Raw genomic sequence first — 61000 nt, forward strand, 5'->3', positions numbered from 1 at the left:
GATATATTTTAAGGCTGTTAATATAGCGCTTGCTTCAGCTGTGAAAATTGAGGTATGATCCGGCAGTCGAGAAGATACTGTTTTGGATCCAACGACAGTGGCACAAGCCACTGCCCCACCATCCTTGGACCCATCTGTAAATATGGATGTATATGTACTATATTTAGTTTTTAATTGATTATATTCTTGTCTATATTGTAAATCATTCGTTTCTGATTTCTTAAATATAGTCAAGGTTAGGTCTACTTGTGGCCTAACCAACTGCCAAGGAGGAGAAGACAGCAGACGAGAAGGAGAAATATTTTCTAGGTCAATGCCAGCAGCAGAAAGGAAAGGTTTAATCCTTATCCCCAGAGGTGGAACGAATTGGACACCACTTTTAGGAGATCTAATGCTTTCGGGCATTTGGTCTTCAAATACTTAATATGTGGTAAAAAGGTCAAATGTTTGTCGAAAATCAGTCCAAGAAACTTGGCTTCCTTTACAGCTTTAATTGGAGAGCCATCTAAAAACAGTTCAGGATCTTTATGAGGCTTATATTTCCGACAGAAATGTATACATTTGGTTTTTATCTGTGAAAACTTAAATCCATTTTCAAGTGACCATTTATGAATTTTATTTAAACACATCTGTAATTGTCTCTCAATGGTATGCATATTTTTACCACGACATGAAACATTAAAATCATCCACGAACAATGACCCATCTATGGAATCATGTAATACTTTCGATAGACTATTGATTTTTATGCTAAACAAAGTAACAGACAAAATACTGCCTTGTGGAACCCCCTGATCCTGATTATAATGGTCAGACAGGGATGATCCGACACGAACTTGAAATTGTCTGCCTGCTAAAAATTGTGATATAAAATGAGGCAAACGGCCTCTCAAACCAAAATCATGCAAATCTCTTAAGATACCATATTTCCATGTTGTATCATAAGCTTTTTCAAGGTTTTTCGAAAAAGATTGATACAACACGCTGGTTATGGACAATGGAATTTGTAACAAATGATTCTAGTCGAACCAAATGGTCAATAGTGCTTCTACTTTTGCGAAAACCACATTGGATGTTAGTAATAAGATTATTGGATTCTAAAAACCACACTAATCTATTATTGACCATGCGTTCCATGGTCTTGCAAACGCAGCTAGTTAGTGAAATAGGTCTGTAGTTTGATGGATCTGTATGATCCCGACCAGGCTTAGGTATTGGTACAACAATGGCTTGACGCCACGACGGAGGAAATTGGCCTGTTGTCCAAATATGATCAAAAATGTTCAGAAGAATTTCAAGACATGTATTGGGTAAATGTTTCAGGAGCTGATAGTGGATATTATCAGCACCTGTTGCCGTATCGTGAGCTTGCGCTAGGGCAGTATTCAGTTCATGTAGTGAAAACAGTTCATTATAATCTTCACCATTATCAGAATGAAAGTTAATATTACGTTTTTCTTGTTGATCTTTATATTTCTGAAACTTTGTATTATAGTTTGAGGAAGAAGAATGCCTAGCTAAAGTTTCACCCAACTTGTTTGCAATGTCAATTTTATCAGTTAACACCTCGGGTCCATCTCTTAGATGATGAATACTGGAATTTCTACCTTTACCCTTGATTCTCTGTATCATGTTCCACACTTTTGTCATTGGTGTACGTGAATTAATATTTGATACAAAGGTCTTCCAAGACTGGCGTTTACTTTGTTTAAACGTACGTCGAGCCTTGGCATTGTTTATTTTAAAAGTATTTAAATTATAAACTGTAGGGTGGTGGCGAAAATATTTTTCTACCTTCTTCCTACACTTGCTAGCTTGTTTGCAACTGTCAGTAAACCATGGTCTACGAACATGTGGTTTAGCAGAGGCCTTAGGAATAGTTTCATCGGCAATACTTTTCAGTTTGTCAGAGAACAACTGAATCGGATCTGGAACATTAACAAAAACGGCAGAGTTCAAGTTGTCAGCACACATTGTCTGAAATAATGGCCAGTTAGCCTTATTAAAATTCCACCTTGTGGCAGATGAGTCATCACTCTGATTTATAGCGGAAAGTATTGTTGGAAAATGGTCACTTCCACACAGGTCATCGTGAACTGACCATTCAAATTCGTTATAAACAGTTGGGTCTGCGAGGGACAGATCGAGTGCAGAATAAGTTCCCGAACCAGGATGTAAATATGTGACAGATCCATCATTAAAGATGCATAAGTTATTGTTTGAAATGAAATCCTCGAGGAGTTTTCCTTTATTGTTGGTGTCGGTACTTCCCCACAAAGGATTATGTCCATTAAGATCACCCATGATTATACATGGTCGAGGAAGTTGGTCAAAGAGATCCTGAAGATCGGACTGTCGAAGAGCTGTAGAAGGAGAAATATACAAAGAGCAAAGCGTAAAGGTGATCTGTAAAGTGAGACGGACAGCAATAGCCTGCAGATTGCTTTTGAGAGGAACCGGGCTGTGGATAACATCCTGCCTCACGATAATAGAAGCGCCACCGGTGGCTCTGTCACCTGGAGGTGAGAAGGAATGGAAGGAATTGTACCGACGCAATTCAAAGTTATCAGTACTTTTCAAGTGTGTCTCTTGTAAACTAAAAACCGACGGATTAAAATCTTGAGCTAATAATTGTAGATCATTAGAATTATTCCGAAGGCCTCTATAATTCCATTGAATTAAATTAATAGTGCTCTTCATGGCGGTTCAACCGGGGATCCTGAACGCGAGGAACGTCTACTCCCTCGTTCTGGTTGTGAAGGAGTGACCTCCATATCAAGAGGTCCAAACGGATTATGAACCGTCACTGATGATGGTGACGTTGATGGTACCTCTAAATCCTGAAGAGCCTTTGCCCTTCGCAGCTGTTTCTTTTCTTTATTTGACAACTGACTAACCTTTCCTGGATTAGTTTGTCTCTCTGGTTCTTGTTCAGTCTGTGAGGCAGATGTCGACGACCTTTGCTCATTTTGAGAGGACTGAGTGAATTCATTGACAGTAATTTGTTTGTCGTGTACCCAAGATATGTCTGTCTGGCATGAAGTTGAAACTTTGGTTACAGGAGGATGAACGAGGGAAGAAACAGTGGCTGAATATGTTCTGAGTGGAGTAATTTGAGACTCTGCGGATATCAACTTTTTGGCGTCTTGGTAGGAGAGGTTATTAGTGATTTTGACTTTAAGAATCCTGGAGTCGAGTTCAAAATTAGGACATGATTTTGACGATGCCATGTGCTCACCGTTACAGTTAGAGCATCTGATGTCTCTTGTGCAGTCAGTGTTGTCATGAGACCCACTGCAACGGGAGCATACTGTTTTACGAGTGCACGACTTGGCACCGTGTCCAATGTATACATCCACTGGGATGTTAAAGTAACCAGCTTTAATGGCTTTTGGTAGAGAAGACAGTCCAAACGTAAACATGTAAGTATTAATTTTAATGATATCTGCATCCTGCTTCCGGGTAAACCGTTTAACAGCAGTTACTCCTTGGAGTTTTAATGCATCAACAATTTCTTCTTCTGTCATGTACGCCAGACAACGAGATCGGTCACGAACAATACCTCTGCAAGAGTTCAATGTCCTGTGCACAGAGACAACAACCCGCGTATCAACGAAATTTTGTAATCCTAGCAAGTTTACAAATTGCTGCCTCCGGGCACATTCAACAAGAAGTGAGCCAGAACGAAGGCGTGTAACGTTGGCTACCTCTCCGCATATGCCTTTGATACCCATAGATATAGCAAAGGGATTTAATTTCAATGGACCTCCATCTGCTCTTTCAACGACCAAGAATCTTGGCCATGAATCAACTACTGCTGAAGAGACTTCATCATCAGAAGATGTTGAAAGATGTCTCCGTTTGTTCTTTTTTGAACCAGGGGGAATGTGTTTAGCCATGTTAATAAAAGGATGTTCAGCAACCCTGATCTCCACCCGCCATCGAGTGTCAACAAGGACGATCCTGCAGTGGAAACCAAACCGCAAGATCAGAGCTACAGAGATGCTATACTCCAGAAATACAGACATTAATAGCTCAGAAATCAAAAAGAAGAAATATCAGGCTGGTCCGGCCCATGACAATCTTCCTAAGAAACAAGACTCTAGGCAAAATATAAGATCAATTAAATAAAGTTGTCACAATCTGTAATCAAAATTTCCATGCTGTGATGATTCCAAATAAACGTTGTCCATGCACAGGGCATGACGTGACCAGCCGATTGATAGAATCGGGCCAATTCTACCTCCCGTCTAGGTGAAGTCAGGGCCAAAGTGGTGTGTTGAGCAACAGGAACACGGTTGCAGGTTCCTATTGCCCTCAACCACCAGGATCTCCTCCTCCACCGACACGGGCCGCAACCCACGGCCAACAGGTTGGTGGACCAAATATGCCCCCGGGTCCACTACGGGGGTGTCGGCGAGCTCTTGGCGTTACCCAGCACCCACCACGAGGAGGTGGCTCCGCACGGGTGCCCACAACGCCGTATAAAATTGTCTTTACAATATATCACAAAACTATGCTCTAACAAATCCAACCCTGCATATAACTGTGTCTTCAATCCTCTTTATGAGGATTTGTATAGCAAAAAGACTTCACTTGTTCCACCTCTTGGGCTCAGAATAAAGCCGTTTATTGCTGCTGCTGGTATTGAGCTGGACAACGTAGCTCCTTTCCGTCTTCTTTCCTCTCCCCCTTGGCAGTTGGTCAGGCCACAGGTTGACCTAACTTTAACATCATTTAAAAAATCAGAAACGAATGAATTACAATATAAACAAGAATATAATCAATTGAAACATGCATATAACAATTACAAATCCTTATTTACAGATGGGTCCAAGGACGGTGGTGCAGTTGCTTGTGCCACTGTCATTGGATCCAGAACAATATCTTCTAGATTACCAGATTGCAGCTCTATTTTTACAGCAGAAGCTAACGCCATATTAACAGCTCTTAAATATATTCAAAGACACCCTAAACGTAAACAGTATATAATATATTCTGACTCTCTTTCTTGCCTTCAGGCTATTAAAAATATTTCTTGTAAACATCCACTTTTAATTGAAATTATTGAATTGTGTAATAATCTTGCTACTGGCCAATACGACATCGTCTTCTGTTGGTTACCCAGCCATGTAGGCATTTCTGGGAATGTGATGGCCGATCTTGCTGCCAAGGCAGCACTCAACAAATCTGTGACACCACTTCATATTCCATACTCAGATTATAAAGCCACAATAAGATCTTTTATCCGTGAACTGATGCAGAAGAAGTGGGATACCCAGGTAGGTATAAATAAATTACATGCAATAAAACCTTATATCGGTTATAGTTACTTGGGTTGTCAGTTCAGATTTGAGGAGGTCATTATGCGACGATGTCGCATTGGCCATACGAGGTATACTCACGAATATCTATTAAAAGGTGAAGATCCTCCGTTTTGTATCCCTTGTGATGAAGGAATCACGGTCAAGCATGTCCTGCTTGACTGTATTGAATATTCCATCACAAGGGATAAATTTTTTAACTCACGAACCTTGAAAGATCTTTTTAATAATGTTAGCTCTCATTTAATTATTGCATTTTTAAAAGATTTAGATTTGCTAAATGAATTGTAAATAGAGAAATATTCTATTCTTGGAAGTTTGAATTAGTAACTTAGAGTGTTAGTGGCTGTATCCTCGAGGGGGGTTAAAGCACTGTAAAATTATTGTCCTCCTGAGAGGGTACGTAAGTCCAAAAACATTTAAAGTACATCAAAATATTCCACTGTTTCTAATCGTAGAATACGTGTCCTTTTAATTTATGGCTAGATTTTCTGAATTGCTAACGGCTGAAGGGATGATGTAAATCTAGCTAGGGTCCATGCAGGAAGCAAATGTATTGTAAAGTGTCCTCCTGAGAGGGTACATAAGTCCAAAACATTCTATGTAAATTTAATACGACCAAACTTTTAATCGTAGTATATTTGTTGTTTTTAACAATGGCTAAATTTCAGTATTATCGCCAATGGCTGAGGGGATGGTATAAATCCATCTGGGGTCCATGCAGGTAGCAAAGGTATTGTAAGTCCCCATGGTCCCTAGCATGGTGATCTACCTTCTGTCGTTGGTGATATATAGCCCGTGTTTTATATTGTGTTGTCCTAATAGTGATCTTAGTTTTAACTTTCCAGACTAGTTTTAAATTGTAACTGTGATATTCTAGTTGTTTTACTGTCCTTTGCTGACAGGTTTATTTATGAAATATATATCATCCATTTCAGTGTTACATGTTCTCGTCACGATATGGCTGAAATATTGCCGATGTGACGTTAAATATTAACTCACTTAACTTAACTTCAGTCAGTGTATCCCTTCGTCCAGCCATCGTTGATCATTAGCATTTTGCGACCGACAACTGATGTAAACATACGAGTTGCAAAAATGAATGAAGTAAGCAAGGCCACCAAACCGATCATGCCAGTCTATTGTAGTGAGACATGGACGTTCTCACCCACCCCTCGTATGAGAATGTTTGTTTACTAGAATCACCGTTAATCACGAGTATTTGAATCCATGTGTTACTCATTATACACGCTCGACTAACCATGACGTTATATATTATGTTCTCATCTATTTCCTTGCTTAAATTTTCTTTCACAAAAAGATATGGGATATGGGACACGCCAGACGATTACAGAAATATATATATACATAGTGTAGAGAATGGTTAATATACAGGAAGGAGGTAGCATGACAACCAACATAACGTGATGCTTGTGTATTGCAGGAATGCAACGGGTTTCTGTAATAAAAACATCATCATGATAATGCTTACTCATTATATCGTAAGTGAGTGAGTGAGTTAACATTTAACGTCACATCGGCAGTATTTCAGCCATATCGTGACGAGAGCATTCTTAAAAGGGAATTAATGTATATCATAAAAACCTGTCAACGAAGGACAGTAAAACAACTAGAATATCACAATAAGAAATAAAACTAGCGTGAAAAGTTAAAACTAATATTCCTATTCAGACAAAACAATATAAAAACAGTCTATATAGATCACCAACAACTGAAGGTAGATCACCATACTAGGGGCCATGGGGACTTACAGTACTTCTGCTACCTGTATGGTCCCTAGCTGGATTTACACCATCCCCTCAGCTGCTGGTGATTGTATGCAAGATTAGCCACAAATAAAAATGACACATATTCTACGGCTAAGATAAAATGGAACATCAAATTTGACTTCAAATGTTTTGGGACTTACGTACCCTCTCAGGAGGACAATAATTTTACAGTGCTTTAACCCTCCTCGAGGATACAGCCACTAACACTCTAAGTTACTAATTCAAACTTCCAAGCATAAAATATTTTTCTATTTACAATTCATTTAGCAAATCTAATTCTTTTAAAAATGCAATAATTAAATGAGAGCTAACAGAATTAAAAAGATCCTTCAAAGTTTGTGAGTTAAAATATTTATCCCTTGTGATGGAATATTCAACACAGTCAAGCAGGACATGCTTGACTGTGATTCTTTCATCACAAGGGATACAAAACGGAGGATCTTCACCTTTTAATAGATACCCGTGAGTATACCTCGTATGGCCAATGCGACATCGTCGCATAATGACCTCCTCAAATCTGGACTGACAACCCAAGTAAGTATAACCGATATAAGGTTTTATTTCATGTAATTTATTTATACCTACTTGAGTGTCCCACCTCTTCTGCATCAGATCACGGATATACGTTCTAATGCAAGCTTTGTAATCTGAATATGGAAGAAGAAGTGGTGTCACAGATTTGTTGAGTGCTGCCTTGGCAGCAAGATCGGCCATCACATTCCCTGAAATGCCTACGTGACTGGGTAACCAACAAAAGACGATGTCGTATTGGCCAGTAGCAAGGGTATTATACAGTTCCATAATTTCTATTAAAAGTGGATGTTTACAGGAAATATTTTTAATAGCTTGAAGGCAAGAAAGAGAGTCGGAATATATTATATACTGTTTACGTTTAGGGTGTCTTTGAATATATTTAAGAGCTGTTAATATGGCGTTAGCTTCTGCTGTAAAAATAGAGCTGCAATCTGGTAATCTAGAAGATATTGTCCTGGATCCAATGACAGTGGCACAAGCAACTGCACCACCGTCCTTGGACCCATCTGTAAATAAGGATTTGTAATTGTTATATGTATGTTTCAATTTATTATATTCTTGTTTATACTGTAATTCATTCGTTTCTGATTTTTTAAATATCGTTAATGTTAGGTCCACTTGTGGCCTGACCAACTGCCAAGGGGGAGAGGAAAGAAGACGGAAAGGAGCTATATTGTCCAGCTCAATACCAGCAGCAGCAATAAACGGCTTTATTCTGAGCCCAAGAGGTGGAACAAGAGAAGACTTTTTGCTATATAAATCCTCATAAAGAGGATTGAAGACACAGTTTTATGCAGGGTTGGATTCGTTTGAGTATAGTTTTGTGACATATTGTAAAGATAATTTGATACGGCGTTGTGCAAGAGATGGTTCATCGGCCTCAACGTAAAGACTGTCAATTGGTGAAGTTCTGAAGGACCCAAGACAGAGTCTTAGACCTTGGTGATTGACAGGATCAAGAAGTTTAAGATTGCTTCTGCAGGCTCCACCATATACGATGGAGCCATAATCAAGTTTAGACAGTACAAGTGATCGATATAGATGGAGAAGGGTAGCTTGATCCCCTCCCCATTTCGAATTTGACACCGCTTTGAATAGGTCAAGCGCCTTCAGGCATTTAGTTTTAAGTGATTTAATATGCGGTAAAAACGTTAAGTGTGAATCAAAGATTAGACCCAAGAACTTGGCTTCCTTCACAACTTTAATCGGCGTGCCATCTAGAGACAGTTCAGGGTCTTTATGTGGTTTGTATATACGACAAAAATGTGTGCAGTTAGTTTTCGATTTAGAAAATTTAAAGCCGTTTTCAAGACACCATTTATTAATCTTGTTTAAATACAACTGCAATTGCCGTTCAATGGTATGCATATTTTTGCCACGACAAGAAATATTAAAATCATCCACAAATAACGATCCATGAATTGAATCGTTTAAAACTTTTGATAAACTGTTGATCTTGATGCTAAAAAGAGTGACGGACAAAATACTGCCTTGTGGAACACCCTGATCCTGATTGTAATGATCAGACAGGGTAGAACCCACACGGACCTGGAATTGTCTGTTATTTAAAAACTTGGCAATGAATTCAGGCAAACGACCTCGCAAGCCGAAGTCATGTAAATCTCGTAAAATGCCATATTTCCATGTTGTATCATATGCCTTCTCAAGATAAAAAAAGACAGATACAGCGTGTTGTTTATTGATCAGTGCGTTTTTAACAAATGATTCTAAACGCACTAAGTGATCGACTGCACTTCTGTTTTTACGGAAACCACATTGTATATCTGTAATGAGGTTATTTGTTTCCAAGTACCAAACAAGTCGATTATTTATCATGCGTTCCATGGTCTTGCAAACACAGCTCGTTAGCGATATAGGCCGATAGTTCGAAGGGTCCGTATGATCACGTCCAGGTTTAGGGATAGGGATAACTATGGCATCATGCCATGAAGAAGGAAACTTTCCAGATGTCCAGATATCATCAAATATATGTAAAAGGGTCTCTAAACATGATTCCGGTAAATGTTTCAGAAGTTGATAATGGATGTTATCAGCTCCTGTAGCAGTATCATGGGCCTGGTCAAGAGCTGTATGGAGCTCATGAATCGAAAATACCTCGTTGTAATCTTCCCCGTTATCTGAAGTAAAATTAATAGCTTTCTTTTCTTGCTGTTTTTGATACTTTTGGAATTGAGGTACATGATTCGAGGAAGAAGAATGTTGCGCCAGTGTTTCTCCAAGTTTATTGGCTATATCTGCTTTATTAGTTAATAACTGGTTTCCATCTTTGAGATGGTGAACACTAGATCTAGAGCCCTTACCTTTGATTTTCTGGATCATATTCCATACCTTAGATATAGGCGTGCGGGAATTGATATTAGATACATAGTTTTGCCAAGATTTACATTTACTTTGCTTGAAAGTACGGCGAGCTTTAGCTTTAGATTTTAAATTTGTTCAAATTATGTACCATAGGGTGATGACGGAAATAATTTTCGGCCTTTTTCCGTGCCTTCCTAGCTTGTTTGCAATCAGAGTTAAACCATGGTTTCCTTATGTGTGAAATTGTAGAGGACTTTGGGATACACTCATCAGCAATAAATCGATAAATCGAGAGCTGAATATGTTCCCGTGCCAGGATGTAAATATGTCTTTGAACCATCATTATAAATGCATAGATCATTATTTGAGATGAAATCCTCCAGTAATTTACCTTTGGTGTTTGTATTAGTACCACCCCAGAGTGGGTTGTGGCCATTTAAATCACCCATGATCAAACAGGGTTTAGGTAGTTGATCATAAAGAGCTTGCAAATCACGTAACTGAACAGAAGAAGATGGTGGAAGATACAATGAACAAAGGGTAAATGCAACTTGTAATGTAAGTCGCACTGCCACGGCTTGGAGATTTGTTTTGAGCGTGACTTGACTATGAATAACATTATTCCTCACCAGGATAGATGATCCACCAGTGGCCCTGTCGCCTGGGGGAGAAAAATAATGGTATGCATTAAAATGACGTAGATCAAAATTATCCGTCTGCTTTAGATAGGTTTCTTGAATGCAGAATATTGACGGATTAAGATCCTGGATTAACAGTTGTAAGTCATTAAAATTATTTCTGAGTCCTCTGCAATTCCACTGAATTATAGACGAAGACATTATTTCTTCCGAGGAGGATGTGCATGAGATCTACCCCGCGCCTTCCTTGACGGTGACAAGCTATGTGTCCTACCATTGCCATGGTCGGACACATCCATGTCCTCAAGGGATCCAAACTTATTATAAAGCTGAATCTCATCTGTTGAACCTTTAGCCAGCCTTTCACTTTGATTGATTCTGTTTAACTTTTGATTTCCTTTGACAGTTTGTTTAGCCAGAGCTTCATTTACTTTTTTGGACGAACCCGAGCCTGTTTTGTGTTTCGAAGAAGCATTTTCACTGTTAGTGTTTGTTTTATCCGATTGAGTCATAGGGCATGTAGAGCCGTTTGGTAAAGAAGACACAGACCGAGATTGAGATGCCATCAATGTAACTGGTAACGAGTCAGTCTGTGTAGCAAATTCTCCGCGTTGTACAAGGTCTTCATTTGGAACCAGTTCAGGTGAGGTTGATTTTGTCCATGTCAGTTCTGTCTGACATTCAACAGAGGCTGTAGTATGAGTTGGTCGTTTGGTAACTGAAGCATAAGAGGCACTTTGATCAAAGGGTGAAACGAGTTTCTTCGCTTCAGCATAGCTAATGTTTTGAGTATGCTTTAATTTATTCACCTCCATTTCCCTCTTCCACACTGGGCACTCTTTTGATGATGACGAATGTTTCCCAGAACAGTTGACGCATTTTTTGTAGTTGCTTTCACAATCTTCTGTCACGTGGGATTGCCCTCCGCAATGACCGCAAGTTATAGGATTTAAACAGGAATTTACCCCGTGACCAAATTTTTGACATTTAAAGCATCTCAGTGGGTTTGGGATGTACTGTTCTACTTGCAGATTACAATACCCTGCTTTGATAGATTTTGGTGCAGTTGGAGATACAAATGAGAACAGGTACGTATGCGTTGGAATTACTGTTGAGTTCTGACGTCGAGTGAATCGTTTCACGTACGTGACACCTTGATCTTTAAGTTCGCACATGATGTCAAGGTCTGTCATGTCCTCCAAAAGATGATCCCTATCCCTAACAATACCTTTACTTGAATTGAGGGTCCGGTGGATAGACACTTTAACAGGAGATCCAGCTAAACTATCTGTTGAAAGCAGGTTGTTTGCTTGTTGTCGTTTGCTGCACTCTATGAGCAACGATCCAGATCTCAGTCTTTTGATGTTTTTGACATCACCAGCTATACCATAAACTGCTTTAGAAACAATAAACGGGTTCAATTTGATTGGTTGTTTGTCCGGAGATTCAATAACTAGAAATCGTGGCCAGTAGTCTATTTGTTTGGGTGTCCTGCAACTTTCAGTTGTACTTTGATCATTATCGAGTTGACGTTTTTTTTAAAAGGGGTTTCAAGGTCCATGTTGTAGTGTATAGTTTCATCATCCGAGCTTCCCACCCGCCATGGAGTATCACAAGGACAATGCTAAAGCAAGCGGATCTCCAGCTTGCAGCACCAAGGATACTCGGATGATATACTCAAGTAGAATAATCACAAAGTAATTACTCTACTAGATTGGCCCGTGAGCCACCGCCTTCTGGGCATAAGACTCTAGGCAAATTACAACACAAAATTGAAGTGACTCATTTGAAATTCAAATATATAAAGATTTAGCCAAGACATTTGAGAAACTTTAAAAAGTTTCGGAAATTTATGCATTAGAACATACATACTCAGGGCTTGGCATGACCAGCCGATTGGTCGAACCGGGCCCATTCGACCACCCGTCTAGGCGAAGTCAGGGCCAAAGTGGCGTATTGAGCAACAGGAGCATGATTGCAGGCCCCTATTGCCCTCAACCACCAGGATCCCCTCCTCCGCCGACACAGGGCCGCAACCCACGGCAAACGGGTTGGTGGACCAAATATGCCCCCGGGTCCACTACGGGGGTGTTGGCGAGCTCTTGGCATTACCCAGCACCCACCACGAGGAGGTGGCTCGCCACGGATGCCCATTATATCGTAAGACTTGCGAGTAATCAAACATTCTCTGTATCGCGTGGCATGGTCAAAGCCGATCTCCCGATGACAGAATGTGACTGTTGACTGTTCGATAAAACATGAAAATATAACGTTTACTGTTGTCATTTCTTTATTTTCTAGTGGATGTTGGTTTTAAAAGATGAGCTAAAGAAGAGTGAGTGTCTTAATATGTAACGTCACATCGGCAATATTGCAGCGACACAGTGACGAGAAATGTTGTAGATACACAATAAATATAAGTAATTAAAGAACCAGCTGTCATCGACGGACTGAAAAATAGCTGGAGTATCACAAAGGTAGTTAAAACTATCTACAGTGTATTTTTAAACGCAGAAACGTTTTGTCAATATCACGTAAAAATGGGCTATTGATCACCAACAGCTTAAGGTAGATCACCATACTAGGGGCTTACAGTGCGTTTGCTACCTGTAAGGACCATAGCTGGATTTACACCACCCCCACAGCTGTTGGCGAATTTATGCAAGTTTAGCCACAAGTTAAAATGACAATAATACCACAACTAAAAGTGTTTAAGATTAATTTTGACTTCGAATGCTTTGGGACTTACGTACCCTCTCAGGAGGACAATAACTTTACGATACTTCAAACTCGCTTGAGGTTGAGGTAAATAAAAGTGAGTGAGTGAGTGAGCGAGCTTAGTTTTACGCTGCACTCACCAACATTCCAGCTATTTGGCTGAGGTCTGTAAATAATCGAGTTTGGACCAGACAATCTAGTCATGAACAGCATGAGCATCGATCTGCGCAATTGGGAACCAATGACATGTGTCAACCAAGTCAGCGAGCCTGACCACCCGATCCCGTTAGTCGCCTTTTACGACAAGCATAGTCGTCTTTTATAGCAAGCATGGGTTGCTGAAGTCCTACGCCAGACCTTTGGGGGTTAGCAAAATAAGAGATCGGAAGGATATTATATATTCGTTGCATGGAGTCTTGAAAGGGTTATGGGACTGTAAGACCACTGTAAATTCTGTGCTATCTGAAACGCAGGGTTGGTTGCTCGCCTTGTCTTACTATCATGGGCTGTGACCTCGAACAAGAAACATGTTGTGAAACGGGCCACATGTCAGTCGGTGACAGCTGCCGGTTTTACAAATTCAAAGCAAACAGTCAGCTTCTTCACCCAACAGCGGTGTGAAACACAAAGATTGTTCAGTCAAGTGAGTGAGTGAGTTGAGTTTTACGCCACACTCAGCAATATTCCAGCTATATGGCGGCGGTCTGCAAATAATTGAGTCTGACAATTCAGTGTTCAATAGCATGAGCATCGATCTGAACAACTGGGAACCGATGAGATGTCTCAACCAAATCAGCGAGCCTGACCACCGGATCCCGTTAGTTACCTCTTATGACAAGCATAGTCACCTTTTTCGGCAAGCATGGGTTGCTGATGGCAACCGTCAGAATCTCATGACCAACAAACCCGATAGGGTCCGGGTCAGAAGCGATCTTCAGTAAGCCGTACTTGTCATAAGAGGTGACTAACAGGATCAGGTGGTCAGGGTCGCTGACTTGGTTTATATCGTATCTTCATCGTATCTCAGTTGCATATGTCGATGCTCATGCTGTCGATCACCGGATCGTCTTGCCCAGACTCGACTACTTACAGACCGCCACCACGTAACTGGAATATTGCTGAGTGAGGCGTAAGACTAAACATACAAAACACTAAATACATAGCATTCTGCTGCCCACGTTCAAAAACGTAACCATTATATTGTTTTGAAATAATAATAATAATCAAAGAGTGAAAATATTAACTGATTGGAGTAACTTCAACAAAAAAGGTCAGGAACGTTTTGAAAATGTCATCGCTATTATTAAAACGGGTGTGAAATGTATTTGCTTCTGAGAATGGCGTCAGAACAAACTAGCATGAAGTGGATTTCATTCTCATCTGCGGATTTACAGAACGGACACATTCTGTTCTCATCTGTGGGCATTTCCATGACTTTGTTTATCATTAAATCTAACAAGTCAAATGTGAATATGTAAAAAATATTTCTGAATATATAATGCACAACTATTTTTCAGGCTTAAGAAAAATTTAAAACACCCAGTATCAATCATAATCTTGAGCTGTCGTGAAGGGAAGAATGTCAATCCTGACAGAACACAACACAATTATATCGAGATTTATATTTCCAATGGCTGGGTTCATCCACATAAGGCACCCGTGGCGAGCCACCTCCTCGTGGTGCGTGTTGGGTAACACCAAGAGCTCGAATTTTAACTTTATCTGGATTATGTACAGTAGGGTGTTTGCGAAAATACTTCTTAGCTTTCTTCCTACACTTTCTGGCCCGTTTCGTTATTGAACCATGGTTTACGAACCCGTGGAACCGCAGAGGACTTGGGAATAGTTTGGTCAGCAATATCAGTCAGTATATCTGAAAGGCACCCGTGGCGAGCCACCTCCTCGTGGTGGGTGCTGGGTAACGCCAAGAGCTCGCCGACACCCCTGTTGTGGACCCAGGGGGATATTTGGTCCACCAACCCGTTTGCCGTGGGTTGCAATCCTGTGTCGGTGGAGGAAGGGATCCTGGTGGTTGAGGGCAATAGGTGCCTGCAACCGTGTACCTATTGCTCAATACACCACTTTGGCCCTGACTTCACCTAGACGGGAGGTAGAACTGGCCTGGTTCTACCAATCGGCTGGTCATGTCATGCCTTGTGCATGGTCAACATCAAATGTGGATTATGTATATCTTTGTATCTTTTCCACGAAATATTTTTGTGATACTCTCATGTTTGAAAATTTTTGCCATGCCTAGAGTCCTATGCCAGAAGGCGGTGGCTCATGGGCCAATCTGGCAATACTGACCTCCGGGTTCTATGTGTCTTCAGATAATAGCCATGGGCGGAACCAGCCTGACTTTTCTTCTGTTTGACAATTTTAGCTACCTGTGTCTGTACTGCTAGAGTATAACAACCCTGTAACCCTGGTGGTTTGGAGTCGATTTCCACTTCGACACCGTCCTTGTTGACATTCCATGGTGGGTGGGGAGCAGGGTTGTCGAATATCCTTTCTTCATTATGGCTACCCCCAATCTAACTGGTTCTCGATCAAAATCAAAAATGCGACATGTTGAAACAGATGGTTTATCATCTTCTGACGATGACTCTACTGCAGTCAGTAGTGAATCCTGGCCGCGCTTTTTAGTTGTGGACGGAATTGATGGACAACCCTTGAAGCTTAACCCATTTGTCATATCAAAAGCCATTGCTGGAATATGTGGTGAAGTGAGAAATGTTACACGTCTCAGGACAGGTTCTCTGTTAGTTGAATGTGCGAAGAGACAGCAATCTGTTAATTTGCTAGCAGATCGTAAGTTTGCGAATACTAGGATTACTGTTTCCGTTCATAAAACTCTTAATTCGTGCAGAGGCATCATACGTGATCGGGCAAAATGTCTTGCTGACATGTCAGAAGGCGAAATTGCTTCTGAACTGAAGTCCCAGAGTGTCACCTCTGTCAAGAGATTCTCTCGGAAAATAGGTGATGATATCATTGGGACGAATACATACCTGTTTACTTTCTGTCTCACGTCCTTACCAAAATCAATAAAGGCTGGTTATTTTAACATTGAAGTGGAAGTGTATATTCCCAATCCGCTTCGATGTTTCAGTTTGGACATGGAGCTAAGTCATGTCACAGTTCCCCAGTTTGCTCCCGTTGTAGTGGGAAACATGTAAATGTCAACTGCGCAAATGAAATAAAATGTGCGAACTGCAATGGTAACCATATGTCATTTTCCAAATCATGTCCAGCATATGAAAGACAAGCACAAATTTTGAAATTGAAGCACACCAACAATATATCCTTCAATGAAGCAAAGAAACTTTTACCAGTTACAAGTCACATGTCGTCTGCAAAAACGTACGCAGTAGCTGTTTCTACTCCTTGTACAAAGGTTGATCAGGGCTGTCAAACTGCGATCACCTGGGTCTCAGATGTCCAAACTGTTTTGTACAGTGTTTCTGGTGCCAGAAATGGTGCTGCCACTCAGACAGAGACTGACGCTGACCATATGCTTCCAGAAATGTCTCCCACACCATTACCCACCACTACATCGCCAGCACCTGAAGTTCTTTCAGACCTCGAAGTACAGCCAGCATCGGTAAACAAACCTAAACGTCTTACAAACAAACAACAGAAACAACTCAAAAAGAGAGAAACTAGGGCACATAAGCACATAGAAGTGTCTCTTCCTTTAACTGTTCCTGTAGAGGTTCACAACACTTTTGAACCTCTGGACATGGAGGTCACGCCATCGCTATCAGATCAGCGAAGACCTTCTCCACGTGCTCGATCTCCAATTGAACCACCATGACTTCTTCCACTACTTTATTTCAATGGAATTGTAGAGGACTTCGTAATAATTTTAATGATCTTCAGCTATTAATACAAGATCTAAAACCATCAGCCTTTTGCTTACAGGAAACTTTCCTTAAAGCTACAGATAATTTTGACCTGAGATCATATACTTCTTACCATCACTTTTCCCCTCCAGGTTATAAAGCTACTGGAGGATCTTCTGTTATGGTGAGGCAGGGTGTTATTCACAGTCCTGTTCCTCTTAATACCCCTCTCCAGGCTGTCGCTGTACGAGTAACCCTGAATATTGTTTTTACTCTTTGTTCTTTATATATTCCACCTTCGTTTTGTCTCCAACAGGTTGACCTTCAAGCATTATATGACCAACTCTCGAAGCCCTGTGTCATCCTGGGAGATTTAAATGGTCATAACCCTCTTTGGGGTAGTACTAACATCAATACAAACGGTAAAATCTTAGAGGAGTTTTTCTCAAACAATGATTTATGTATTTGTAATGATGGTGCTTACACTTATCATCATCCAGGAATTGGCAGTTACTCTTGGCTGGACTTGTCAATAGTGGATTCCAATTTACTGGGTGAATTCGAGTGGTAGGTTCACGATGACCTGTGCGGAAGCGACCATTTTCCTACTGTTCCCACAGCTGTGGGTCCATCTGATGTTCCTCCATCATCCAGATGGAATTTCACTAAGGCTGACTGGAATTTGTATGCAACTCTTTGTACTAATAAACTGACACCTGATGCTTTTACAGATGTTGCAGATCCTATAGAATCTTTCTCTGCTGAACTTCTCAAAATAGCTGAAGATTGTATTCCAAAGTCCTCTCCAAATTCTCACATACGTAAACCATGGTTTACAGCTGATTTCAAACAAGCTAGGAAAGCACGGAGGAAGACTGAACATTATTTCCGTCGCCATCCCATGGTCCATAACTGAAATAAATATAAAATACTAAATGCTAAAGCCCGGCGTATTTTTAAACAAAATAAACGCAAGTCTTGGCAAAATTATGTGTCAAGGATAACTTCACGAACGCCAATGTCAAAGGTTTGGAACATGATCCAGAAAATAAAAGGTAAGGGGACCAAATCAAGCATCCACCATCTACAATCTGGAGATCAGCTGTTAACTGATCGATCCGATATCGCAAATAGACTGGGTGAAACGCTTGCCAAACATTCTTCCTCGTCTAATTATTTTCCAAAATTTCAAAAATACCAAGAACAACAGGAGAAGAAACCCATCAGTTTTCATTCGGACAACGGGGAAGATTATAACGAACTCTTTTCTATCCATGAGCTTTATAATGCTCTTGAACAAGCTAATAATACCGCTACAGGAGCTGATGGTATACATTATCAACTCCTGAAACACTTACCAGGATCATGTTTGGAGACTCTGTTGAATATCTTTGATGAAATTTGGACGTCAGGTAAATTTCCTTCATCATGGCGTGATGCCATAGTTGTTCCCATACCTAAACCGGGAGGTGATCATACTGATCCATCTAATTATAGACCTATTTCACTGACTAGCTGCGTTTGCAAAACCATGGAACGCATGGTCAATAACAGATTGATATGGTACTTAGAATCAAACAACTTAATCACAGATATTCAATGTGGTTTTCGCAAAAATCGAAGTACCATTGACCATTTGGTTCGATTGGAATCACTCATTAAGAATGCCATTGTATCCAAACAGCATGCAGTGTCAATCTTTTTCGATTTAGAAAAGGCTTATGACACTACATGGAAGCACGGTATTTTAAAAGATATTCATGACTTTGGATTGCGAGGCCGTCTGCCTCAATTTATATCCGAATTTTTAGCTGACAGGCAATTTCAAGTCCGCGTGGGTTCTACCTTGTCTGATTATTATGCTCAAGATCAGGGTGTCCCACAAGGCAGTATTTTGTCTGTCACTTTATTTAGCATTAAAATCAACAGTTTAGCAAAGGTTTTAAATGATTCAATTGATGGATCACTTTTCGTGGATGATTTTAATATTTCTTGTCGTGGGAAAAACATGCACACAATTGAAAGACAACTCAAGCTTTGTTTAAATAAGATTGTTAATGGTTTATGGAAAATGGATTTAAATTTTCAAAATCCAAAACTAATTGCATCCACTTTTGCCGAAAGTATACACCTCATAAAGACCTCGAACTATATCTAGATAACACACCTATTTCAGTTGTTAAAGAAGCAAAATTCTTGGGCATACTTTTTGATGAACATTTAACATTTCGACCACACATTAAATATTTAAAAAATAAATGCCTGAAGGCCCTCAATTTGCTGAAGGTTGTATCTAATACAAAGTGGGGTGCAGACCAGAAAACCCTCCTCCAACTATACCGAGCTCTTATACGATCCAAACTTGATTACGGCTCCGTTGTGTATGGCGGAGCCTGCAAAAGCAACCTGAAACTTTTAGATTCTATTCATCACCACGGTCTAAGACTTTGTCTTGGATCCTTTCGAACTTCTCCCCTTGACAGTCTTTATGTTGAAGCCGATGAGCCTTCTTTGAACCATCGGCGTATTAAGTTTTCTTTGCAGTATGTTACAAAACTGTTTTCTAATGAATCCAACCCTGCATACAACTGCGTTTTTAATCCTCTCTACGAGGATTTGTATGGGAAAAACTTCTCTTATTCTGCCTCTTGGAATACGAATTAAACCTTTCCTTTCTGCTGCTGGCATTTAGCTACAAAATATAGCTCCTTCCCGTCTTCTTTCGTCTCCTCCTTGGCAATTGGTTAGGCCAGAGGTTGACCTCACCCTGACAATGTTTAAGAAATCCGAAACAAATGAATTACAATACAAACAGGGATATAATCAGTTAAAAAGTAAATATAGCAATTACAAAAAAAATCCTTGTTCACAGACGGGTCCAAGGACGGTGGCGCTGTGGCCTGTGCCACTGTCATTGGTTCTACAACAAGATCTTTTTAACACAGTTAGTTCTCATTTAATTATTGCATTTTTGGCACCCATGAAGAGCCACCTCCTCGTGGTGGGTGCTGGGTAACGCTAAGTGCTCTCCCGTGTGGACCTGGGACAGAATGTGTCCACAGCACCCTATTGCTTGTCGTAAGAGGCGACTAAAGTGGGCAACCTGTTTGTCGTGGGTTGCGTCCCGTGTCGGTGAAGGACGGTAGTCTGATGGTTGAGGGCAGTAGGACACTGAACCATTTTGCTCCTATTGCTCAACACACCACTTCGGCCCTTACTTCACCTAGACGGGTGGTAGAACTGGCTACAGCTATGTAATGCTCAAAATTTATAAAACTGTTGCTTTGATTTTTCATGCTTGGCTATTTTGAAATTGTTAGTTCAAACCCATCATTTTATGTATGTTTTTGCCTAGAGTCGTACGCCCAGAAGGCGGTGGCTCATGGGCCAATCTGGTGGAACTATTAATCTTTTAATTTTTCTGCTGGAGTATATCATCCGGGTATCCTTGGTGCTGCAAGCTGGAGATCCGCTTGTTTTTAGCATTGTCCTTGTGATACTCCGTGGTGGGTGGGGAGCTCGGATGACGAATCATTACCAATTAGCATGGAATACGAACCCCAAACAAAAAAAACGAAACGTCCACTTGACATTGATTATGATGAACAGCGACCTTCCAAATCTGTTGATTATTGGCCACGTTTCCTACTTCTTGAGACTCTTGATCAAACTCCATTAAAGCTGAATCCGTTTGCTATATCAAAAGGTATCCACGGAATAGCTGGAGAAATTAAAGATGTGAAACGCCTGCGTTCAGGATCTCTGTTGCTTGAATGTAATAGAAAACAACAAGCAACCAATCTGCTGTCCACTGAAATGTTTGTTGGAGTTCCGGTAAAGGTGTCTGCACATACAACTTTGAACACCAGTAAAGGAATTGTAAGAGATCGAGACCGTCTATTTGCAGATATGACTGAGTTTGACATTGTATCGGAAATGAAGAATCAAGGAGTGATAGATGTAAAACGATTTTAAAGCCGGAAGAATAATGAGGTTGTTCCAACTAACACGTACCTGTTTTCGTTCTCTGCACCAAATGCACCCAAATCAATCAAGGCAGGTTACTGCAATGTTAACGTTGATATGTACATCCCCAACCCTTTGCGGTGTTTTAAATGCCAGAAATATGGACATGGTGTGAACACTTGCACATTGTCTGTTGTGTGTGCTCACTGTGGTGAGAAAACACACACAACAGAAGATTGTGACAGGGATTTTAAAAAATGCACCAACTGCTCAGGCGATCATTCGTCATTTTCTAAACAGTGTCCTATTTGGAAAGAGCAAATGGAGATAAACAGAATAAAGTTTACTCAAAATATCTCCTTTTCTGAGGCAAAAAAAACTGGTACAGATATCTGATCTTCAAGAAAGTTATGCTACAGTAGCAAAAACACCATCTGAGTCTAGCTCTAAAAGAACAAAATCATCAACAGGCTGCCAGACTACCTTGACTTGGGTAAATTGCAACTCTCCACAGATGCTATACCCTGCTATATCATCACAGACTGAGGAATCAGTGCCTAGTACATCCAAGTCTTCTTCTGATCACAAATCATCATCATCTCAGTCACATTCAAAGTCTCAACCAACAGCTGATAGTCAACACACTGTTAAAAGTAAACCTAAGCCTAAGCCTGATGTGGCAGAGCTCCAAAAGGGTCACAAAATAAAATTCAATTGTTCAACAAATATGGGTCTCTTGAAGACATGGACGTTTCTGAAAACGTCCATTCTAGGGCACATAGCTTGTCGCCCTCCAAAAGAGTGCGGAGTAGATCCCCAATAAATTCCCCTAAAAGATAGTTTATTCCAACAATATTCTACAGTGGAACTGCAGAGGACTGAGGACTAACTTACATGAATTACAGCTATTAGTCCAAGATTTTACACCTTCAGCGATCTGTCTGCAGGAGACTTATTTAAAACAGACAGATACTTTCGATCTTCGTCATTACAAAGTATATCATTGCTTTTCACCTCCAGGTGATAAGGCCACGGGAGGATCTTCCATTCTAATCAAAGACAACATTATCCATAGCCCCGTTTCACTTAATACTAATCTTGAGGTCGTTGCAGTACGACTAACTTTGCACGTTGCCTTTACATTATGCTCACTCTATATCTCTCCGTCTTTGACGTTTGCCAAAACCGTATCTTCAAGCTCTGTATGACCAACTCCCGAAGCCCTGTCTTATCATGGGAGATCTGAAAGGGCACAACCCACTCTGGGGTAGTGTAACTACTAACGCTAAAGGTAAATTGTTGGAAGACTTTTGTTCTGACAATGATTTATGTATTTATAATGATGGTTCCAACACATATTTACACCCTGGGACAGGGACCTATTCTGCTCTGCTCATTGACAAATTCCGAACTACTAAATGAATTCGAATGGTCAGTCCACGATGACCTCTGTGGAAGTGACCATTTTCCTACTATTCTCAAACTGTAACTCCATCTGATGTTCCTCCTTCATCAAGGCGGAATTTTAAAGAGGCTAACTGGGCTTTATATGAAACACTGTGTGCTGAGAAACTTAATCCTGAACGTTTTATTGACGTTCCCGATGCTATTAAATATTTTTCTGAGGACCTGAATTCCATAGCTGATGAGTGTATACCAAAGTCCTCTGTAGTTCCACACATAAGAAAACCATGGTTCAACGATGAGTGCAAACAAGCTAGGAAGGCAAGGAAAAAGGCAGAACATTATTTCCGTCGCCATCCTATGGTGCATAATTTCAATAAATTTAAGATTTTAAATGCTAAAGCACGGCGTACTTTTAAACAGAACAAACGCCAATCTTGGCAAAATTATGTATCCAAAATAAATTCTCGGACACCAATGTCCAAGGTATGGAACATGGTCCAGAAAATCAAAGGTAAGGGTACTAAATCTACTGTCCATCATCTTAAAGATGATGATCAATTGCTTACTGATAAATCAGATATTGCTAATAAACTGGGCGAAACCCTTGCTAAACACTCTTCCTCTTCAAATTATGTACCTAAATTTCAGCAATATCAAAAACAACAAGAAAAGAAAACTATTAATTTCAATTCTGATAATGGGGAAGATTATAATGAAACGTTTTCTATTCATGAACTCCATACTGCTCTTGATCAAGCTCATGACACTGCTACAGGAGCTGATAACATACATTATCAACTCCTGAAGCACTTACCAGAATCCTGCCTAGAAACTCTTCTCAATATTTTTGATGATATTTGGACATCGGGTAACTTTCCTCCTTCATGGCGTGACGCCATAGTAGTACCAATACCTAAACCTGGACGTGATCATACCGATCCATCCAATTATCGGCCGATTTCATTAACTAGCTGTGTTTGCAAGACCATGGAACGCATGATAAATAATCGACTTGTTTGGTACTTGGAAACAAATAATCTTATCACAGCTATACAATGTGGTTTCCGTAACAACAGAAGTACTGTCGATCACTTAGTGCGACTGGAATCATTTGTTAACGCACTAATTAATAAACAATCTTGGATCTTGAAAAAGCATATGACACAACCTGGAAACATGGTATTTTGAGGGATTTACATGACTTTGGTTTGCGAGGTCGTTTGCCTCAATTTATTGCCAACTTTTTAAATGACGGACAATTCCAGGTCCGTGTGGGTTCTACCCTGTCTGAGCGACTCAGCTTGTCGTAAGAGGCGACTAACGGGATCGGGTGGTCAGACTAGCTGACTTGGTTGACACATGTCATTGGTTCCCCATTGCGCAGATCGATGCTCATGTTGTTGATCACTGGATTGTCTGGTCCAGACTCGATTATTTACAGACCGTCGCCATATAGCTGGAATATTGCTAAGTGCGACGTAAAACTAAACTCACTCACTCACTCTACCCTGTCTGATCATTACAATCAGGATCAGGGTGTTCCACAAGGCAGTATTTTATCTGTCACTCTTTTTAGCATCAAGATCAACAGTTTATCAAAAGTTTTAAACGATTCAATTGATGGATTGCTTTTCGTGGATGATTTTAATATTTCTTGCCGAGGTAAAAATATGCATACTATTGAACGGCAACTGCAGTTGTGTTTAAACAAAATAAATAAATGGTGTCTTGAAAACGGCTTCAAATTTTCGAAGTCCAAAACTAATTGTATACATTTTTGCAGAACATATAAGCCACATAAGGACCCAGAACTATCTCCAGATGGCACTACCATCAAAATTGTAAAGGAGGCCAAGTTCTTGGGATTAATTTTTGACTCACATTTAACGTTTCTACCACATATCAAATCCCTCAAAACTAAATGCCTGAAGGCACTTGACTTGTTGAAAGTCGTTTCAAATTCTAAATGGGGAGGGGACCAAGCTACCCTCCTGCAACTTTATCGATCATTGATCCGGTCAAAACTTGATTATGGCTCCATTGTATATGGTGGAGCCTGTAAAAGCAACCTGAAACTTTTAGATTCTGTTCACCATCAAGGTCTAAGACTTTGTCTTGGCTCCTTTCGAACTTCACCTGTTGACAGCCTGTACGTTGAGGCCGATGAGCTATCTCTTGAGCAGCGACGTATCAAATTAGCTTTACAGTATGTAACAAAATTATATTCCAGTGAGTCAAACCCTGCATATAACTGTGTTTTCAGTCCTCTATGTGAGGACTTATACAATATGGAATCTTCTCTTGTACCGCCTCTTGGTTTAAGAATTAAACCATTTCTTGCTGCTGCGGGCATTGAGCTGGAAAATATAGCTCCTTCCCGTCTTCTTTCTTCTCCTCCTTGGCAGTTGGTTAGGCCACAAGTGGACCTAACATTGACCACATTTAAAAAATCAGAAACTAATGAATTACAGTATTAACAAGAATATAATGAATTGAAACATAAATATAGCAGTTATAAATACTTATTTACAGATGGGTCCAAGGACGGTGGCGCAGTAGCTTGTGCCACTGTCATTGGATCCAGGACAATATCTTCTAGATTACCAGACAACAGTTCTATTTTTACCGCTGAGGCTAACGCCATATTAACAGCTCTTAAATATATTCAAAGACGCCATAAACATAAACAATATATAATCTATTCCGACTCTCTTTCTTGCCTTCAAGCGATTAAAATTTTTTCTTGTAAACATCCACTTTTAATTGAAATTATTGAATTATATAATGATCTTGCTACTGGCCAGTACGACATCGTCTTCTGTTGGTTACCCAGCCACGTAGGCATTTCCGGTAACGCAATGGCCGATCTTGCTCCTAAGGCAGCACTCAACAAATCTGTGACACCACTTCTTATTCCTTATTCTGACTACAAAGCTAGCATTAGAGCTTACACTCGTGATCTGATGCAGAAGAAGTGGGACACCCAAGTAGGTATAAATAAACTACATGAAATAAAACCCTACATTGGTTATACATACTTGGGTTGTCAGTCCAGATTTGAAGAAGTCATTTTGCGACGATGTCGTATTGGCCATACAAGATACACTCACGCATACCTTTTAAAAGGTGAGGATCCTCCGTTTTGTATCCCTTGTGATGAGAGAGTCACGGTCAAGCATATCCTGCTTGACTGTGTTGAATTCTCCATCATAAGGGATAAGTATTTTTCTGTAAAAACTCTTAAGGATCTTTTTAACACAGTCAGCGCTCATTTAATTATTGCTTTTTTTAAAGGAAATTGATTTCTTGGTTGAATTTTGAGTTATATGTTCTGTCTAATGTACTTTAATAATTGGTAGTTTAGGTTAGGAACTAGAATTGTTAGTGGCTGTACACTCAAAGGGGGTTGAAGTATTATAAAATTATTGTCCTCCTGAGAGGGTACGTAAGTCCACAAACATTTCATGTAAATTTAAATCTACCAGGTTTTCAATCGTAGTATTCTTGTTGTTTTAATTTTGGCTAGCATATTGTACACTCGCCAGCAGCTGAAGGGATGGTGTAAATCCAACTAGGGTCCATGCAGGTAGCAAAGGTACTGTAAGTCCCCATGGTCCCTAGTTTGGTGATCTACCTTCAGTTGTTGGCGATCTATAGCCTGATTTTATAGTGTATTGTCCTAATGGTGATGTTGTTTTTAACTTTCCATGCTAGTTTTAATTCCATTTGTGACATATAATTAATTTTGATATTAGATGTTCTCGTCACGATATGGCTGAGATATTGCCGATGTGACGTTAAATTTTAACTCACTCACTCACTATTGGATGTTTAAAGGAAATTGATTTATTAGTTGAATTCTGAACAATATGTTCTGTAGATAGATGTATTTTAATGTTTGGTAGCTAGACTAGGAAGTTGAGCTGTTTGTGGTTGTACCCTCGAAGGGGGTTGAAGTATTGTAAAATTATTGTCCTCCTGAGAGGGTACGTAAGTCCCACATCGTTCAAAGCCAGTGCAAACGTACCAAGATTTTTAAATGTAGTATTCTTGTTCTTTTAATTTTGGCTAAAATTTCCCACAATCGCCATCAGCTGAAGGGATGATGTAAATCCAACTAGGGTCCATGCAGGTAGCAGAGGTACTGTAAGTCCCCTTGGTCTCTAGTGTGGTGATCTACCTTCCGTTGTTGGCGATCTATAGCCTATTTTTATATTGTGTTATCCCCAATCGCTAAATATTTTAGAATTCATTTCTAGTTTTATTTGTATATCTGTGATATTCTAGTCATTTTACTGTCCTTTGTTGACAGGATTATATAATCAATCTTTCATTATTGTTACTCTATATATTGTTTTAGTCACGATGTGGCTGAAATATTGCCAAAGTGACTTTAAATTTTAACTCACTCACTCACTCAGTATATCTGAAAACAGTTGTATCGGATCTTCACTTGTCGCAAAAACATCATGTTTCAAGTGATCGGTACATAGTTTTTCATATAATATCCAGTCAGCCCTGGCGAAGTTCCTTCTGGATAAAGGTGGATCATCACCAGGGTCAATTGGTTTGAGAATGGTGGGAAAGTGATCGCTCCCACATAGGTCGTCATGGACCACCCATTCAAATTCATTGTATAACATGGGGTCTGCAAGAGATAAATCTAGGGAAGAATATGTTCCTGTAGCTGGATGTAGATATGTAGCTGCATCACCATTAAAAATACATAAATTGTTATCTGAAATGAATTCTTCAATAATTTTACCTTTATGATTTGTGTTTGTACCTCCCCAAAGCGGGTTGTGGCCATTGAGGTCACCCATGATTATGAATGGCTTTGGAAGCTGATCACATATATTTTGAAGATCCGGTTTTTGAATGCTAGAGGAGGGAGGTATGTATAAACTGCATAGAGTGAATGCAATGTGCATGGTTAGGCGAACAGCTACAGCTTGAAAATTCGTATGAAGCGGGACATGTATGTAAAACGGATGAACCTCCTGTTGCTTTATCTCCTGAAGGAGAGAAAGAGTGATAATTGCTGTACTGTCTTAAATCAAAAGTATCTGTATTTTTAAGATAGGTCTCTTGAAGACATAGTGCTGAAGGTTTTAAGTCCTATAGTATTAACTGGATCTCGTTGAAGTTATTCTTCAGTCCTCTGCAATTCCATTGTATGAGATTACGATTTTGACTCATGGCGGTTCTATTGGGGATCTCTCCCGCGGACGTGTTGAGGAAGAACCCATATCTTTGTGCTGTGAAGATGGAGACACCTCCATCTCAAGGGGTTCAAACGAGTTATGAACCTGCACAGTGACCTGTTCTTCAACAGGTACCAGTTTCTCTCCAGTGGAAGGGGTTTCAGAAGATTTCATACATTTAAGGCGTTTTCGCTGTTCTTTTGACATTCCAGTATGTTCCTCAATGTCAACATTTGTGTGCGTAAGCTCAGGTTCTGACTGACTCGCAGTTTGAGTGGCAGATGTTGTTACAGGAGAGTCACAGTCAGGAGTACAAGAAGAAACAGCTTTTACTGGTTTAACAGATTCTATCCAAGTCAGTTCAGTCTGGCATGCGATAGAGACTGTTTTGGATTTTCCAGAGACAACAGCTGAGCAGCTAACAAGCGGCGATATTTCAGATCGGATCTGGCTTGTAACTTGCCTTTTAGCTTCAACAAAGGAAGTATTGCTCTGATGTTTCAATTTAAGAATGTTTTTTGTATCTGCCACTCAGGGCACGATTTTAACGACGATACATGGATACCACTGCAATTTGCACATTTAGGATCTTTATCGCAGGCAGGATCATGGTGATCTTCACAGCACCGTTGACAACGTTGAGCATTACGACAGGATGTAGAACCGTGTCCAAACTTTTGACAGTTATAACACCGGAGTGGATTTGGGATATATACCTCCACTCCGATATTGAAATAACCAGCTTTTATGGATTTAGGCACAGTACTTAGTGCAAATGTAAACAGGTAGGTGTTGCTTGGTTCTGTGGTACCATTCTGTTTCTTTACAGAAAAGTGTTTGATTGAAGTAACATTTTGACTTTTCAGTTCAGAAACTATTTCCTCTTCAGACATGTCCGCTAAGCACCGAGCTCTGTCTCTAAAAATACCTCTGCTAGAATTCAGCGTTTTGTGCGGCGAGATGACAACATTAATATTTGCAAACTTGTGCTGTTGTAGCAAATTAATTGACTGCTGCCAACGCAAAGACTTGGACTCGACCCCAGACAATGGAGGCTGGGCTCATTATTCATACAAATACAGTTTAATATTATTATATTTAAGGATATTGTCACAAAATGAGAAGACTTTGTGCACACATAAATGAACGTCGTGTTGTCTCAGTTGCTGCACTAAAAGGCAATAAAAAACGTATATGAATATGAATACAATGTCCTTTAATATACACTACAAGATATTCTTTGACTGGCATTCCTGATATGTGGCATATGGACATACACCTTCTTTTTCCTGTATAGGCGACCTTGTAACATAGATTCTGATGCCGTTAAGCACGTGATACGCGAGAAGTACTTTTGGGAGTGTTTGTACTGGATTTTTGAAAGCGCCTCATTCGGCAGTATATATAATCCGTTTGGCTCAAAAGCAGACCGAGGAATTGCAGTCCAGTTCGAAAACTAATAAACATTACATAATTTGAAACGCTGATCATAATCAGAACACCATCTCCACTCTGTGAGATTTTTGCAGGATATTTTTCCTTAAAATAAAAATACTTTTTTAACAAACTATCATTAAAATACTTAAACAGTTCACTATTTGTTACAAGGGAGGAGTGTAGAGAAAGGGACAACCAGGTGTACCACCACTGCACTACCGTCCTTGGATCCATCTGTAAATAAGGGTCATGAGGTAGTGCCGATGTGACGTTAAATATTAGCTCACTCACTCATTCACAGATTAAGTATTATGTGTGCTGCTTATGATAGTTGTGATTACTATCCTGTTTTCATCATTTTAGTCCAGGATATGTACGCACTCAAACCATGTCCAACTTGTTGACTAAAGACGAAATGGATCAGGTAAATTCATGTAACCCCCCAAATCGTGATTGGAAATCTGTGACTGATACAATGAGCCTACAACAAACACCTCATCCCACCATTTAAGTCAAAGCGGGAGGGGTATGTAATGAAATGAAACCGAGTGTGGTATTTTAGATTTTACCCACGTCTTACATGCATTAAATTGACAAATTAGCATATTTTTGTTATTTTCATGGCTTCAAACTCAAACCGGTTTCATAAAGAGGTTGCATCGTTACGCTATATGTCGTCGACCCCCTTGGTGACCGATACATGTCAGTCGACATCGCCCCGTACAACGTCCTACAGTAAACGACTCCTTAGCACCCTGTTTCTTGATTTGCAGTTGCTTCACTAGGCTAACATAGCTGGCATTACGTGTATGTTTTTTTCGCGGATGTAATGTATCATTTCAACTCACAACATCGACACGATAACCTTCACCATGTTTATATTCCCACAATACAGATAAGTTGTAGGATGAGTGAACTAACGTGTTTGCTATGAATGAAAAAGTAGATCCAAAGTTCACAAAGTGACCTAACTGAGACGTCATCGGTTATCCAATCGTTAGAATCTCATGTGAAGTCGTTATGACACAGGTCATCTTGACACAGCGCAGGAGATTAGTATGCATCTAACTATACGTTGATCACGTGTGGAATGAATACAATTACCTCACTCGTCCCCGTGCAAGATATTACATAACAAACAGGAGATTGTGTCTCAAGACCTGTTCATAAGTTACCTGCTGCTGAGATGGCCCTGCGAGGAAAAGTTGCTATCATTACAGGTGAGACTGTTTATATACTTACAGAGGATCGGAGGCTCCTTTCACTAAGGAACCTTAACTCACATTCTGTAACATTCCATGAAGTTTACCTTAGACTTGCAGTGCTAAAGAATGGGCGTTATGTTTAACCTTAGTTAAAGTTGTCTTGTGAAAGGAGCCCCTGCTTTTGGTGGTTTTTAATCCCCGACTATTCATATGTCAGCAAATAATGCATGTTATAAGAAATGAGAAAATCGGGTCGTGAAGTTCGAGCATTTGTTGAAGGTCACATGCAACCAAAAGGTCAAACATAATGTAAACACAGTTGTCACTTTTTCATGATATATAAAATGCATTTCTGATTCAGGAAAAACAGTCGGTTGCTGTGCACTCAAGTCTTTTTTCGTTGGCCACTGGTTCATTTGCCGATGCGCTTAGCCGGCTCTTTGTTTATGGCTTATAATCCCAATATGTGGTGATTTCAAACTGCATGTTGAAGTTGTGCATTGCATATTAGCAGTCAAAGTCAAGTCAGAGATGTTTATTGTACAAAAGGCCTCCGGCCCATATACATTAGAGTAACACACATACAATATTTGTATAATGCAATGTGTATAAGTGATTAGAGATCTGAACAGCAATCCACGATGTAGGCCGTAGATTGTGTACAAGTAGTGAAATGTGATGGACCTACAAACGTTTTATCAGACTGTTTCGTTTAATAAGAGCAGAATTGATATAATACGACAGCTATATTATTACATGCTGGGCAGTTGATGAAAGAAGTAGTTTACATATTATTCCGCTATATATTTAGTACGCAAATCTTTATACAAAGGACACACGAGTAGATAATGGATTGTTGTATACAGGCTGGAATAGCAGAAAAAAATGACGTCATCAACCACCTGCGTGACCTCATTTCGTCAATGAGCTTGGAAAACACTAACCTCATTTCACCACGACCTTGTGCGGTCCTCACGGTCATGGTTGTATTTTTAGACGCATAGCAATCCTACAGACGGTTCCATCCGATTTCCATTTTTGACTCTATAAAACCCCTTCCATTTCGGATCATGCATCAGTTTTATTCCTGAATACACATCACATCCTGGTCTCTCTCTCCCTCTTGAAAATGGAAGCCCTTTATAACCTGAGGAAGAATTATTCTAGCCTCGTGCAAACGATACAGAGAGTTCTGCAAAGCCCTAGAGGAATGCGGAGAGATACAGGCCATGTCATTGCTGCGACTGGAGACAAACAAGACCGAATATGATGATGGGTACCTATGTATGGACAGTATCCCTCTCAAACCTCAAACAAAGTTCCAAGAACGATTGAATTCCTTTCAGTCGTGGACTGTGCAGATGAAACAAAGTCCTTGTCAAATGGCACGGGCAAGATTTGTGTAGTTGCTCAGAGGAGACGCTTGCAAGTGTGTTCAGTGTAGTGTCATTCTCAAGAACTGGGACGTCGATGATGATACCTTGGTCGAGCATGAAAAGTGGTCTCCAAACTGTCCGTACTTGGCCTTGGTATTTGTACCTCAGAAAAAGATGGCCCGCTGGGGTAGTCATGTGGATGTAATGTAAAATACTGAGTGAGTGAGTGAGTGAGTGAGTTTAGTTTTACGTCGCACTTAGCAATATTCCAGCTATATGGCGACGGTCTGTAAATAATCGAGTCTGGACCAGACAATCCAGTGATCAACAACATGAGCATCGATCTGCGCAATTGGGAACCGATGACATGTGTCAACCAAGTCAGCTAGTCTGACCACCCGATCCCGTTAGTCGCCTCTTACGACAAGCATAGTCACCTTGTAAAATACTGTCTATTGTTGGAAAATATATGAATATGAGAGTATATTTGTTGTCTGTGTATAAATAGAGGTTTACTCATCTCATTGAGATCAGACAGACATTGCTTTCTAGAATGATGGTTAGGTACGTGTTGAAACATTACGAATTTTGAAGGACCATATTAATATTTCAAGACGTTGAAGAAATTCGACAAGACATGAAAGACGTAGTTTCCTGAGGACAAGTTATAGAAATAACTATCTAGTAGTGTTATGAATATTACTTCACCCTCTGTGGACGACAGACAGACTTTGGAAGAGTCTGTTCTCCAGACTCCAGATATGCCTATCGTAGCATATGTTTTGAAACCACAGTTTGTCAATGCACATAGAGATGAGGACATTGAAAATGCTTGGTTGTTCAATAGAGCATTGGCTTCATATGACTAACAGTGATACCATACCAAGCCATGGATATAATGACCACGAGGACAATCTTGCTTCATGTAGTCGTGGACCAGTGACAGTGACATTTCACCTCAAGCTGCTCCCATTTTGGTATTCATCATGAACAAGCCACGATACAAACTCTTTGTACCCGATGCTGAAAAATGGACTCCGTTTTACATGCTCAGGGCTGAAGAGAAAGGAGATCCTTATCATGCGTGGAGGAGAAAAATCTGCCATGATGCCTGTGGATCGCTTTTTGGAACTGTACGATCCAGAGTGGAAGAAAGATAAACCAAAAGAAACCTCAGAACAACCTAAGATTAATTTCGTGACTCCAACTCAACAAGCAGTCGAACAGGCGAAAGCAAAGTTGAAGAGAGAAAGGCAAAGGTTCATACAGCCAGGGGGATCTACAACGGAAGCAGTGTCAAAAAAGAAAATGAAAATAGATTTTTAGATAACCATAACTTACAACGACATTTACACGACAAGTAATGTCCTGAAATGGAACAGGGTGATTATGATCATGATGAATCATTAAGCAATGTCAACAACAGGAAAAGTAAGATGGCTGACCTCGAAGAGCAAGGTATCCGCCCAATGTGTTCACATACACGTGAGATGAATAGCGATGTACCGGATGAGAAACGCCAGCTGTACACGAAGAGAGGTTGTAGCGAGGACGTAATCCAAACCAGACTGAAAAAACTAGCCTGGATCCCGTTTAAGGAGACGTATGCTCGTTTTATTACTTTTCTGTATCATATGCAGTGGGGCCCAAAGACACAAGGAATATTAACAGAAGTAAAAGATAGCAATAATATGTATGATGATGTGTTTTCCAAATTGTACAAATACAAGGCTTGGGTGGAAGGGCTGACTGATGATCATGATGATCATGATGATCATGATGATGATTATGATGGTGATGCAGACACCCTATCTGAGACAGAGAGCAAAGGACAGGAGGATGACGAAGGACAATGCCATGTACAGTAGACTATTGGGCGTGCTTCTATCCCATAGTTTCACTCATTTGAAAACGGAGCTAATAAACCATGAAATCTATATATCTTTTGTGTTTCTTAATGTGTGGTACCCACCTTTAGTCACAAAGTGTGTGCTAAGTGGATGATCCCCAGGGAGTTGTCCTATGAGCATGGGAACATGCAACTATTTACAAGAATGCGTTGTCTGACACTTTCCTGATGGAAGTCTAAGGAATCAAACTTACACGGCTGCTATAGGGCAGAGCAAAGTTAGAACAAAAGGTATACATCACCATATGAGTATATTCAAGTTATTCATTTATGTTTGTTTAAAATGTCTTATCATGAGACTTTCAGTCAGAGCATGATTAAACCCGATTCACTAATATTTCCTGCTGGGGTATATCACCTGATTCACTAAGATATGTATATATATATTGGTGAATCGGCTTTAATCATGTTTCTGTCGACTGTTGTGAGTGTATGCGTACGAGGCTGGGCAAAAAAATAGTGAATCGTTTGAACACCGATTTCGCGGGCGTTTTTTCATCGCGATTTTTGTTCAACTTTATAGGTCGAATTGGCATGTTTCATGATTTGTTTTTATAAGTATATACCGAAAAGTATCAGATTCTGCAAAGTTGTGTTTAATGTTGTATGTGACCTTTAATAAACACATAGTTCGTCCTCGTACATTACAGTGATCGGACCAGAAAGTACACCGATTGACAACGAAAGTCTAATGCTGTCACTTTTGTAGCATAAAATATATTTTCAAAGACAATTCTCGTTACTTCGTTTATTTTACTCGTTGCTTCGAGTATTTTCTCGTTATTTCAATAACCTTCTCGTTACTTTGAGTATTTTCTCGTTATTTCAAACATGTTTTCGTTCCTTCGATTAATTTCTCGTTACTTCGAGAATTTTCTCGTTACTTCAAGCTCCAGTTAAAAACTTGAAATTTCGAGTATTTTCTTCTTACTTCCGGTTTCTTTCAAAAACTTGAAATTTCGAACATTTTCGCGTTGCTTCAAGTTTCAGTCAAAACTTGAAATTTCGAGTATTTACTCGTTGCTTCGATTCTTTTCACTTAATTTCTAAGTTGGATGAAGCTAGCATGTACATTTTAGGAGATCTGCTCCGAGCAAGATGACATCCTCATAGTCACAGCCTAAGTCACGTGTCCATGGATACAACAAAAAATAAAATTCATATTTGAGTATAACCATCAAATGCCACATCTATGGATCATGCGTGATATATGTGCCAAATTCGATGAAGCTAGTATGTATAGTTCAAGGAAATCTGCTCCGAACAGCATGATATCCTCATATCCAAAGTCACATATGGGTGGAAAATTCCAAGTCTAATTAAGTTATCACGAATAGTTTAGGAAATATGCTCCTGACGGTATCGAGCCCCCAAAAGACAGACCACTTAAAACAACGCATTTTATGGTTGGTTGCAAAAGGCTTAATTAAGGTGTACCGTTGAAACTTGTGGCATGTGCCTTGATAAAAAAGACATTAGTTTTAAAAATGGTTATACGACCTCTGGCCTCTGGCCACAACTTTAAGTGTTATTGAAAATGTTCATTTAATATTTTCAAGAAAACTGCTTCGCTACATGTTGTATGTGGAGAGTGGAAGCAATTCGTACTGATTTTAATACCAAAATGGTATGCTTTTTGAGCAAATTGAGTTCAGTCAAAGCTATCTAATATATGGTATCATTTCATAGTTAACTCTCAGTTGCGGTTCACTCCCAAATGATGGATCTCCTGTAAGATAAACTCATTGAGTACACAAATTAGCTCAGCCATGCTCTTCATTCCAATTCCATTAATAAGTTAACCCGGAGTCAGTATATAGTATAGTGAGTACAGTGAGTTAGACCAGTTTGTTCAATCTTGGAATTCAAACAATACTCAATCATCAAAAGGATTTCATTTCACAATGTATGAAAATGCACTTATTCCATTAACCTTACAAAGTAGAATTTCACTGACAAACTTTAGGACAACAAATCATAGGTTACCAATGGAAACATGGCGCTGTCTGAATGCTTTGAAAGAAAGTCGATTTTGTAATCTTTGCAGTCAATCCATATGTGACGAATTCCATGTTTTACTAATATGCCCACCACTTGTCGAACAACGAATATCATTTTTAACAAAATATTTATGTGTGAATCCCTCTATCTGTACATGTATTTTTCTCATGAAATGTGATTATCAACCACTCACTCTGAAATTATCCAGATATATGGAACACTGTGCCCTTTCAAATGATATCATTATATTTAATTATACTTGTGTGTTCTATGTTTCACCTTTTGTGTTTTTGAGAAAAGAATAAAAATTCTGTTTTGTTGTTCTACCAGTCACTGCAGAGTATAGAACAACACATTTCCATCTTTCTTAGTTTACTGGTAATTAGAGTGAAAAGTAGTCGAGAACTGATTTGTTTGAGAAGCTGAGAATGTTCTTGACTACTTTATTTTGTGTCTTTGATGCAATAGATCTTCATATAGAACTGATAATTCATTACATGAATTTAAAAAAGTATACTCTATATATTACATATCTTGGCACATGTTATTATTATCAGCTTAATTAAGCCTTAAGGAAACTACCCTAAAGTATGTTGTTTTAAGCGGTCTGTCTTTTGTGAGGTCTGCCTTATGGGAAGATACCGTGGTTGCCAGGCTGCGCATCCTCTCTATTGAACTGAAAGTTTGTTTTATGACCACTGAAACGCGGGTGGTGTAGGGTGTGTGTGACAATGAGGATGTCATCTTGCTCGGAGCAGATCTACTAAAATATACATGCTAGCTTCATCAAACTTAGAAATTAAGAAAAAATAAAATCGAAGCAACGAGTAAATACTCGAAATTTCAAGTTTTTGACCAAACGTGAAGCAACGAATAAATACTCGAATTTTCAAGTGTTTGAAAGAAACTTGAAGCAACGAGAAAATACTCGAAATTTCAAGTTTTTGACTGAAATGTGAAACGACGAGAAAATTCTCGTAACAGCGAGAAATTAATCGAAGGAACAAATAATGCTTGAAATAACGAGAAAATACTCGAACTTTCAAGTTTTTGAAAGAAACTTGAAGTAACGAGAAATTAATCGAAGCAACGAAAAACATAATTGGAAATAACGAGAAAATACTCGAAGCGACGAGTAAGTAACTGAAATAACGAGAATTGTCTTTGAAAAATAAGATTTTATGCTACAAAAGTGGCAGCATTAGGCTTTCGTAATTGACCTTGTGAGCTGTGACCAAGTGTGTTGACGTGCGGAGCCGCAAATCAACCGAATAAATCAGCCAAGCCTATGATGTCAGTGAGGAAAACCGCTAACCAAATGGATTACTGTTGTGCGTGGTGCCTCTGTGGGCGGTGTTAATGTTCGTTGTGATAATTGTTTCGCTATTCTGGAATGGATGATGTTTGTCTAGAAACTGGTGCAGTTTGATTCTGATTCTATTCCTTTTTGGGATGCTCAGATCGTTTGTGGGGGTGAATAGGATGTATCGAGGATGTCTATAGTCTATAGTTGTGCTATGCTGCTGTTGTCCGGAGTAGGTTTCATTCTGGCGTGGTAGTCTCCTTAATTGGCAAAAGATCAAAATCTACCTTAGTGACACATGCGCTGCAATGGAATCTTTAATAATGGTATATAAAAAATTCTGCACATATACTAAAAGTAAACATCCAGCCACCTACGTCTATAAGACAGTAATTATTATCATTAAAATACACATAATATTAATAAAGTGAAACAGGGTGACCCGTGGAGGCAAGATAACGTGACTATGGCTTAATATTCTGTGAAAGTTGACCGGCCCCTGTCGTTCCATTCCAGTTGAGTAAGCCATCCTTGATGATCCAGCATTAATAAACAAAATTTTGCTGTTTAAAATTCGGATTGGAAAATAGTTGAAATGCTTCAGACTGGAAGTTTCCATGCAGAAATTAACTTAAGAACTTTGTTATTCCATGAACTTCTAAATACATGCATAAAAGAACACTTGGAGTTAAATGGATATGACTATATTCGTCATCTAAATGTGGCTCAGACCAAAGTCTTAGGATTACAAAGCACCCGTGGCGAGCCACCTCCTCGTGGTGGGTGCTAGGTAATGATGAGAGTTCGCCAACAACCCCGTTGTAGACCTGTGGGCATATTTGGTCCACCAACCCGTTTGCCGTGGTTTGCGGCCCTGTGTGGGTCCATCAGGAACAGCCAGCCCAAACCATGACACTACCTCCTCCTGGATGTTTCCCTGGTGATATGCTGCTCCTCTTCATCTCCAGACTCGCGCACGACCGTCTGTAACGTGTAGGAAGAACCGGCTTCCGTCGGGCCAATGAATGCGCCGCCATGATCTAATGTTCCGCCATGATCTAATGTTCCACCCCTGCCTTGCTGTGCACCAATTTAGACGATCCAGTTTGTGCCTGAGGGTCAGTAGTGGTCTTCTGATAAGACATCTTGCTCTCAGACCTGCAGCATGAAGATATCTGTGGATAGTCTTTGGAAAGAGCGCCATAGGTTCAGTAGCTGCACACTGTTGAGGAATGGATTACGCCTAGCCATTCGAACCTATGCTCTGTCCTCCCTGGCATCTGTTTTCCGTAGCCTCGGTGTCCTGGATCGGTCCTTAACCTCTCCTGTGGCAACATGTTTGGCAATTAACCTGCTATTCGTCGTGTGGCTTAGATTCAATTCTCGGCCAATAGCAAGGCATGACACCATACATGACACCATACAATGCATACCAATGATCTGCCATCTTTGTCCTATGGACAGCTTGGGTGCCATTTTAACCGAAAAGTCTCTCGGAAAACGCACTAATTTATCTGAGGGTAAACAAGCATGTTCATGTTGAGATGGTGGCCTGTTACCCGTGCGTTTCACGTACACGTGAATTTCCCCAAGGTGCATGCTTTAGGCAGAAAGTATGCACAGAACAATGCTTTTTTCATAGAGACCTATCGTAAAGATCATCACTGGAAAAATTGTTAAATTAGGGTAAGTTTTGATGAGGTGTATAGTTTAAATAAATTCAAAATTTTACATGCTAAAGCCCGGCGTACTTATAAACAGAATAAACGTCAATCTTGGAAAAATTATGTGTCAAAATAAATTCCAAGGTATGTCCTTAATTATGTCCAAGGTATGGAGTATGGTCCAAAAAAAATAAATGGTAAAGGTACTAAATCTGGCATCCATCGTCTCAAACATGGAGTGAGTGAGTGAGTGAGTTAATATTTAACGTCACATCGGCAATATCTCAGCCATATCGTGACGAGAACATTTAATACAAAAATGAAATATATATCTATTATAAAATCTGTCAGCGAAGGACAGTAAAACAACTAGGATATCACAGATTAGAATATAAAACTAGTAACTATACCTAAAACAATTTATCTATACAGGACAATACAATGTAAAAATGGGCTATATATTGCTAACAGCTGAAGGTAGATCACCATACTAGGGACCATGGGGACTTACAGTACTTTTGCTACCTGCATGGACCCTAGCTGGATTTACATCATTCCCTCAGCCATCAGCAATTTGTGAAATCTAGCCATAAAATAAAAATACATTTATTCTACGATTAAAAACCTGGAAATTTAGAATTTACTTTCACTGTTTGTGGACTTACGTACCCTCTCAGGAGGACAATAATTTTACAATACTTCAACCCCCTTTGAGGGTACAGCCACTAACAATTCTAATTACAAATCTAAACAACCAATAATTAAAATACATCTTTTTACAGAACATGTTATTCAAAATTCAACCAAAAGGTCAAGTTCTTTTAAAAAACCTATAATTAAATGAGAATTAATGTTTGTAAAAAGATCCTTCATTGTTTTTACTGTAAAATACTTATCCCTTGTGATGGAGAATTCAACACAGTCAAGCAGAATATGTTTGACCGTGACTCTCTCATCACAAGGGATACAAAATGGAGGATCCTCACCTTTTAAAAGGTATGCATGAGTGTATCGTGTATGGCCAATACGACATCGTCGCAAAATGACTTCCTCAAATCTGGACTGACAACCCAAGTATGTATAACCAATGTAGGGTTTTACTTCATGTAGTTTATTTATACCTACTTCAGTGTCCCACTTCTTCTGCATCAGATTACGAGTGTAAGCTCTAATGCTAGCTTTGTAGTCAGAAAAAGGAATAAGAAGTGGTGTCACAGATTTGTTGAGTGCTGCCTTAGCAGCAAGATCGGCCATTGCGTTACCGGAAATGCCTACGTGGCTGGGTAACCAACAGAAGACGATGTCGTACTGGCCAGTAGCAAGATCATTATATAATTCAATAACTTCAATTAAAAGTGGATGTTTACAAGAAAGATTTTTAATCGCCTGAAGGCAAGAAAGAGAGTCGGAATAGATAATATATTGTTTATGTTTATGGCGTCTTTGAATATATTTAAGAGCTGTTAATATGGCGTTAGCTTCTGCTGTAAAAATAGAACTGTTATCTGGTAATCTAGAAGATATTGTTCTGGATCCAATGACAGTGGCACAAGCTACTGCACCACCGTCCTTGGACCCATCTGTAAATAAGGATTTATAACTGCTATATTTATGCTTCAATTCATTATATTCTTGTTTATACTGTAATTCATTAGTTTCTGATTTTTTAAATGTGGTCAGTGTTAGGTCCACTTGGGGCCTAACCAACTGCCAAAGAGGAGAAGAAAGAAGACGGGAAGGAGCTATATTTTCCAGCTCAATGCCCGCAGCAGCAAGGAATGGTTTAATTCTTAAACCAAGAGGCGGTACAAGTGAAGATTTTTTATTGTATAAATCCTCACACAGAGGACTGAAAACACAGTTATATGCAGGGTTTGACTCACTGGAATATAATTTTGTTACATACTGTAAAGCTAATTTGATACGTCGCTGCTCAAGAGATGGCTCGTCGGCCTCAACGTACAGGCTGTCAACAGGTGAAGTTCGATAGGAGCCAAGACAAAGTCTTAGACCTTGATGGTGAACAGAATCTAAAAGTTTCAGGTTGCTTTTACAGGCTCCACCATAGACAATGGAGCCATAATCAAGTTTTGACCGGATCAGTGATCGGTAAAGTTGCAGGAGGGTAGCTTGGTCCCCTCCCCATTTAGAATTTGAAACGACTTTCAACAAGTCAAGTGCCTTCAGGCATTTAGTTTTGAGGGATTTGATATGTGGTAGAAAGGTTAAATGTGAGTCAAAAATTACTCCCAGGAACTTGGCCTCCTTCACAACTTTAATAGGGGTGCCATCTAGAGACAGTTCAGGGTCTTCATGTGGTTTATATTTACGACAAAAATGTATGCAGTTAGTTTTTGATTTAGAAAATTTGAAGCCGTTTTCAAGACACCATTTATTTATTTTGTTTAAACACAACTGCAGTTGCCGTTCAATAGTATGCATATTTTTACCTTGGCAAGAAATATTAAAATCATCCACGAAAAGCGATCCATCTATTGAATCGTTTAAAACTTTTGATAAACTATTTATCTTTATGCTAAAAAGTGTGACTGACAAAATACTGCCTTGTGGAACACCCTGATCCTGATTGGAATGATCAGACAGGGTAGAACCCACTCGAACTTGAAACTGTCTGTCATTTAAAAAGTTGGCTATAAATTGAGGTAAACGACCTCGCAAGCCGAAGTCATGTAAGTCTCTTAAAATGCCATATTTCCAAGTTGTGTCATATGCTTTTTCGAGATCAAAAAAGATAGAAACAGCATGTTGTTTATTAATTAGCGTATTTTTAACAAATGATTCTAAACGCACTAAATGATCGACAGTACTTCTGTTTTTACGGAAACCACACTGTATATCAGTTATAAGGTTATTTGTTTCCAAGTACCAAACAAGTCGATTATTTATCATGCGTTCCATGGTCTTGCAAACACAGCTAGTTAACGAAATCGGCCGATAATTGGATGGATCGGTATGATCACGTCCAGGTTTAGGTATTGGTACTACTATGGCGTCACGCCATGATGGAGGAAATTTACCCGATGTCCAAATATCATCAAAAATATTTAGGAGAGTTTCTAGGCAGGATTCTGGTAAGTGCTTCAGGAGTTGATAATGTATGTTATCAGCTCCTGTAGCAGTGTCATGAGCTTGATCAAGAGCAGTATGGAGTTCATGAATAGAAAACGTTTCATTATAATCTTCCCCATTATCAGAATTGAAATGAATAGTTTTCTTTTCTTGTTGTTTTTGATATTGCTGGAATTTTGGTACATAATTTGAAGAGGAAGAATGTTTAGCAAGGGTTTCACCCAGTTTATTAGCAATATCTGATTTATCAGTAAGCAGCTGATGTCCCTGTTTAAGATGATGGACACTAGATTTAGCACCTTTACCTTTGATTTTCTGGACCATGTTCCATACCTTGGACATAGGTGTCCGAGAATTTATTTTGGATACATAATTTTGCCAAGATTGGCGTTTGTTCTGTTTAAATGTACGCCGTGCTTTAGCATTTAAAATCTTAAATTTATTTAAATTATGCACCATAAGATGGCGACGGAAATAATGTTCAGCTTTTTTCCTTGCCTTCCTAGCTTGTTTGCACTCATTGTTGAACCATGGTTTTCTTATGTGTGGAACTACAGAGGACTTTGGTATACACTCATCAGCTATGAAATTCAGTTCATCAGAAAAGCATTTAATAGCATCGGGAACGTCAATAAAACGTTCGGGTTTAAGTTTTTCAGCACACAGGGTTTCATATAAAGTCCAGTTAGCCTTTTAAAAATTTCGTCTTGATGATGGAGGAACATCAGATGGAGTTACAGCTTTTAATATAGTAGGAAAATGGTCACTTCCACAGAGGTCATCGTGGACTGACCATTCGAATTCATTTAGTAGTTCTAAATTTGTCAATGACAAGTCGAGAGCAGAGTAGGTCCCTGTACCAGGATGTAAATATGTGCTGGAACCATCATTATAAATACATAAATCATTGTCAGAACAAAAGTCCTCCAACAATTTCCCTTTAGTGTTTATATTTACACTACCCCAGAGTGGGTTGTGCCCATTTAAATCTCCCATTATAATACAGGGTTTCGGGAGTTGGTCATATAGAGCTTGCAGATCAGTTTTGGCAAACGTCGAAGACGGCGAAATATAGACCGAGCATAGCGTAAACGCTACATGTAAAGTAATTCTCACAGCAACAGCCTGCATATTAGTATTTAGTGAAACAGGGCTTTGAATAACGTTTTGTCTGACTAGAACGGATGCCCCGCCAGTGGCTCTATCACCCGGAGGTGAAAAAGAATGATATGCATTAAAATGACGAAAGTCAAATGTATCTGTTTGTTTTAAATATGTCTCTTGGAGACATATCGCTGAAGGTGTAAAATCCTGGACTAATAGCTGTAATTCATGTAAATTTGTCCTCAGTCCTCTGCAGTTCCACTGTACAATATTTTTGGGATAAACTATCTTTTGGGGGGATTTATTGGGGATCTACCCCGCACTCTTTTGGAGGGCGACAAGCTATGTGCCCTAGAATGGACGTTTTCAGAAATGTCCATGTCTTCAAGAGATCCGTATTTATTGAACAATTGAATTTTGTTCTGTGACCCTTTAGGAGCTCTGCCACTTTGTTGTTTTGAAGCATCAGGCTTCGGCTTCGGTTTACTTTTCACCGTTTGTTGACTATCAGCTATCGATTGAGACTTTGAGTGTGACTGAGATGATAATTTGTGATCAGAAGAAGACTTTGATGTACTAGGAAGTGATTCTTCAGTCTGTGATGATATAGCAGGGTATAAAAGCTGTGGAGAATCGCAATTTACCCAAGTCAAGGTAGTCTGGCAGCCTGTAGTTGATGTTGTTTTAGAGCTAGACCCAGATGATGTTTTTGCGACTGCAGCATAACTGTCGTGAAGATCAGGTCTCTTTACCAGTTTTTTGGCCTCGGAAAAAGAGATATTTTGAGTGAATTTGATTTTATTGATCTCCATTTGCTCTTTCCAAACAGGACAGTCTTTTGAGAATGATGAGTGTTCCCCGTTACAGTTAGTGCATTTTTTGACATTACTGTTACAATCTTCTGTTGTGTGTGTCTTTTCACTGCAGTGAGCACACACAACAGACAATGTGCAAGTATTTACACCGTGCCCAAACTTTTGGCATTTGAAACACCTAAGAGGGTTTGGAATGTATGTCTCAACACTGAGGTTACAATAACCTGCCTTTAGTGATTTTGGTGCAGTAGGTAGCGAAAAATAAAACAGATAGGTGTTAGTTTGAATGGTTGTGCCATTTTGTCGGGATGAGAAACGTTTTACATTAAGTACACTCTGATCCTTCATCTCGGAGAGACGATATCTAGTTCTGACATGTCGGCCAGCAATCGCTCACGATCTCGAACAATTCCCTTGCTCATATTGAGGGTCTTGTGAGCGGAGACCGTAACGGAAATGCCAACAAAAGTTTTGGTGTTTAAAAGGTTAGTTGACTGTTGTCTTTTGGCACATTCGATCAACAGTGCACCAGAACGCAATCTTCTAATACTCTTCACATCGCCGGCAATGCCTTGGATACCTTTAGACACAGCAAAAGGGTTCAATTTTAATGGTGTCAAATCATTTGTCTCCATGATAACAAATCGTGGCCAGTAATCAATTGGTTTGGATAGTCTGAGGTCGTTGTCAACAAGGTCATTTTCAAGAGGACGTTTAGTCTTTTTGTTTGGGGTTTCGTAAGCCATGGTTTGTGTTTTAGATTTCATCATCCGAGCTCCCCACCCACCACGGAGTATCACAAGGACAATGCTAAAAACAAGTGGGTCTCCAACTTGCAGCACCAAGGATACTCGGATGATATACTCCAGCAGAAGTGTTACAATTAACAAATCCACCAGATTGGCCCATGAGCCACCGCCATCTGGCATAAGACTCTAGGCAAAAGTGCATAACATCATAGTTTAAACTGTAAACATCTTATGGGAACAATTTTGCCAAGACCAAAGGTTAACATTTTCAAATAAAATTTGTGTGATGATAAATAAATAAAAGTCCACACACAGGGCTTGGCGTGACCAGCCGATTGATAGAATCGGGCCGATTCTACCACCCGTCTAGGTGAAGTAAGGGCCGAAGTGGTGTGTTGAGCAATAGGGGCAAAATGGGTCAGCTTCCTACTGCCCTCAACCACCAGACTACCGTCCTCCACCGACACGGGACGCAACCCACGGCAAACAGGTTGCCCAATTTAGTCGCCTCTTACGACCAGCAATGGGGTGCTGTGGACACATTCTGTCCCGGGTCCACACGGGAGAAGAGCACTTAGCATTACCCAGCACCCACCACGAGGAGGTGGCTCTTCACGGGTGCCCTCAAACATGGAGAGCAATTACTTACCGAAAAATCAGATACTGAAAATAAACTGGATGAAACACTCTTCCTCTTCTAATTACGTGCCTAAGTTCCAAAAATATCAAAAACAACAAGAACAGAAAACTATGAATTTCAATTCAGATAATGGGGAAGATTATGGTGAAGTACTTTCTATTCATGATCTCCACACTGCTCTTGATCAAACACATGATACTGCTACAGGAGTTGATAACATACATTATCAACTTCTGACGCATTTACCAGAATCCTGCCTAGAAACTCTTCTAAATATTTTGATGACATTTGGACAACGGGTAAATTAACTCTCTCATTGCGTGACGCTATAGTAGTAACAATACCTAAATCTGGACTTGATCATACGGATCCGTCCAGTTATCGACCTAATTCACTAACTAGCTGCGTTTGCAAAACCATGGAACGCATGATAAATAACCGACTTGTTTGGTACTTGGAAACAAATAACCTGTATCTCAATGACAAATATCCAATGTTGTTTCCATAAAAAACAGAAGTAGTGTCGATCACCTGGTGCGTTTGAAATCCTTTGTAAAAACGCTTGATTAATACCAACAGACTGTGTCTATCTTTGTTGTACCTTGGAAAAGGCATATGGCACTACGTGAAATGTGGCATTTTAAGAGATTTACATGGCTTCGGACTGCAAGGCCGTTTGTCTCAACTTATAGCCAACTTTTTAACTGACAGACAATTTCAGGTCCGCATGGGTTCTACCCTGAGTGATCATTACAGTCATTATCAGGGTGTTCCACAAGGCAGTATTTTGTCTGTCAACTTATTTAGTATTAAGATCCAGAGTTTATCCAAGGTCTTAAATGATTCATTTAGTGGATCACTTTTTATAGATGACTTTAATATTTCTTGTCATGGTAGGAATATGCATACTATTGAACGGCAACTACAGTTGTGTTTAAATAAAATAAATAAATGGTGTGTTGATAACGGCTTTACATTTTCTAAATCAAAAACTAATTGCATAAATTTCTGGCGTAAATATAAACCACATTAAGACCCAGAACTCTTTTTAAATTGCACTCCCATCAAAGTTGTCAAGGACGCCAAGTTCTTAGGTCTGATTTTCGACTCACACTTCACTTTCCCTCCTCATATCAAATCCTTCAAAACTACGGTAAATGGCTGAAGGCACTTGATTTTTTAAAAGTCGTGTCTAATTGAAAGTGGGGAGGTGACCAGGCTACCCCTGGACATCTATACAGATCACTTCTCCGTTCGAAGCTTGATTATGGCTGTATATGGTGGAGCCTGCAAAAGCAACCTAAATCTTTTAGATTCTATCCATCATCAAGGTCTAAGACTCTGTCTTGGCTCCTTTCGAACTTCACCTGTTGACGGCCTGTACGTCGAGACTGATGAATCATCTTGAGTCATGTTAATCTTTGTTTCAGGTTCCAGTTCAGGTATTGGGGCAGGAATTGCCCTAGCGTTTGCAAAGGAAGGAGCCAAGCTGTCCTTGACTGGTAGGAACCAGAAGAACTTGGAGGAAGTGGTTAAAGATTGCAAGACGGCGGGATGTCAGGTGCTTAGAAATTATTCAAGAATGTCACCACCATCATGCACATTAAAGCATAGCTAATTTTCAAAGGCGCCTCTATTCCTTTGGATTGTGACAGCTATGTCCAGTTTGCGAATCGGGTCTGCAAGTCAATACTGGTGCAGTTTCTAATCTTCTTTCAAAACTAGTGCCAAAACGCAGTCGTGAACTTTCTTTCCTCATAGCCAAATTGAACATTATTACATTGTCAGGGGTTAAAAAATCCCATCGACGGACGATGGGGACAAGTCAGTTTTCTTACTTGTCCGTGGACTACTTGATAATTTCCACTTATGGTTTAAAACCGGAAATAAATTGGAATTCTTTTCATATCTGCGCATAATGTAGCTAATATATTTGGATATAATAGTAATTTAGCTATATCGCTATTCGAAATTTATCACTCTTCGATAAATGGTCCAGTAACCATTAACATCAAGCTTTGTGTCATAAATTCAATGCAAGTGGAAAATTAGCCAGGACAAGTGTGTTACTTTCTTGAAGGCACTTGTCCTGTGGCAAGTTGCTTTTAAAAAAATGAATCCTTGATTATGTCAAAATACTATGCCATCATGGTGATCAGTTGTCTATTTTAGGATGTTCTGACAAACGTGGGTGACATCACGCAGGATGCCTTCAGAAGGACTCTCGTTGACACAACCAAGAAGAAGTTCGGGAAAATAGACATACTGGTGATTAGACTTCGGGTTTTGCTGAATCGCTAGAAGACCTAAGAATACGTACTGTCTGTGGTATCACGATGGTTGTGTTTTTATTGTTTGACACTGGAAATCTGCAGGGCCACCTATGTGTAATCGATCCGCAACCAGTCACGTTCGACTTAAGTTATGAACGGGTCAAAACTGTTTGCGGCCATAACAAAAGCCATATAACATCAACATGTAGATATAGGGTTGAAATGTAATGACTGATATTGCTTGATTAACACCGATATAAACTATGGCTTCTTCCCATGACGGGAATACAACATAGTGTGGTTGATTGTTTAAGCAACGATCCATGCTGTAGGGATACTGTGAGATGCATTTACCACAGTAACTGATTCTGAACATCCGTTCCATTAAATCGCCTCACTGCACAAACACGGGTCACATGGACTTCACCTCAAACGGCAATATTCATGGGATGCTAATGAAGATCTGATGTCAAGAGGACGCCAATGTGTCGTATGAATACAGATACACTGTAATGAGGACCTAATCAACTAAATCACGACAGCTTTAAATAAGAATGCATACATTTGTCACAACAAGGTATTTCATCTTCGGTGAGACGCGCAGATGATTCAACCATTAATGGTTCATAAAATGCTTGATGATCAGTGAATAATTCATGGATAAGGTGTCATAATATCTTGACGACTTGGGACGTTCCTCATATTGTCAATCATTGGGTTTTATGGACTCGAATATTTACAAGCAAACGCCTTTTTTGCGTACATAGTATGATGTTATCCAAAACGGAAACAAACAAATAAATTGTCATATATCTGTGTTTAGGTGAACAATGCTGGGATATTACTCATCAATTCGCTGATATCAGCGACTAAAGAAGAGTACGATACAACGATGGCTGTAAATTTGGAAGCACCATTGTTTCTAACACAGTTAGTTGTACCACATTTGATTGAAACTAAAGGTACCTTTCCATGCACAAATTGATCATTGTTCACAGTTTCAGTGAAAACATAGTGAAAAGAAACGTCTTTTGAAAACTAATTCTAACAACTGTAAAATGTAAAACATGATATTTCAGCTTTCGTCCCGAAGATCTTAAGTTTGTACATTCTCATTAGGATTTAGTTTCATCCGATCTTTTTGTTTCAGGAAACGTGGTCAATAATTCGAGTTGCGTCACGACTATGATTGTGAGTGTAATGTTGACGAATTCATAGCCTGTGAAACTAAAACCCTTTACACCACATGTAGTTCGTCATGTTTTCACATTAAGCTAAGATGATATGTAACAAGATTAGTGGTGGGTGTTTAAAGCGAAAGTCGTAGGCAAAGAAAGTGTACACTTTATATTTCGTACTTTTGGCAAAGTTGTTCAAGTGAGTAAAACCCTTTTAGGACGAATCGTTTCGTCCATACTCTGACAAATCATGCGCTGAAACAGAGCATGTTGGTTGTGTAGGAGCACGTCAATAGCGAAAAACGGCATCTCGAAGATTTTGCAAAATGCTTGTCGAGAACTGGTATAAAAAGGTAGCGAAGACGTGGCCATTTCAGATGACAGAAAACCACCGACATTATTCCACGGGTAACAGCAAGGTAGAGAGAGGCACTGTAAACGGTTCTAGGCGTCATGAGTCGACGTACCGTGCTACGACGTCTGGGTGCAGCAGGTGTCAGAACTCGACATCCTCAGTGAAAAGTTGATCCAGAATGATTGTTGTCGTAGGTTACAGTGGGCAAGCCCTGGCTAGTATGAAACTGGCAGCGAGTGTTTTTTACAGTCGAAACAGACCATATCCCACAATCATGGCCGGGTGCAAGTATACCGTCTCAAGGAAGAAAGACTAGCGCCGAACTGCGTCCATGAGGATTTAGTGTTAGGGGGCGGTTTGGTGGTGTGGGGAAGAATTTGTGGGAATCAACCTACACGTGGAACGTGAACACTCAGAGATACGGAGATGACATGTTTCAACTCGTGGCAATACCATTTCTTCGCCAGCAACAACAGGGAACACTTGGGCAGTACAACAACGCCAGGTCCCACACGAAGCGAATTGTCCTGAAATTGAACGCCCAGAATACCCAAGTTCTTCCATGGCCAGCACGCTCACCTGACTTATAACCCATAGAACACTTGTAGGATCACCTGAATCACCAACGAACCGACCAGAAGTTGCAGACACTCTCAGGGACGAGTGGAATAGCATTCTGAATGACATCATTTGTCGTCAATGAGACGGCGAGTCTCGGCGTGAATTGCTGCTAGAGGTGGTCACACTCATTACTAAGGATGCGTATGCGTCAGGGAGACGTGAAATAACTGAGACATTCCATGACTGACCTTGTTGTAACTTTGAACTACGCTATTCCTTCCGTCACATGGCAGGCGCTTTTCATCTGTGATGAGTTTCTCATAGACAGAGTTGGTGCATTGTCCCAAATGCTGCCGTCACTAAATGTATTATAACATAAGAAGCATTGTATGTTTCGCTTTGTTTTTTTTTCTATCATTAATAAGGTTGGTCAATTTACTTTTGCACAGTAGTTTAGCAACATCAGATTCTTCCTTTTAAAATATAATTTTATAATCATGATTTTAATTTAGGTCAACACGCTGCTTCTGTTATTTTCGTATATTATGCAAATGTTTTCGATCAAATTTCTAATCTTCCTCGTCTCGTCTGCAGATGCCAAAGGATGGTCTTTACACCATGTCAAAAGCGGCTCTGGACATATTTACAAGATACCTTGCTCATGGTTAGTTTTTTACCTCTTCCAAAACTTAGTATGGCCAACTCTTTAGGCTGCTGTAGTTTTCTGTGGAGCATTTTGTCGTAGGAGAATCCAGTGATAGATAACATGGTGAACCGAACTACTCGTCAATACATATGTTCGTCTGTGAAGCATAATCTTTTATCATTAATGCTTTGAAAACTTTACTAAGCTTTGTAAAACATGGACCATGGATTTCCTTCCACAGAACTGGTGTCCCATGGGGTACGTGTCAATGCAATCAAGTAAGTAAACTCAGGAGATTTTATGTTTAGTGTTGATTCTTTTCATATTTGTAGAACCGAGTAATATGCACCCACACAACCGCTTTTGCACGGGGAACGTGTCAGTGCTATCATTTCAATGAAGAACACCCTGAAACGCAAACACATCTCCGTACCGATTGTTTCATGTAGATGTATTATAGTTCGGTTGAATAACTTGAGTTACGGCCACAATGTGTTCTATGACATGTGTTTACTTTTTTATGCGGTGTCCGTTACTGGAGTCAACAACAGACAATCATTATACACCAAAGGGTTACAACTGTTTCACGAAAATCACTACATAAATATACACTGTACATGGAATAACTTAGGAAAGATGAAACTGGTGTAAAAGAAGTAGCTTCATGACATGTCAGTAAATCAGTTGAGCAAATCAATGAAGCACGTGTCTTTGTGTAAGTTTCTTTTTGGAAAATGATCTGTATTTCAAATAAATCAAGGAATAGGAATAGCTGACATTGTGAAAAGAAAAGCGTTTTAAAATGTTGCAAATGAGTATCACATCCACAAAATGGAAAGTTGTATTTTTTCATTTGGGGCTGTTATAGATTCGGTTATGCTTTACTCCTTGCTGTCATTCCATATTCTCTTTCCTGTTGTTTTTATAATTTGTGACACACTGTGACAGTTGTATTCAGATTAAGTGTTGCATTTCCTGTAATGGTGCGTTCATTTTGATATATGTATCTTCTGTTGTTTCATTGTTTCAGCCCTGGATATGTACCCAGTCAATTAGGTTCAGAGGTGATGACTGATGAGGTAGGTGCCTTTAACCCACCAAATCTTGTGTGGAAACCTGTGATTGATAGCATGAACCAATGAGTGACGTGTCTAGAAAACAACACTCAACCTCGCTTACTACAAGAAGTCACAGACTTCCCTAGTGGGATGGGGTAACGCCTGGTGACCATATAGTACTCTCTGATTACACTCTATATACTACACCATTTCTCTCATTCATTTATGGTCTCTGTTTCAGTTAAATGCAACGCCAATTGGTCGAGGAGCTACCCCTGAAGAAATTGGTCACATTGTGGTCTTTCTAGCCTCGGATAAAGCAGCTTTTGTGACTGGAGAGTGTTTCAGGGCCGATGGGGGGTTGTCAATGACCACCACAAACAAGGTTGAGGTTGAGGCCTATGCGGATCCACCAGTACGAAACATTTAAGAATGGAGCAAGCATATTCACCCGGGAGACAAATGTTAGTGGATTCTGACAAATGACTTCTACTTTTTATAATTGTTTAAAATAATCGGAAATACTTCAATGAATACATTACCGCCTGACGCATTTGAACACAGTCTGCAAGCTATTGTCAAACTTAGGGTTAGAGAAATAAACATATGCACTCTGTTATCCATTCTTTTTTCGGGCTATGCAATGGAGCAGAGGTGAATGAAGGGGAGCTACAAATGCCCTATCCCTTCCGGTCATTGTTGATTATCAGCATTTCATAAAAGTGATTTCTGTGTGCTATTGGTTGTAGAATATTGGTTACCAACTCCATGAAGGTAGTCTCAGTGAGGTGCATCCACTAAGAGATATTCAGTACTTAGACGATTAATAGATAAATCGCTGTCATACAGGAATTTCAAATATGTCTTCTTGCTACACAAGTGCTTGCATGGCCTTAAGAGATCGATGCGTGTGTGTTTTAGTTTGACAAGCAAGTGAGAAAATTAATGTCATTCCCAAACCGAAACATGAGTCTGCTTAACCTGTTCAGTTCAGACATTGACCTACCTTTCAGCCGATCTGAATTTTCTCGTGTGAAAGTGTCCCTATGGATGAGGTCCTAAAATGATTCACAATGTATGTGACTCACTGGTTATACCTGTTATGTGTTTTTTTTCTATTTCAACTGGAAACGAGACATGTGTTTGGTTTGTAGCGCAACTTTTAGCAATCTTCCATCAATAACGCCGCGGGGAACACCAGAACTGGGTTTCATACATTGTACGCATACAGGGAATCAAACCCGGGTTTCCGGCTTGCCGAGCAAACGCTTTAACCACTAACCTTCCCGAGCGCACCTTCTCGCAAGAGGAAGATGGATGAAGATTTATCATAATCAACAGAAATGTGTTGATATGCAATGTAGAGTGAGTGAGTGGGTGAGTTAATATTTAATGTCACATCGGCAATATTTCAGCCATATCGTGACGAGAACATTTTGATACTGAAACGAAATATGTATAAATTATGAAAACCTGTCGTCAAGGATAGTAAAACAACTAGAATATCACAGTTGCAGTTATAACTAGTGTGGAGAATTAAAAAAAAACAATTTGGACAATACAATATAAAATACGGCCTGTAGATCGCCAACAACTGAAGGTAGATCACCATACTGGGGGCCATGGAGACTTACAATACCTTTGCTACCTGCATGGACCCCAGATGGATTTATACCATCCCCTCAGCCATTGGCGATAATACTGAAATTTAGCCATTGTTAAAAACAACAAATATACTACGATTAAAAGTTTGGTCGTATTAAATTTACATAGAATGTTTTGGACTTATGTACCCTCTCAGGAGGACACTTTACAATACATTACAAAATTAGCATCTAATGAGTCTAATCCCGCATTTAATTGTGTCTTTAATCCTCTCTATGAGGATTTGTATAACAAAACGTCTTCCCTTCTTTGCCTCTTGGGCTCAGAATTAAGCCATTTCTTGCTGCTTCTAGCATTGAGCTGGAAAATATAGCTCCCTCCCGTCTTCTTTCTTCTCCTTGGCAGTTGGTTAGGCCCCAAGTTGACCTAACATTAACTACATTTAAAAAAATCAGACACCAATGAATTACAGTACAAACAAGAATATAATCAATTGAAACATAAATATAACAATTACAAATCCTTATTTGCAGATGGATCCAAGGACGGTGGCGCAGTTGCTTGTGCTACTGTCATTGGATCCAGAACAATATCTTCTAGATTACCAGACAATAGTTCTATTTTTACAGCAGAAGCTAACGCCATATTAACAGCCCTTAAATATATTCAAAGACACCCGAAACGTAAATAGTATATAATATATTCCGACTCTCTTTCTTGCCTTCAGGCTATTAAAAAATATTTCTTGTAAACATCCACTTTTAATTGACATTATTGAATTGTATAATGATCTTGCTACTGGCCAATACGACATCGTCTTCTGTTGGTTACCCAGCCATGTTGGAATCTCTGGTAACACATTGGCTGACCTTGCTGCTAAAGCAGCACTCAACAAATCTGTGACACCACTGCCTATTCCTTACAGTGATTACAAAGCAACCATTAGGTGTTATATCCGTGACCTGATGCAGAAGAAGTGGGACACCCAAATAGGTAGAGATAAATTACATGAGATAAAACCTTACATTGGTTATACCCACTTGGGTTGTCAGTTGAGATTTGAAGAGGTTATTCTACGACGATGTCGTATTGGACACACTAGATGTACTCATGCGTCCCTGTTAAAAGGTGAGGATCCTCCATTTTGTATCCCTTGTGATGAGAGAGTCACAGTCAAGCATATCCTGCTTGACTGTGTTGAATTCTCCATCACAAGGGATATGTATTTTACAGTTAAAACAATGAAGGATCTTTTTAGCAGCGTTAGTTTTCATTTAATTCTTGGTTTTTTAAAAGAAATTGATTTTTTGATGGAATTTTGAGCAATATGTTTCTGTAAAAAGATGTATTTTGATAACTGGTAGTTTGGATTCGTAACTAGAATTGTTAGTGGCTGTACCCTAAAAGGGGGTTGAAATATTGTAAAATTATTGTCCTCCTGAGAGGGTACGTAACTCCAAAAACATTGATAGTACATTTAATTCTACCAGGGCTTTTAATCGTAGTATTCCTGTTGTTTTAATTTTTGGCTAGCATATTGTACACTCGCCAGCAGCTGAAGGGATGGTGTACATCCAACTAGGGTCCATGTAGGTAGCAAAGGTACTGTAAGTCCCCATGGTCCCTAGTGTGGTGATCTACCTTCTGTTGTTGGCGATCTATAGCCTGATTTTATAGTGTATTGTCCAAATGGTTATGTTGTTTTTAACTTTCCATGCTAGTTTTAATTCCATTTGTGATATTCTAGTTGTTTTACTGTCCTTCGTTGACAGGTTTTATAGTAGACATATAATTGATTGTATAGTGAGAGTATAGTTTTGTGATATATTGTAAAGATAATTTGATACGGCGTTGCTGAAGAGATGATTCATCGGCCTCAACGTAAAGACTGTCAATAGGTGAAGTTCGGAAAGACCCAAGACAAAGTCTTAAACCTTGGTGGTGGACAGAATCCAGAAGTTTAAGATTGCTTTTGCAGGCTCCACCATACACGATGGAGCCATAATCAAGTTTAGAACGTACGAGTGATCGATATAGATGGAAAAGGGTAGCTTGATCCCCTCCCCATTTAGAATTTGAAACCACTTTCAATAAGTCAAGTCCTTTCAGGCATTTAGTTTTAAGAGGTTTAATATGCGGTAAAAAACGTTAAATGTGAGTCAAAGATTAGACCCAAGAACTTGCCTTCCTTCACAACTTTAATAGGGGTGCCATCTAGAGACAGTTCAGGGTCTTCATGTGGTTTATATTTACGACAAAAATGTATGCAGTTAGTTTTTGATTTAGAAAATTTAAAGCCGTTTTCAAGACACCATTTATTTATCTTGTTTAAACACAACTGCAATTGCCGTTCCACGACAAGAAATATTAAAATCATCCACAAATAACGATCCATCAATTGAATCGTTTAAAACTACTGCCTTGTGGAACACCCTGATCCTGATTGTAATGATCAGACAGGGTAGAACCCACACGGACCTGGAATTGCCTGGCATTTAAAAACTTGGCAATAAATTCAACAAACGACCTCGCAAGCCGAAGTCATGTAAATCTCTTAAAATGCCATATTTCCAAGTAGTGTCATATGCTTTTTCAAGATCAAAAAAGATAGACACAGCGTGTTGTTTATTAATTAGTGCGTTTTTAACAAATGATTCCAGTCGTACGAGGTGATCAACAGTATTTCTGTTTTACGGAAACCACATTATATATCTGTTATGAGATTATTTGTTTCCAAGTACCAAACAAGTCGATTATTTATCATGCGTTCCATGGTCTTGCAAACACAGCTAGTTAATGAACTCGGACGATAATTGGATGGATCCGTATGATCACGTCCAGGTTTAGGTATTGGTACTACTATGGCGTCACGCCATGAGTGGGGAAAGTTACCCGATGTCCAAATATATATCATCAAAAATATTTAGAAGCGTTTCTAGACAGGATTCTGGTAAGTGCTTCAGGAGTTGATAATGTATGTTATCAGCTCCTGTAGCAGTGTCATGAGCTTGATCAAGAGCTGTATGAAGTTCATGAATAGAAAACGTTTCAATAGTTGAAATTGATAGGTTTCTTTTCTTGTTTTTGATATTGCTGAAATTTAGGTATATAATTAGGAGAGGAAGGATGTTTAGCAAGGGTTTCACCCACTTTAGCCCGATATCTGATTTATCAGTAAGTAATTGATCTCCATGTTTAAGATGATGGACAGTAGATTTAGTACCTTTATCTTTAATTTTCTGGACCATGTTCCATACCTTGGACATGGGTGTCCAAGACTTTATTTTGGATACATAATTTTGCCAAGATTGTCGTTTGTTCTGTTTAAAAGTACGCCGTGCTTTAGCATTCCTACATAGGAATTTGGTATGCACTTATCAGCTAAGGAGTTAAGTTCATCAGAAAAACGTTTAATAAAACATTTGATTCAATAAAACGTTCAGGCGTAAGTTTTTCAGCACACAGTGTTTCATATAAAGCCCAGGGGCCCGTTTCACAAAACTCTCGTAAGCCTAAGACCTCGTAACTTTCCTCGTAGCATTCCTGCTTCCTATGCTTCAGTATAGGAGGTACCAATGCTACGAGAAAAGTTACGAGACCTTAGGCTTACGAGAGTTTTGTGAAACGGGCTCCTGTTAGCCTTTCTACAGACAGACTGCTGACGGCGTACAACCCTGGACCAATAACTGTAACTCATTATAATTATGCCTTAGTCCTCTGCTATTCCAAGGTACGATATTGTGGGAGTAAACTATCTTTGGGTGGGGGGTGGGTTTATTGGGGATCTACCCCGTACTTTTTTTGGTGGGCGACAAGCTCTGTGTCCTAATATGGACATTTTCGGACACGTCCATGTCCTCAAGTGAATCCATATTTGTTGTAAAGTTATTATTTTCAGACCCTTTTGGGGCTGTGCCACTTTGTTTTGGGGAAGAATCCGGCTTATGTTTACCTATGCCTTTAGCAGTCTGTTGCACGTTACACAACCATTGAGACCTTGTAGTAGACTGAGATGAAACGGCACCCGTGGCAAGCCACCTCCTGTAGGTGGTGGGTAATGCTAAGAGCTCGCCGACACCACCGTAGTGGACCCGGGGGGATATTTGGTCCACCAACCCGTTTGCCGTGGGTTGCGTCCCTGTGTTGGTATAGGATGGGATCCTGGTGGTCGAGGGCAATGGGAGCAGGACCAGTGTTCCTGTTGCTCAACACACCACTTCGGCCCTGACTTCGGCTAGATGGGTGGTCGAATAGGCCCGGTTCGACCAATCGGCTGGTCATGCCAAGCCCTGTGCATGGAGTATTGTTATATTTTTCAATGCACACGTATCATTTAGAATTGTTTTAACTTTGGACTTGGCTATATTATCTAAAACATTTTTGATTTTGAAATATGTTGTTCTGAAATTTGCCTAGACTCCTATGCCAGAAGGCGGTGGCTCATGGGCCAATCTGGTGGAACTATTAATCTGTTAATTTTTCTGCTGGAGTATATCATCCGGGTATCCTTGGTGCTGCAAGCTGGAGATCCGGTTGTTTTTAGCATTGTCCTTGTGATACTCCGTGGTGGGTGGGGAGCTCGGATGATGAAATCTCAATCCTAAATATGTCTTATGAAATCCCCACAAAAAAACCCAAACGTCCTTTTGAAAATGATGTTGATGATGATGACCTTCGACCGTCCAGGCACCCGTGGCGAGCCACCTCCTCGTGGTGGGTGCTGGGTAACGCCGTTGTGGACCCGGGGGCATATTTGGCCCACCAACCTGTTTGCCGTGGGTTGCGGCCCAGTGTCGGTGGAGGACGGGAGTCTGGAGGTAGAGGGCACTGGGGGCCTATGACCGCGTTCCCTTTGCTCAACACACCCCTTCGCCCCTTACTTCACCTAGACGGGAGGTTGAATGGACCCGGTTCAACCAATCGGCTGGTCATGCTAAGCCCTGTACATGTAAATTTTACTGCATAAATTTTTAGAAACTATTTTGTCTTTTGTCAGTTGTCATGGCTTTGTGATGATATGTCTATTTTACGATTGAATAACTCAAATTTCGTATCTTGCCTTGAGTCCTATGTCCAGATGGCAGTGGCTCATGGGCCAATCTGGTGGAATAATTACTTGCTGATTATTCTGCTTGAGTATATCATCCGGGTATCCTTGGTGCTGCAGGCTGGAAACCCGCTTGCTCTTAGCATTGTCCTTGTGATACTCCGTGGGGGGTGGGGAGCTCGGATGACGAATTCATACTAACTTACCATGGAATACCAAACCCCAAACAAAAAAACGAAACGCCAACTCGACAATGATGACGATGAACAGCGACCCTCCAAATCTATTGATTACTGGCCTAGCTTTCTGATCCTTGAGACTCTTGATAATACTCCTTTAAAGCTGAATCCATTTGCGATATCTAAAGGTATCCATGGAATAGCAGGAGACATTAAAGATGTGAAACGCTTGCGTTCAGGATGTTTATTACTTGAATGTAATAGAAAACAGCAAGCAGCTAACCTGTTGTCCATTGAAACGTTTGTTGGAGTTCCGGTTAAGGTCTCTGCACATAGAACACTGAACACCAATAAAGGTATTGTACGAGACCGAGATCGTCTATTTGCAGATATGACCGAGGTTGACATTGTACCGGAAATGAAGGATCAAGGTGTGATGTATGTCAAAAGATTTTCCACTCGGAAAAACAATGAAAGTGTTCCAACTAACACATACCAGTTTTCTTTTTCTGCGCCAAATCCACCCAAATCAATCAGGGCAGGTTACTACAGCGTTAATGTTGATGCATACATCCCCAATCCTCTGAGATGTTTCAAATGCCAGAAGTTTGGACATGGTGCGAAGACTTGCACATTGTCTGTTACATGTGCTCACTGTGCTGAGACTACTCATGTAACAGAAGATTGTGAAAGTAGCTAAAAAAAATGTGCCAACTGCAATGGAAATCATTCAGCATTTTCTAAGGATTGTCCCACTTGGAAAAAGCAGATGGAGATCAACAGGATTAAATACACTAATAATATCAGTTTTGCTGAAGCCAAAAAGTTGATACAGTCAAGGGATACTAGTGAAACTTATGCCTCCATCGCCAGAAAGCCATCAGAAATGACCAACAAAGAAAATACTTCTCTAGTCATTACCTTGTCACATGCCTGTCAAACAGACTTGACGTGGATAAACACAGACATTCCTAAAAACTTTTCTCCTGAGCAATCAACACAGACAGCAGATTTACTTCCTGATCAGCAGAACCTTTCTCAGCAAAATCTCCCGTTTCTCAACTTGGATCACAACCAGGGAAGAATGAAAAACAGACAGGTAAAACAAAGATCAAATCAAGATCAGACACTTCAAGACCAAATCGAGCTCCTAAAGGGTCAGACAAGATCAAATTATTTAATAAGTTTGGGTCATTAGAAGATATGGATGTGTCTGATAACATCCATCCCCGGGCACATAGCTTGTCGCCCTCTAAAAAGGTGCGGGGTAGATCCCCAATCAACCCACCATAGTTTCTTCCAAAAATATAATACAATGGAATTGTAGAGGATTAAGGACTTATCTTAATGAACTACAGCTAATAGTCCAAGACTTTGCACCAGCAGCTTTCTGTTTACAGGAAACATACCTGAAACAGACTGATACTTTTAATTTACGTCAGTTTGATGCATACAGTTATTTTTCCCCTCCGGGTGACAGGGCCACTGGAGGATCTTCAATCCTCGTTAAACAAGATGTTATCCATAGTTCTGTAGCTCTTAAAACTAACCTCCAGGCCGTTGCAGTGAGACTTACTCTTCACGTTACTTTTACACTATGCTCTCTGTATATACCGCCTTCCTCAGCACTCCAACAGTCAGATCTGCAAGGTCTCTATGATCAACTCCCAAAGCCGTGTATCATAATGGGTGATCTCAATGGCCATAACCCGCTATGGAGTGGTACAAACACTAACTCAAAAGGTCAAATACTGGAAGATGTTATCTCCAATAATGACTTATGTTTATGCAATGATGATTCAAGCACTTATCTGCACCCTGCAACCGGCACCTACTCTTCTCTAGATCTGTCTCTTGCAGACTCTTCACTACTTAATGAGTTTGAGTGGTCAGTCCACAATGATCTCTGTGGAAGTGACCATTTCCCTACTATATTAAAATCTATAACTCCATCTGATGTGCCTCCATCATCAAGGCGGAATTTTAAAAAGGCTAACTGGGCTTTATATGAAACACTGTGTTCTGTAAAACTTAAACCTGAACTTTTTATTGACGTTCCTGATGCTATTCAATGTTTTTCTGAGGAACTGAATTGCATAGCTGATGAATGCATACCAAGGTCCTCTGCAGTTCCACACATACGAAAACCATGGTTCAACGATGAATGCAAACAAGCTAGGAAGGCAAGGAAAAAAGCAGAACATTATTTCCGTCGCCATCCTATGGTGCATAATTTAAACAAATTTAAAATTTTAAATGCTAAAACAAGGCGTACTTTTAAACAAAATATACGCCAATCATGGCAAAATTACGTTTCAAAAATAAATTCACGTACGCCAATTTCAAAGGTATGGAACATGATCCAGAAAATAAAAGGTAAGGGCTCTAAATCTAGTATTCACCATCTTAAAGATCAGTTATTGACTAATAAATCAGATATTGCTAATAAACTTGGTGAGACTTTGGCGAAACATTCTTCCTCATCAAATTATGTACCTGAATTCCAAAAATATCAAAACCAGCAGGAAAAGAAATATATTAATTTTACTTTAGAGAATGGGGAAGATTACAATGAAACCTTTTCAATACATGAACTTCATACTGCTCTTGACCAAGCTCACGATACTGCTTCCGGTGCTGATGGTATACATTATCAACTTCTGAAGCACTTGCCAGAATCCTGTTTAGAGACACTTTTACATATATTTGATGACATTTGGACAACTGCAAAATTTCCTCCCTCGTGGCGAGATGCCATAATTGTTCCCATCCCTAAACCTGGACGTGATCATACGGATCCATCCAATTATCGTCCGATTTCATTAACAAGCTGTGTTTGCAAAACCATGGAACGCATGATAAATAATCGACTTGTTTGGTATTTGGAGACTAATAACCTTATAACAGATATACAATGTGGTTTCCGTAAAAACAGAAGTACCATCGATCATTTAGTGCGTTTAGAATCTTTTGTTAAGAATGCCATAATTAATAAACAACATGCTGTGTCAATCTTTTTCGATCTAGAAAAAGCATACAACACGACATGGAAACATG

The 61000-nt window shown here is 39.7% G+C and overlaps 1 protein-coding gene across 1 annotated transcript; it reads left to right on the plus strand.

The window, feature by feature from the left end:
- Positions 1-30292: 30292 nt before the first annotated feature.
- LOC137282389 (uncharacterized oxidoreductase MexAM1_META1p0182-like) lies at positions 30293-51731 on the plus strand. Its single transcript, XM_067814134.1, has 9 exons — positions 30293-30405; positions 46472-46602; positions 47214-47309; positions 48138-48276; positions 48465-48505; positions 50003-50072; positions 50296-50332; positions 51085-51133; positions 51354-51731. The coding sequence occupies exons 1-9, from the start codon at positions 30372-30374 to the stop codon at positions 51540-51542; spliced, it is 786 nt and encodes a 261-aa protein (XP_067670235.1). The 5' UTR covers positions 30293-30371; the 3' UTR covers positions 51543-51731.
- Positions 51732-61000: the final 9269 nt, after the last annotated feature.

The sequence above is a fragment of the Haliotis asinina genome, chromosome 4 (assembly GCF_037392515.1).
Source record: "Haliotis asinina isolate JCU_RB_2024 chromosome 4, JCU_Hal_asi_v2, whole genome shotgun sequence".
NCBI classification, from domain to species: Eukaryota; Metazoa; Mollusca; class Gastropoda; order Lepetellida; family Haliotidae; genus Haliotis; species Haliotis asinina.

Bases quoted from the DNA above. Each gene is read 5' to 3' on its own strand.
- LOC137282389 (XM_067814134.1), top strand. From the start codon at position 30,372: ATGGCCCTGCGAGGAAAAGTTGCTATCATTACAG. The intron at 47,310-48,137 runs GTGATTAGACTT...ATCTGTGTTTAG, and splicing joins TCGGGAAAATAGACATACTG to GTGAACAATGCTGGGATATT. The intron at 50,073-50,295 runs GTTAGTTTTTTA...TTCCTTCCACAG, and splicing joins TACAAGATACCTTGCTCATG to AACTGGTGTCCCATGGGGTA.